Source organism: Phalaenopsis equestris, unplaced genomic scaffold, assembly GCF_001263595.1.
Source record: "Phalaenopsis equestris unplaced genomic scaffold, ASM126359v1 Scaffold000002, whole genome shotgun sequence".
Taxonomy (NCBI): domain Eukaryota; kingdom Viridiplantae; phylum Streptophyta; class Magnoliopsida; order Asparagales; family Orchidaceae; genus Phalaenopsis; species Phalaenopsis equestris.
The window spans coordinates 7,809,915-7,867,160 of NW_018164444.1; the positions used below are offsets into that span (position 1 = coordinate 7,809,915).

At 38.0% G+C, this 57,246-nt stretch overlaps 4 protein-coding genes across 5 annotated transcripts; 3 read left to right on the forward strand and 1 right to left on the reverse strand.

Annotated features, from left to right (window-relative positions):
• The first annotated feature begins 6,947 nt into the window (after nt 1–6,947).
• Nucleotides 6,948–39,251, forward strand: LOC110039585 (SWI/SNF complex subunit SWI3D). Its single transcript, XM_020744706.1, has 13 exons — nt 6,948–7,507; nt 8,006–8,532; nt 27,311–27,865; nt 27,935–28,101; nt 28,175–28,749; nt 31,008–31,079; nt 31,905–31,912; nt 32,555–33,085; nt 33,831–34,420; nt 34,505–34,748; nt 37,991–38,051; nt 38,306–38,499; nt 38,857–39,251. Exons 1-13 carry the CDS (start codon nt 6,997–6,999, stop codon nt 39,118–39,120), a joined length of 4,299 nt encoding a protein of 1,432 aa, XP_020600365.1. The 5' UTR covers nt 6,948–6,996; the 3' UTR covers nt 39,121–39,251.
• A 1,575-nt stretch (nt 39,252–40,826) lies between these two features.
• Nucleotides 40,827–46,159, forward strand: LOC110024630 (proline-rich receptor-like protein kinase PERK1). The gene is made up of 9 exons (XM_020724707.1): nt 40,827–40,869; nt 41,479–42,098; nt 42,840–43,352; nt 44,064–44,150; nt 44,261–44,331; nt 44,397–44,473; nt 44,665–44,806; nt 44,882–45,043; nt 45,413–46,159. Exons 2-9 carry the CDS (start codon nt 41,561–41,563, stop codon nt 45,686–45,688), a joined length of 1,866 nt encoding a protein of 621 aa, XP_020580366.1. The 5' UTR covers nt 40,827–40,869; nt 41,479–41,560; the 3' UTR covers nt 45,689–46,159.
• A 1,770-nt stretch (nt 46,160–47,929) lies between these two features.
• On the forward strand, nt 47,930–50,136 carry LOC110028890 (pentatricopeptide repeat-containing protein At2g02980, chloroplastic). Its single transcript, XM_020730938.1, has one exon. The coding sequence runs from the start codon at nt 48,198–48,200 to the stop codon at nt 49,974–49,976; it is 1,779 nt and encodes a 592-aa protein (XP_020586597.1). The 5' UTR covers nt 47,930–48,197; the 3' UTR covers nt 49,977–50,136.
• A 4,254-nt stretch (nt 50,137–54,390) lies between these two features.
• Nucleotides 54,391–57,178, reverse strand: LOC110038209. 2 transcript variants are annotated; one of them, XM_020742990.1, is made up of 2 exons: nt 56,905–57,178; nt 54,391–54,852 (listed from the first exon to the last, which is right to left on the reverse strand). In XM_020742990.1, exons 1-2 carry the CDS (start codon nt 57,065–57,067, stop codon nt 54,473–54,475), a joined length of 543 nt encoding a protein of 180 aa, XP_020598649.1. In that variant the 5' UTR covers nt 57,068–57,178; the 3' UTR covers nt 54,391–54,472. The 2 variants fall into 2 exon arrangements, with proteins under 2 accessions (XP_020598649.1, XP_020598642.1); XM_020742983.1 differs by having other exon boundaries at nt 54,402–54,445; nt 56,498–57,178.
• Nucleotides 57,179–57,246: the final 68 nt, after the last annotated feature.

Sequence of the window (57,246 nt, forward strand, 5' to 3'; positions counted from 1 at the left end):
AGCCCCATGAGTGTAATGACTGCAACATTGTGATATGAAAATGCAATGTTTATGATGATCATGTGGATTATGAATGATGATGCAATGTATTGGAGTCCAAAGAGGTGTAGAACAGCGCAAGACTTTCCTATGGTCCAAAGGTCCTATAGGAATTCTCATCAGGGTTCCCTTATGTAATCTCTAATCTTTATATTAAAAAATTATTGATCACATATAGAACCAACATAGAGAACAAAGATTTGGTTGAAATGTCTAAGAAGAAGGTGGGTTCCATTTCTAAGATGCTAAGATAGTCATTAGGAAATTCCTAAGGCTAGATCTTAGTCACTAAAGGAAAGACCCAAAACCCTCACCCAAAAGTGAGGTCAACAGGGAGTCTTTAGTGAGGGCCTTCGCCCATGACCTTTCTACTCATCACTGATGCAGGAGACAATTTGTTCTTATGCCGATCTTGTTCACCGTGTTGAGACACAAATCACCGCAGATGAGTCCATCAGTGCACATAAAGAACAATTTAAGCAATTTGGGGGAAAGCGTAAAGGTAACTCCGGAGACAATAATCATTCTTTATAATGGAGAAAGTTTGAACAACTGAGGAATCGTGACCTCCTCCTTCAACATGTTAGCCAACGAACTGAATATCAACCCAAGAAACAGTATACACCACTCAACACATCATGTGCTAACATATTGATGTCTATCAAAGATGAGCAAGCTATTAAGTGGCCTCACCCCCTAAAACCTAACTCAAGAAATCAAGAAAAATATTGTCATTTTCACAGAAGTCGTGGCCACACCACTGAGACATGTAAGCTCCTTAGGGAAGAATTGAAAGGTTGATTCAATAAAGATTTCTTGGTCGATTTATACAAAATAAACTAGCTGGTAGCGATAATGCTCGTATTGGGGGACAACAAACACAAAGGCAACATGGGGGTCACGCGGTCGTGGGCAAAATTCAAACAATTGCAGGAGGTCCATTGTTGACTGATCAAGTCCTTATCACAGTACCTGGTGAACCAATGTAGAAGAAATTACACCTCGAGCCTATCACTTTTAATTATTCTGATTTAGAAGGAGTTCGAGTCTCATACCAATATCCTCTCGTGATTAGTGCAGGAATTGGAGAGCCCTGTTATAAAGTAAAGAGGATCCTGATCGACAATGAGAGCTCTGTCGATGTTTTGTTCTATTCGACTTTCCGTAGTTTGGGATTGACAAGGGAAAAACTTCAACATTCATCCAAAACATTATATGGTTTTGATAATCGACCAGTGAGGGTGGTTTAGGGAACAATAAATATCCTAGTTATCTTAGGAGATTTTCCTTGACAGATAACCCACTCAGTCCAGTTCATCATTGTCAAATCAGAATCAGCATCTAATTTCATTTTCGAGAGACCACTACAATTAATATTTGGCATCGTGATTTTTGTAACACACTTGAAGATAAAGCTTCCAACCCCAACAGGGATTGGCGTCGTGTGAGGTGATCAACAGATAACACAATCATGTCACCTCAGACAAGCTCATACACGCCTGTCAATGACACTTAGCATTGAAAACTTCGATCTTCAATATGAAGATGTATCTCAACGAGCTCTCCCGTGAAAGACTTGGTTCAAATCCCACTCTCTGACGAGCAAATGTCAAAGTATGTAGATCTTCTCCAAAGGAACAAAAATATTTTAGCATAAACTCCAGCCGACATGTCTAGGGTTGACCCTGAAATAATCATGTACACTTTAAAGGTAGACCCAATCTTTAAACCGACCATCCAGAAAAAAGCACAATTTTGCCCCATATCGCTTACAAGCTATTGAACAAGAAGTCAACAAACTTCTTAAAGCAAAGTTCATACGAGAAGTACATCATTCTGCATTGCTAGCGAATATCGTCATGGTAAAAAAAAAACTAATGGTTCATGGAGAATGTGTGTCGGCTATAAAGACCTAAAAAAAGCTTGTCCGAAGGATAATTTCCCCCTCCAGTGCATGGATCAACTCGTCGATGCCACGTATGGACATCAGATGCTAAGCTTTATGGATGCATATTCAAGATACAATCAAATATAGATGAAGCCAATGGACGAGGAGGCCACATCTTTTCAAACATATAAGGACTTATATTGTTATCAGGTTATGTCATTTAGGTTAAAAAATACTAGTGCAACTTATCAACGACTTATGAACAATGTCTTCAAAAACCTTCTCGAGCGTACAATGAAGGTTTATGTTGATGACATGTTAGTAAAATGCTTGGAAGCATCCCAACACATTTCTCATCTAGAGGAGTGTTTCCAACTCATTCGTCTGATTTACGACTTAACCCGACTAAATGTACTTTTGGAGTCACATTAAGAAAGTTTCTGGGATTCATGGTTACCCATCGTGGAATTGAGGCAAACCCATAAAAAATTAGGGCAATAAGAGAAATGGTGCCCCCAAGGAACATCAAGGAGGTTCAACGCTTGAATGGTCGCTGCTCTATCCCGTTTCTTAGCTCGTTTTGGGGATAAGTATTTGTCATTCTTCAAGATACTTAAAGGTGCTCAGAACATTGGTTTTCAATGGAAAGATGGCTGTCAAATTGCTTTTGAGCAACTCGAGGCATAGTTGGCTTCATCACCCCTCCTCTCAAAGCTCGTTCAAGGAGAAATGTTATATATCTATTTGACTATTTCACCTCATGCAATAAGCTTTGTACTTGTTAAAATAGAAAATTTAGTTGAGAAAACAATATACTACATTAGTAAGATTCTCTCTGTAACAGAAAGTCAGTATTCAATGGCGGATAAGACTGCGTTAGCTCTGGTATTCTCAGTAAGGAGACTTCGTCCGTACTTCCAGGCTCACACTAGCGATGTCTACACACAACTCCCTCTGACGGCTATCCTAAAAAAAACTAAAAGCATCGGGAAGATTAGTTAAATGGTCAGTAGAATTGAGAGAATTTAACATCCACTATATACCACGACAAAACATCAAATTACAGGTGTTGGTCAATTTTGTGGTAGAATATACAGTGCCTACATTTGATGAACCTCCCTCTTCTCTTTCACGATCACCTCAATGGACATTATACGTAGATGGAGCATCCAAAAACTTGGGGGCTGGTACATAAATACTACTCATATCCCCAAATCAAGACATCTTGGAGTACGAACTTCGCTTGAAATTTCCAGCCACCAATAATGTTGTTGAATATGAATGTTTTAGATAGTGGTGTGATTAATATTAAACTGACATTTAGGTGATAGATACCCAGACTTCGATCGAGTGATCGTGGGATGATATGGGATAGGAACAATTAAGTGAGAGGGTTCAAAATTAGACGAGGAAGAGTTGGGGAATGAATACATGGAGGATTCAAGAGGTAACATATAACAGAAGAGAAGGGAGAGATGAAGCAGTAATCTGATGTGTGTTTTTAGGAATAATAGTTCCGGAATGTATTGATTTAGATGTTGAGTATTTTATCAAGAAAATTGATAGGCATGAATGTGAAAGTCATAGATGAATATTGATGCAGGGTGGTTTTTAAATGGTAGCTTTATATGGGAAAGAGGAACTCCCTTGAGTTGATGATTTTTTTATTATTGGAATTAAAACACTTATACCCTTTAATGTGATCATGATAACCAATGAAGATAGAGAAATATATATGGGTTGCAAGAGTATGTATATGCTTATGTTCAACAATACCATTCTGTTGAAGGGTATAGAGGGACGAGGTTTGATAAATAATGTTGTGAGTGTTAAGAAATTGTGAGAATATGTTTCTTGAACTCACCACCATCATCAATTATTAGTATTTTTAGAAGGGTATTAAACTGAAGTACAACACTTTGCCCAATTTTGATAAAATGTGATAAACTTTAGTTTTGCATGTCATATGGTATAACAAAAAATAATAAGGATAATTATCAACAAAAATCACATAGTATTTGTATCCTCGAAAAGAAAATGAGGGGAGGGACCCCAAACATCAGAGTGAATTAATTACAAAAGTTCATAAATGTGATTATTGAGAATGAAGAATGGAAAATGATATTTCTTACCATTAATAGAAGAATTTTCAAAGTGTATTTACTAGAATGTAAAATTTGATGTTATTTTCAAGAAACAACGTCCAAAGAATGAGATTTTGCATGCCCCAGTCGTCTATGCTAAAGATCATAATGGGCAAATGTGGCAAGAAGAGCGTGATTTGAAGATGTTATGAGATATGGACCATTACGATGAGACCCTTGTAATATGTTGACTTGAGTATGGTGGTCCTTGATGCAGTAATCATGAGATTCAAATGCAGTGTAATAATGATTGTCTATTGCTAACTGTGAAATAGAAATAATGTTATGTGAAATTTGCGGGGAATGAAAGATTTTTGAAAAAGAAAACTTATGACTAAGGGTTGAAAACAAGCTTTTCATGGAGTTGTGCATGGAAACAAATTCACTATTACCAACTCTACTTGATCAATACTGTGTATGGTGTGGATTCTTGTAGATTATTGAGATCAGCGACAAGATGTGCAGGAGCTTCTGAGTAAAGGGTATCAATCAACATCGTAAGTGATAGAAACAATGGAAGGTCGTATTCTTCTGTCGTTTTGTGGGTTGATAGTTCAAGTTGGTTTTATGCCAGTAGTTGGTAGCAAGATGACCCTTCTTATGACTGATTTGATAGGTAGTAGCATGTCACAGTTTGAGTTAGGAGTTGGATGGTGTTACTTGATCATGGAACTGCTTGTCGTAGAGTTAATTGTTGTGAGTACTTAGCTTAGAAGTGGTATTCTCACAACCTCCAATAACAGGAAGAGCAGGTTAGTTTTTGGTGGACTTTTGAGGAAAATTTGTGGATAGATTGATCTCCTCACTAGTAAGCAATGAGCACAAATCTTCTATACTTATGGGAGAAGTACTTATGGGAGAAGATTTGATCTAACTGAGGGTTTGAAGGCTTGATAAGTAGGTGGTAAGCTCTCGAGGATGTGGAGAATAATGCCTTCTTTATCAACAACAGATCCAAACACAGAGATGTTATCAACGATAGACTTGATTTGAGTGACATACTTCAAGAGATTGACCAATCCAAGAATCCAAATAGCCCATCGGCTTTTATAATTTTTAGGACATAATACTTCCATAAGGGATAATTGCTGGTGGTGAAAGGCATACTGACAATGGTGCTAGATGAGGATTTTGGTAAAAGGAGGGATCAACTTATATGTATGTTACAAAGCAAAATCATTGTTTAAAGCTGAAGTGCTTGAGTCCTTCATGGCAGGAACAACAAAGCAACATAGTGACTATGACGATCCTCATCTGAGAGAGAGGAAGCGGGACAATCAAGATTGGGTTTGGTGAAGTTGAGACAAAAAGAAGGACATGACAACTACATCTTGCTCCCTTGGTCAATAAAAGAATTGAGCGGGATGAAAAAGGGGGTTTGACATGCTTTTGAGTGATCTAGACCCGCAAATCCGAGAGGGGAAGGAGAGAAGCGTTAGGGGCTTTTGGTTTAGATCAGGAGTCCCGATATAATTACATGCAGATGATAGTTTTTTGATGTTATTAATAATATTATGGTGTTATTTTATCAAAATAACATCATCTTATTATAAATAACACCTCCAATAACACTATCCGTGTCTAATCCAGATGTAATGTTTTTTTCAGGTTTACATGAGTCAGGAATGAGTAAATCAAAGTTTCTAATACCACGAAAAAGAGCAACATACAAAGAAAGACAATAAAGATGAAAACTAAAGAGTGAGTCATGAGAAAAGAAAAAAATAAAAATTATAAAGTGATTTGTTTTATTATCTATCTTAATAGAGCAGTTATAGGGGTTATATACAAGCCTAACATTAAAATACAAGTTAAAAAGAGAAGCTTAAAACATAATTATCATAATTAAGTAATTTATTGTAAATTTTTATATGAAATATTGTTATCACATTCCTGAATCGAGGGTCATAACTAAACTAGATCAACTAATCGACATAGCCTAGCCGATCGAGTCTATCCTACCGAACCAAAGCTAATCAAGTCCAGTTAATCGGTTGCATAGCTCCCATTAAAGGACAAACATAAAATATAATACCATATATTATACTCTCTCTCCTATAAATCATTTTATAAAAAATGATTAATAAACAATACATTTTACTATTCATTAGTGGTCATTCTTATTTTAATATTTTCTCTCTCATTTCTTATGCTTTAACCCTTATAAGACCACGTTATTGTTAACTTTTGAGTCATTGATAACCGTCATTTTAAGGAAGATAATCGATTTGGAGCTGATTGTGTGGTTGATAAATATATAAAAACATGCAAATTCTATAACATGTTTATAACATTTTTTTTAAAATTTAAAAATAATATATTTTTTTAGACATGTTAATCTATCAAATATTTTTAAAGCAACAATAGTTGTTAATTTTTTTAAATTTTATTTTTAAATATTTTATTTGCTAGTAATTTTAGAGTCTTTCTTGAGTCATTTAATATTTTTATTAAAAAATTTTAAACTATTTTAATTGCTACTAATCAATTAAGATTAAATACAATTAAATCCAACTATCACTATTTGAAATATTGTTTGACATAAATGTGTCTGAAATATTGTTTGGATTTAATGATATTTGGATTTAATAAATCCAAATTTGAGGTGTTTGACATAAATTTATTTGCAATATTGTTTTCGTGCGCTAAATTAGTTGAATCCAACTAACAAGTGGATTTAGTAAATCAAACAAGCAAAAAGTAGATTTAATTTTAAGATGAATTTATATAACCTATTTATGGTGTTTGGCTAGATCGTGCTTAAAGTATCTTTACCAAACACCCCCTTTGGTGTGGCTCAACTCGTCCAACTCACCCTGCGGAACAGTGAGTCGGGACGATTCGATACCAAAAAAAAAAAAAAAAGAAAAAAAAAATCGAAGAACGTATGAAGTATAGAGATTCAGGAAGAAAGTGTGACGGCCGATGCTTTGTTCACTTCGCACGGCAAGCGTGGAAGAGAGGTCCGTCGCAATGATGGAGGGCAGACGTGGACGGGAGGCTCCGGTGGCTGCAGAGCACCTAGACGCAGTTATCGCCGAAACCCCAGCCGAGGGGCCACGCCGGCGAACCGGTGGCCAGAAGAGGAAGGTGGCTTCTAGTCTCTCTGCTGCCGTGGTCTCCGCTTCCACATCGAAAAGACTAGTTAAGGAGAGAAATGCCCTCAACATACTCTCCAGTGGCCACAACGGACCCTGCACCCGAGCTAGGCAGCTCCCCGGCAAGATCGCTGCTGGCAGTCCACAGACGCCGCAAGAGGGACTTGCGATGGTTGAGACGGTGGTAGCAGAAGTTGGAAAGGAGATAGTGTTTTTTGAAGATCCAATTAAATCTGTAGAGTGTTCGGTGGAGCCGCCGGATGTGACAACAATGGAGGCGATGTTTGAGGCCGTGCGATCCAGAGGCGTCCGCGTACATGTAGTCCCAACGTCAGCTGGTGAGTTAATAGAACATGACGAGGTAGTTGAGATTGGTTAATGGTTCGCGTTTTTCTAGCTGTTCAGTGTGGAATCGGTCTTCTTCTCAGCACTAGGGTTTTTGGATGAAATGCTGCTGCGTACTGCGTCCAACTTTATTAATATTTCTTAGGTGTTTAGCTCACGCTGTTATTCCGTAATTTCTTCGTTTTCTCTTCAACAGCACTGCTGAAATGTTTTTTTGGTCGATTCCACTACAGGGCTCACTTGGTTGTTTGTAGATAGAAAACATGCTTTAGATACATTTGAAGGGTTTATATTGGCTTCAATACCGAGTTTAATTTATGACAACTTCCGATTAAGTAATGAAGTATAGTTAATTTTTCATTTAACAATTTTTCAGAACCTATTTTGCAACTTCAACTACTCCAATGGGTTCTTACTAGAGAAAATGAACATTGTTCACTATAGCTTACAAAGCTCATGTTTTCCGTTGGCCTATTGCATTGTTTTTGCAGGCTGGTTTTCGTGGGAGAAAATTCATGAACTCGAGAAGCATGCGTTGCCATCATTTTTTAACGGGCAGTCCGAGAGTAGAACGCCAGAAATATATTTGGAGATACGAAATGCCATCATGAAGAAATTTCACGTTGATCCTCAGACTCCAGTGGAGGTTAAAGATTTGTCTGAGATATCTGCTGGAGAGCTAGGTGTTAGACAAGAGGTTATGGAGTTTCTAGATCACTGGGGTTTGATCAACTTCCATCCTTTCCCACATTCAATTTCAGATACAAGTGCTCCCGAAGTAGGAGCTGAGAAAACAGCATCTCTGCTTGACCAACTATACCAATTTGAAAATGCAGAGTCATTATCAAGTTATGTCCCCAAAAAACAGGAATCATCACCACCATCCATGTTACCACAGCTGCTTCCAGAGTCTGCACTTCTTGATGACATGATGCGGCCAGTGGATCCTTCAGTTGAGTACCATTGCAATTCATGTTCAGGCGATTGCTCTCGTAGACGGTATCATTGCCAGAAACAGGTTGGTTGCTAGTTAAATTTGAAAATTGGGACTGAATCTGATTTGAGCTGCTGAATCATGTGACGTCACACATTTTTTAGATATAAATCTATTTTAAGGGATGCTAGTGGTTTAAGTTACTAGTTATTGAAGCAATTATTTTGCAGGTATGTTATTTGAAACTGAAAGAGTATTATTTAACATCATCTTTCATTTCTAACTGTGTTGTTATGTCAGGAGCTACAACTGAACCATGAATTTTATTTTATCTTATTCACTAAGTGACAATAATCTTTCCATTGTGCATTTCTGGATGCTAATTTTGTTATATTTTTACAAGTTCATAGCTTTAGGTTTCTCTAGCAACAACTCATTTTTTCAGCGGAAACTAATCTTTCAAAACTTGTGTCCTTTTCAATGTTTTGGTGTTCACTTGTTGCCTCATTATGCCATTTTCCTCGAAGTGGTCTTCCTAGGTTTTGAATCGATGATATAATTGGAAGCTTGGCTGAACCAATCTCGCTTAGTTTAGAGATTCAGGAATAAAATTTTGACGTGTTTATTGCACTTCAAATAGCAATGACAAGAGTTCCATCATGATCAATTTGTTAGTCATGAACATAAGTTGCAAGAATGACCATGATTTAATCAAGCCCCAAGAAGATTAAATTGAATTTTAACATTTAAATGAACTTGGTAAGGTTACGTTTAGGCGGTTTGATACTGACATCAGATATGTCTCGTTCGTTGCCTCAAGTTTCCACATGTTTGATGCTTCAATCCACTTGTCCTGGTTAAGCATTTAAGGCATGGCTTAAGACAACAATTGGTTTAACCTTGAGTCCTGAAGATAAGCATCTCTTCCACCGGCTGATTGAAAAAAGAGAGTCCAGAAATTGCTGCTTTATTCTTTGACAGGTTGAAAGAGGCAATAAACACCGCTAATTCTAACTTGTAACATAAAAAAAAAAAGAAAGAAAGAAAAACCTAGCATAATAAAATCCCATGTCGCTCGAAGATTATGCCATGACGAGATTTGAAGCGATGGAGTTCAAATCCATCAATTTTTATACATCTAAATATGGTGATTAATAATGGAAGTTTCAATCCTCTTTTGAAATGATATGCTTATAAGCCAAATTTGTATGTGGTGGCATATTGGGATGCTCTTATCGTGGAAAGCTTAAAAAGAAAAACTCTTTGAGCACATTTAATTGTTTTTGATGGTCATCAAGCTCTTTCTTAGAGAGGACCTCAATTTTTGTGATTGTTATCACTAAGTTGGAAGTTAAGCTTGAAAAATCCAACACCTCGATTGCATCAATTTAGCAACAAGCAGAGAAAAAATGGAAACCTTATTTGAGGAAGATGAAGGACCATGACTTATGAGGTAAGTTGTCGTAACCATCTTGTTCCTTTAATAATGAAATAATTCACTTCAACCCACACATCTAAATTATAAACTTCGAAGTCAACCTACACATCGACATGTACTTGGAAGTATTTCAAAGTTATTGTCGTGATTTTACTGGCACAATTTTATGCGTGAAAGATCATGTACTTGAAGTAAAATATCTCATGACTAGTGATCGAATGATGGCTTTACTTGATAACAAGTTTGAAGGCAATTGATTCCCTATCCCTACCTTGGTTTTGAAAATGATATCTCATTCATTTAAAAAGATTGAATTGCCATATATATATATATATATAAACTTCTCATAATGATATTTCTATATTTATGTTGTCTAGCATTTAGCAAGCCCATTCTGGGAGACCTCTAGGTTCCTTGTCGTAAGCTAACTCATCCCATTCGACAATATTTTGAGATTAAGCCAAATTGATAATTCAATTGACAATAGGACATCTATGTTCTTCAATTAAAGTATAGCATTGAGCAATGATTCAAGGATCAGAAGGAATATCATGCTAAATATACTTATCATAGGTTCAAAAATAGATTCCCTGCCCCATCACTTTAACAAATGTTATTCCTTCTCTAACACTGTCATAAGTGGTTGCATTAATCCCTTTGATAGAAGTTAGTCCAGGTTAAGTCGATTTCAAAGCAAAGCTGGCATCTTGAAGCTTTTTCTTCTTTTTTTAAATTTGCCTTTTAGCATCTTTAAGCCATAAAAATATGACCACAAAAGCCTGCAAGTTTTACACTCTACTCTTAAAACTAGACTTCATATTTTTTTATTCTTCTCTTTAACATGACAACCTCTTTATTTGATCCAAGAATTTAGCCAAACTAAACCTTTAAGCGACGCTTTCTTTGTTGATGATAAGGTTCTCATGCTCAAAAGTAACATTCAGGTTACTGGATTTGTTCCTTCAATTTTCATCGACTTTGAATCACGGAACAATGTGCTTGCCTAGAGCAATTCTATTTATATAGTGTTTTGGTTCATTATTGGAATAATTGCCTTCTTTTTTAGGTTTTTGTTTGAAAAATAGATTCATTGATGATAGAGGAACCTGGCGTGATGGTGATTGAGAATCCATCTGTGGCAGATTGATAGGAGTATGTGTGTTCATGCATGACCACTATGTGGAGTATCTTTGGAAGAGGAAACATTAGTGTTACTTTTTGGCATTGTGTATGTGATAGACTTTTGCACCCTCTTCCTTCAAAAGATAAGATGTGTCTATAATTTTGAGGACCTCCAATGCATGAATCATAAAGATTGGCGATGGAACAAACTTTAAGACACTTGGTCCTCATGAAATTTTCTTCATCACTTGAAAAGATTGACTGAAAGATTTTGGTTATATGCATAGAGAAGATTACTCTAGTTATGAAGAATCACAGTAGCAATTTTGTGATTTAATTTTTTTCTAAACTATTTTGAAAATTGAAATGTAAATGGGGCTCATGAACATGAGAACGTATGCAACTTGATATTCACTTCCGAACACCTCCAATTAATTCTAGTTACATTTGACTAGTCCATGCTCCATTTTTATAGCGAGAGTTTTTGCAACTATAGCTTGACAACCACTCTGGCGATTATTGAAGATGTTGCTTTGGTCCTCTAGGAATGGATTAGTTGGACCATCTTTGTACCTTGGCATGACCTCTAAAGGACGGCTCATTCCCAATAAAGTAAGGGAACACTTCTTCTTTTCTTATAAGCTCATATGTGTTCGGTATTTGGAGGACAAGACACTTTTTTTGAATGCCCCCCCTCTTTAAATGCGGCTAACAATACAAGGATACTTCTTCCACAAACTAAATCATATGGCTCTTTGGTGATCCATACAAGCACTCATTAAACCATGCAACTCTCTTTGTAATGATCCAGATTTATTATTTAGGGAATTTACTAATCGCTTTCAACACAAATTTTTAACTCTCCCCTTTTTTAAAGGAGGACCTTTGACAAGATCTTCACGAGCATATTGTCCAATTTGTGCCTTATCTTTGATTGATTGAAAATCTCATACTTTCTTTGTTTGTCTGTAGTATTTCTTTTGTCATGTCCGTCCCTCTCAATACATGTGTAGTAGTAATAATAGGTTTGCCAACGACTATTTGGAGAGGGTGAGTGGGCACATGTAAACTATGTGTTTTGGTGTTTAGGGCTTTATGTAGACGGGGAGTTGTTGAAGATGATGATATTAAGGTTGTATATAACAGTCATAAATGACATTGATGGCAAAGGCATATACCCAACAACATGTCATTGGCGAAAGTATTAGTTGTTGGATCAAAATCTTGCTCTAATGGCAACTGAAATAGCTCACAACATTATTATTATTTTTATTGTTTATAGTAGATTGCTTGAAAGGCTAAAAATGGAACCTCTTGAAAGAGAGAGAAGTTATGATAAGTTGAAAGGCGAGTTCTATTAGAGGATGAAAGGGATGCAGGGAAGTGTTTGGGGGGGGGGGGGGGGGGGGGAATTTTAAATGCCTTGCTTCTCCAACTAAAAAGAGGAGAGGCATACCCCCCCCCTCTCCTTCTTTCTTAAAAAATAGTTAATTCTTTCGATGATATGTGATAACCCTTGATCGAGAGATATTTTCTTAAATGCCAATTTTAATGAACATTATAATGATTAATTTGTCAATAATATTAAAAAAACATAAAATGTCTATAAAACATTAACATATGGGATATGCTAAAGTTATTAGTTTTGATATGAATCAAGAAAAATAATATTGCGGTCAGGTCCATGGGTAGACGCTCATTTCATTTGTATCACATCAAGAACAACTCTTATAACTAAATGTTGACTCTTATATGACACGATGCAGCTAATTATCTTAGTTTTGTATTTATTATATAATATTTGTCAATGTACTCTAATAGATGCTTAATTACATTTAAGCAAACTTAAATTCTTTAGCTATTTATGTTTTTTTTTCTCCTGTTTTATGTTTTGTTTGTATGTGATAGTGAGAATAGAAATATTCTCTACTGAATACCTGAAAAGAGATTATTATTATTTCTCGGAAACTTTTAACTGTTGCTTTGCTATTTTGTTCTCTTTTGGTTTCACATTCTTCTTCTCCTTGCCTCTAGTCATTCAATCATTTACATCAAGTGGTATCAGAGCGTATGGCAACGAAGAGGAACGATGACGTCGTCCTAGCTTGCAACGACATTCAAAGCTGACCTCACTTCCAAAAATCCTTAGCTACTAGCCACTGATGTCAGAAGCTCTAGATGATGATATTAAGGTTGTATATAATGGTCACAAATGACATTGATTTCAATGGCATATACCCAACAACATGTCATTGGCGAAAAGTATTAGTTCTTTGATCAAAATCTTGGTCTATTGGCAACTAAAATAGCTCACAACATTGTTATTACTTTTATTGTTTATGGTAGATTGTATAAAAGGCTAAAAAATGGGACCTCTTGAAAGAGAGAGGAGTTATGGTAAGTTGAAAGGTGAGTTCTATTAGAGGATGAAAGGGGGAGGGGGTGAGGTGAAGAGGAGAGAGAAGCATAAGCCAAGGTCAACTTTCATCAAATCAAGTTAGGTCTTTTGATGATATATGATAACCCTTGATCGAGAGATATTTTCTCAAATGCCTAATTTAATTAAAATTAAAATTATTAATTTGTCAATAATATTAATAAACATAAAATGTATATAAAACATTAACATATAGGATCTGCTATAGTTATTAGCTTTAGTATGAATAAAGTAAAATAATAATATGGTCAGGTCCATGGGTTGTCGCTCATTTCATTTGTATCACATCAAGAACAACTCTTAGAACTAAATGTTGATCCTTATATGATGTGATGTAGCTAATTACCTTAGTTTTGCATTTATTATATAATATTTGTCAATGTACTATATTAGATGCTTAATTACATTTAAGCACCTTAACTTCTTTAGCTAATTATGTTTTTTTTCCTTCCTTTTTAATGTTTTGCTTGTATGTGATAGTGGGAATATAAATATTCTCTACTGAATACGTGACATGAGATTATTATTATTTTCTCGGAAACTTTAACTGTAGCTTTGTTGTTTTGTTCTCTTGTGGTTTCACATTCATCTTCTCCTTGCCTCTAGTTATTCGGTCATTTACATCAAGTGATATCAGAGTCTATAACAACGAAGAGGATCGATGGCGACGTCCCAGCTTGCAACGACATTCGAAGCTGACCTCACTTCCACAAATCCCAAGCTACTAGCCCACTGATGTCGGAAGCCCTAGATATGAGTTTTCAATCTTATATGCCGAGAGTGCGACAGGAGATACATCAATTCAGGAATAGTGACTATTTGCCAACCACACCAGTTTATCTGGCTGCCTTACTAGAAATTGGATGTAAAGAGGAGAGAGAAGCATTTGCCATGGTCTACTTTCATCAAATCAAGTTAATTTTTTGATGATATAGGAGAATCCTTGATGGAGAGATCTTTTCTTAAATGCCTAAATGAAAATTATAATGATTAATTTGTCAATAATATTAATAAATATAAAATGTATATAAAACATTAACATATGGTTCTGCTAAAGTTATTAGTTATGGCATGAATCAAGTAAAATAATAATGTAGTTAGGTCCATGGGTTGTCGCTCATTTCATTTGTATCACATTAAGAACAACTCTTGGAACTAAATGTTGATCCTTATATGATGCGATGCAATTATTTACCTTTGTTTTATATTTATTATATATTATTTATCAACGTACTCTAATAGATGCTGAATTATATTTAAGCAAACTTAACTTCCTTATTTAATTATGTTTTTTCCTCTTTTTATGTTTTGCTTGTATGTGATAGTGAGAATATAAATATTCTCTGTTGAATAAGGGAAAGGAGATTATTAATTTTTTTCAGAAATTTTAACTGTAGCTTTACAGTTTTGTTCTCTTTTGGTCTCACGTTCTTCTTCTCCTTTCCTCTACTTATTCGATCCTTTAGATCAACTGGTATCTAAGCCTATGATAACGAAGAGGAACGATGGCGATGCCCTAGCTTGTGGCGGCGTTCAAAGGCGGCCTCACTTCCATAAATCCCAAGCTACTAGCCCAAGCCCTAGATATGGGTTTTTGATCTTCTTTGTGGAGAGTGCGAAGGGAGGTACATCACTTTAGGAATAGTGATGCCCGCCCTACCCGACAACTATCGGCTTATCTGACAGGCTTACTAGAAATGGGTGGCATCGCTGTGGCGAATTGAGATCTACGGTGTTCTCGTCGATCCGACCATTCGGCTAGAGCAGAGCTTCTTGAATACACTGGCGAGCTTCATTATTGTCTATGATTTGCTCATATTAGTCATAAATCTTACTCGATTCATCAGTATAATAGCCAGTGTAAGTTTGAAACTATATATGATTTCCTCTGTTCTTATTTTGATTGTAATACCCACATTGAGGATTATCTAGATTGGGAGCAGGAATTGGAGAGGTTGTTTGAGGACCTTGATATTCCTCAAGAGAGAAAAATTAGTTTTGCCATACATTAGTTAAAGGGGGTGAGCAGCTGCATAGTGGAATCATGCGATTCTAGCTCGTCGTTGCGATGGATCATAGTTATGTCAAGACTTGGCTCAAAAAGAATCGTTGTTACGAGAGCAATTTCTTCCATCAGATTATGATCAATTAATTTATCTAGAAACTATTGAATCTCTCAACATGCACTACACATATGGAATTTCATCTTATTTTCCTATGGTTAATTGAAAACATATTATTAAGAGAAATCAATTTATTAGTGATTGTTCATTTGAAGAAGATTTTGAAGTTGTAGATGATGTAAATTCTGTAGTTCTCCAAAATTTTTATGCTCAAATAGAGCCTTTGGTCAATCGAGCATTTCAAATTAAGAAAATTCCTGTGCTGAATTTCATTCTTCCGGTAATGCAGGATTACTGACTTCTGAATGTAGAACAATAAACTGTAGCTTCACTAATAATCAGATGGAGAAAGACATGTATTTGCATTCTTGTTCTAAGGCTTTGATGAGGCTCAACATTTCTCAAGAGTCTAATGCCAGTTCTAGGCCAATAGCAGTAAGAGGTAAAGTAAAATCATTCGAGAGTTTAGATGAAGATTTGTTTCTACTTCGTGATCTACATGGTTTTGTTCTTAATAAAACCAATGTTGAGGTCTCATTGAGAGAAACTGGTGAAAATGGTAAGCTACACGTGCTTTATGATGAATGTGAGAGTGTAGCGGGGCAAACTGTGAAAGATCTGAGTGATGAAGAAGAACTATCTAAAGGTATAATAGAAGAGTCGAAGACTCAAGCTAGTCCCATGAAAATTCCCAATGATAAATCTTATCTGAAAGATTTTCATATTTCTCCAAAATCATTGTCTGCCATATGCTCCTATATTCAAGATCCTAAATGATCCAATCAACTGCACTGGTTTGAGCTGAAAACAAATAGGTATAACAGGAACATCAAGAAACCAATGGTGATCAACTCAGCTAGCTTTTCATGGGATGAGCATTTTTTTAAGCCCACATTAAGGAATATAAACTTGAGGTCTGCGGTGAGGTTGGTTTTTGGAAAAGCAACTTTTAGCTGCGGTTCTTGAAGAAATTCCTAAAACAGAGGGCATGGTTCAACTTTCTGGAAAAACTGTATTTGTTTCACAGAATTCTTGGATTCAGTCTTATACTTTGAGGGGGGATACTCTATTTGGCTTCGCAATTGATGGACAAAAATACCATGAAACACTGAAAAAAGGTTCCTTCCTTTAAAGATATTGAGATGCTAACTTATGGAGAATTAACTGAAATGGGAGAAAGGGTAGTTAATCTGGGTTGCAGACAGAAACAACATAATCGGCTTGCCTGTACATTTTATCCGGATGCAGATATATATCTCATTGATGACGCTTTCAGTGTTGTTGATACTCATACTGCGAGTAACTCTTTTAATGAATATGTGATTGGTATTCATTCGTCCAAGTCAGTCTTGTTATAACTCATCAAGTGAATTTTTTCCCGTATTCAATTCTATTTTGCCGATGTGAGATGGGGAATTTATTTTCGCTGCTCTTTTCCATGAATTAATGGCTTCGAGCAAAGAGTTTCAGGAACTTGTCAATGCCCACAAAAATACTATTGGTGCTGAAAGGCGTGATCAATTTTTTTATAAGAAAAGAAACAAACCATCTCCTATAGAGGTCAATAATAATGATGTAGAAAAAAGAACCAGTAACCAGAAACACAAATGGATTACAACTCACATTTCCTCCCAAGTCGGGCCAGCGTGCATTCAATATTGTGCATACGGCTTTTTCTAATTTCAGGTTGCCACAAAATGAAGCGGTGAAAGCTGGCATTGCTGAAGTTGAATTTTTGAAGGGCTCGGGCTTGACCATCATCGATAACATTAGTCAGTTTGTTAGTTCTCTGGATTACAAATGTAAAGAAATAGTTACCTTAGTTTCTTGTTGGAGTATATTGATTTTTATGGGTCATTTCATCGCAGGCTATGTCTCCAATCATTTCTTCCGCTCGAATGACTGTACAAGCCCACTATTTCTGGTGATCATGTTTGCAACAATGCTCGTCAGTCGTGCATTGATAGCTTCGAGTCTTTTAGGTTCTTTGTATTTGGGTTATGTGGTGATAGGGGTGTGTTATGATTCTCAGTGGTTTCTAATGCTTACAATTAGTTTAGAAATATTTTGATTGAGGGATTTTGACATGATATTTAATGTCATTGTTATTTATGCTGTCTGTGAGAGCTGGAAGTTGATTTTTGTTGTTGCTTGCCATTTTTTTGTTCATTATTATGTCTATATGGAATTATGGCAACAAGCTGAGATGTGAAATTGAAGTTAAGCAGAAGTTGTCTTCTTCTTTTTGATTCTCACTTCCTTGACAGTCCTCTTGATTGTCATAATTGTAGCTTGTTTGTATACATTTGAAGTAGATTTCTGAACCCGGGTCGAGTTCTTTTGAAGCAGAAGGGATCTGATGCAGCTAATTGCCTTAGTTTTGCATTTATTATATGATATTTATTAATATACTCTAATGGATCTTAATTACATTTAAGCAAATTTAACTTCTGCAGCTAATATGTTTTTTTTTAATGTTTTGTTTGTATGTGATGTCGGAATATAAATAGTCTCCACTGAATACTGTTGACCTCATTTTTAGTGAGGTTTAGTTTCCTACTCCCAGAATCCCAAATCTATAGCCTTAAGAGTTCCTTGTTGACCATCTTAGCAGACTAGTATTGGAGCCCACCTCCCGTAGAGCTTCGACCCACTTCTTGACTCATTTTTGTGAAGAACTCGCATGAGTGGTTCCAAGCACTCAACTTCTAGTTGCAAGGGCTAAGGACCAACATGTAGAGGGCCCGAAAATGAGTTCCTATAGGATCAAACAACCTTAGGTGAGCCCTTTGTGACTCGATTACTCGTGAACGCCGCAATTCACACACTCACTGCACCACACACGACTTTGACTTGATTTGACTCGCCCGCCGCAAACTCGTCGCGCACAGAAGCGTCCAGAACGTCAACTTTAGCTAGAAAGGACACCCATATTGTTAGGGTTACACGCGCGCACATATGACACGGATATTGATGCACATTTTTTTTAATTAGCGGGGCGCGGGCCCGAACTCAACCCAGGTTCGAGCTCAGCTTAAGTGCAATTCGGGCTGGACTCAGGCGGCTAAACGATTTTCAGATTTCAAAATTTTCAAATTTCAAATTTCAAATGAATCATATAATCAACCTTAATGAAATTTAATTAAGAGTTATTATAGCCAAATAAAACTCTTCCCCTGAGGGAAACTAATCAATTCCCCGCCTAATCACCCATAACGAATACATTTTTGGATATACAAGTCGAGCGTTCCATTGACCTTCCTGGCATTCGGCCCCCTCTTCGTCCCCCGCTCGGCTCTCTTCTCCTCTGCACCGAAAACCTTCCGCTCGTCTCCTTCCTCGGCAGCGAACAAAGTCCCCACTCGTTCCTGCTCATTCGCGCCCCGCTCGATTCCGTCTCGTGCACCGAAGCCGCAAAGCTTCTCCCGCACTCGCCTCCTCCCTGCGAAGCAGGGAACCCACAGAAGGGAACCCACTCTCCCGCTCTCTGCTCGATCCCTCCCTGCCTCCGTCTCCCGCACCGAAGCCGCAGAGCTTCTCCCGCACTCGCCTCTCCTCTGCATCGGAGCTCCCATTCGTCTCTTCCGCTCTAGTCACCTGCCGGCTTCTTCTCTTCCCTGCGCCAAACAGCCGCTCCGGTCGAACTCCCCTCCCTCCCCTTCTGCACCGCCCTGCGCCAAACAGCCGCTCCGTTCGAACTCGCCTCCCTCCTCTTCTGCACCGACACCTCCCGCCTGTGCACCGAAGTCCTCGCTCACCTCTTCCTCGCCCGATCGAAGCTCTCCTCCTCTCTGCGAACAAAACCCCCACACTCCTCTACGAACCGAAGTTCGCATACTCCCTGTACCGAAGCTTCGCTCACCTCTCTCTCGCTCACGACAAATCTCGCTCACCGTTCCTTCTCCCGCACCGAAATTGCTTGATCCTGCTCTCCCTCTGCGCTCGACAGCTCCTTTCTCCAGCTCGATCCCGTTTCCCGTATCTTCCCCGCAGAGGCCCGCTCTCTGTTTGATCCTGTCAAACGCACCGAAGCCGCACATCGTCACCCACTTGACTCTCGCTTCTCCCGCTCCTCTTGCGCTTCACCCACGCCTCCTCTCCGAACAGAAATCCTAGCCTTCCCCATCGCGTCCACCGTTTGCCCTTGCTCGACCCTGCCTTTCCCTCTCGATCCCGATTCGCTTAAACCATTGCTGTCCCAATTGAATTTCCAACATCGACGTTAGCAAGGAGGCAGTGACGAGATTGCAACGAACACAGAGCCGAACTTCTTTTACTTCTCTTCGCTCAACATCTATTCCTACTGGAAGGTGGAAGGTATAGTTGCATATGTACTTTTGTTTCGATTACGTCTTGAACTGACTCAGATGACAAAGGCATGATATTCTTGCAATCTACATTTTTTTTAATGAGTAATTCAAGTTTGCCACTGCTTGCTTCTATATTCCTTGGAGATTAAAGAATTTTGTGACATTTTATTGGCTCATGCATAAACTGATAATGATCATTGTAACCTGTATTTCAACATCATTTTGACAGGTGGATTATGTTGGTTTATACTAGCATTGAAGATTTGTCTTCTTGGAATTTGTAACTACTTACATTTGAATGCAAAAGATGATCATCTATGGGCTGCATAACTTTGATAAATTTCATTTTTTTAGTGAATCGTATTGAATGTCATTAGTCCTTTGCACCTTTAATGACACATGTTCTTTAGACAGTGATTTATCATTATAAATTGTCTCTTGAGAATTTATAACATTGTGTATGATTACTTTATAAAGTACATTGAATTTGAAAGTTAGGCAGTTCATCCCTTGGTTTTGGCATGACATGCCTATTTCTATAATACTATAGCAAAACATTGCCATTGATTGTTTCAATTTAATGTTTTGTTCTCAAATACCTACAAAAAGGCAATTTTTGTTGAGAGTTTTGCCTACTGTTTTTGGGGTTGAGTTTAACAACTTTATTTACTATTTTGAGATTGGATTTGGAGAGCTTTATCTACTATTTTGGGTTTTACTTAATTATCATTTAAACGTTTCTTTTTTGGTCGATTCACTCGTTGTTTTTCCCCTTGACTTTACTAGTTTTGAAAGTGGGTCTTGTCTTATCCTTCTTTTGTTTTATTTGTTTTTAAATGGTTAAGTCATAAAGTTGGGGATTGATGATTTAATTAATTGTAAGATATAGAAAACCTTAAATCACCTTAAGCATAAGTTAAAACGTAGGTTTCCTAGAACTTTAAGTGCACACCTTAGGTGAGAGCCCATCCACCTAGTTTTCGGTTTAGGCTTCCTACACTTTAGAAGAGGCTTCCTCCACTTTATAAACACACTCTAGGGTAGTCCTCAGCATAGGCTTCCTAGATTTTAGGAGCACACCCTAGGTGAGAGTTCATCCACCTAATCCTCAGCATGGTCTTCCTAGATTTTAGGAGCACACCCTAAGTGAGAGCCCATCTACCTAATCTCTGCAGTGTAATCTCCCAAGGTTTTAGGAGCATATCCTAGGTAAGAGTCCATTCACTTAATTCTCCTCGAATGCACAGTGAAACTAGACACTTGACCCTAATTCATAAACTAAGACACTAGACATGATACATCGAGACGTGACCTATGCTTCCTTAATTAAATCAACAATGAAATTCTCTTAATGACTTAACTTACAATGAAACCCAGTGCACCGGGATTTGAGCTTGAATATTACATTCAAATCCTCCTGACAATTGGGGAAATTTCTTAACGCCACATGTGGATCATCGGATTAGGATAAGTCTAGGGTCTAGGTGGCGAGGGTGATGGTGACATTGCTTATGTGTGCTTAGACGAGGGATACGAAGTGAGATTATTAGAATAGTATCTCCTAACTCAAGGATCTTCAACAAGGGAGACGGAATGATCCATGATATTATTCACCGATTCTTGGTGGGATCGTTGCCCCCGACATTCTTAGGTTGTCAGTAGTTCTAGCACAATTAGAGTGACTGACCTGTGGGTTTTACAAAATATTTACAAATATAAAATAAAAATTTCTTTTGCATGATTAAAAGAACTCTGCATAAAAAAAAGACTTAAATAACAACTTTTGCATGAAAATCTTTCTATGAAAATTTATAAAGGCCCACGGCTAGTCACTTGGATTGAGGTTAAGGACTGCCTTCTGTAGATTGTCGGGCACAACCCAGCTCTGAGCTCCTCACTTTTACCAATGTCTTACACTCAGTCCTGGTCTTTCATGTGTGGCTAAGTGTTTCGTTTGCTTGTGATTTCTACGACTCGTTTTTATGACTTTCATGCTGGGTTTTCTTGCTTTATTTATTTTCTTGCAAATTTGTTTAAATATGTTGCAAATCATACTACGCTCGCAACACAAATAACGCAACAGTAGCAGATGCCCAAGTACGCTTTTACAGTTTATATACAACCTTTTACTTTACTGCATTTTACCTTTCAAGCACATTTTATTTATTTGCAATCTGCTTATTCTGCATGCAAAACCAAAACTGTGAAACATAAACTACAATTTTCAAACACAAACCCTGGAGCCATCGCGACGACAGGAGCTTGGAACCAACTTTGTGGGCAGCAGAACGAGGAGCTTGGAGCGAGCAGCAAGAAGATCTTCTTCAGCATTATCTCTTCCTAGTATAATAACAACCCATAGGACTTCGAGGTAGCTCGCCTAGAGCGACGTAAATCCTCACTCTCTTTTAGGCCCCTGCATAACCAGGTTGTGCCTTCTTTTTTAGGCTTCCTGTACAACCATGTTGTGCAGCGTAAGTCCTAACTCGCCTTAGGTTCCGAGGTTGTCGTGTGACACGACGTAAATCCTCTTATCTCCGCGGGTTATTTGCATAATCGGGTATTATGCAAATGTAAGTCCCAAATAATAAAATTGACAGGATTGAATAATTGAATGTCATCATCTCTAAAAATGCAGCCACACAGTAGGATAGTTTGGGAAGTCACTGAGAGTTCTCCTCAAGATCTGTGACATCCCCTACCTTTTCTTTTCTTTGGACTCCTAAAAGAATTGTTCCTACTTGAGCCACTCTCACTTGTTTTTCCACGTCCTACCGTGAAAACCTAAACCTTGGAAACTTGTAGATTAGAACCACTGATCATTATCGAGAGTCTTAAGTGACCTTAGTCATTTGAGATGTAATTAACTATAGGGGTTTGCCTCTATAGGGAACTTGGAACCCAGATAAAATAAACCCTATTTAATCTTTGTATTAGATAGGGGGATAAACTTGTTGGTCATATATAAAAATGTTCGCAGACCAAACGGATGTCACAAATCTCTTAGTTTGCAGGATTGAGTCTATCGCCAAGGTCTACACTTATCTTTCGGGAGGGTGTAGTATTCGCGGTATCGGACACGATTATGCAAACTATTGGACTAATGAGATCCATTTGGTCTCATTTTTTAAAAATTAAAACATACTATTTTTAAAACTCAAACTATATATATCTTTTATGCTTAAATTAAATTTCAAAAAATTATTTTCATATATCCATATTTTCAAATCAAATCTATCGAAAAGTTGACCGACAAATACGTGAAAGGAGATTATTATCATTTTTCGGAAACTTTAACAACAGCTTTGTTCCTTTGTTCTCTTTTGATCTCGTGTTCTTCTTCTCCTGGCCCTTGGTAATTTGATCCTTTACATCATGATGTCTTATTGGTTTTTTTTTTTTTTTTGGAAGAGCTACAAAACTTTTGCCCATATTTTCTAGATGTTATCAAGAAGCTATTTGGATGAGTAAAAATTCTTTAGAGTTGGGAGATTCATGCTAAGCTTAAAGTCTAAAAGCATAAAGTTGTTTTATTGCATCTGTCTCTCTTATTTTGAGTTGTATTTTAGATAATTCAAATTTAAATGGGTTATAGTTGGTTTAGCTTTCAGGTTACATTCTACAAAATGTTGCTCACAATTTCTTTCATTGTTAGTCTTGGTCTTCCATTTTTATCTTCAATTGAAATTACATTATTGAAAGTAGAAAATGGTACTTTTCATCTATTGTTTTCTGTTGAACTTCAGATAGATCTTGTGAATAATATGTTACAATCCAATTGGTTAAAATTTTGGATATTCACCTTTATTCCTAGAAATATGTTACTTCTTTGTGATTGTATATTGCTTTTCATCTTATTATAAAGAAGGGGCGACTAAGTCATTAAAAAAATTGCTGATTAATTATTAAAGTTTTTTGTATGTGATTTCAGTTTTGTGATGAAATTCAAGGCTTGAAATTCTTCTTGGATGCTTCAAGTGAGAATGATCTTATTCCGTGTTGATTCAGAGCCAGATTGAATTGTCATGAACATAGATAGGTTGCTGGAAATCAGCTCATGGATTGAATTGGTTTGATGTCTTACCAACACAGCTGCTATCAAATTGATTTGGAACCAACTCAAAACCAATTACTCTTTTTAAAATTTAAATATTATATATATATATATCAAATATCTTTCTCCCGATTTGGCGACCGATAAGAGTAAAACATCTTCAACTTTGATCGAACCATGGTATCTTTTAACCATGAGAACTCCTTATGTTAATTTTTCTAATAGCGTAATTAACACATGTAAGAGCCAACCATTAAAGCTCTCTTGCTCTATTTTATCTCCAATAAACTCTTGCTTTCGAAAAAACAAGTAGCAAGGGACAAGCCAGTTTAGTCCGGCCTCTTCCTCTAGTTTTATGAGCGGAACCAGATAACAAACTTTGAAGAGTCGTGCCATTGTCAGGAGTCATCACAGTATCATCCATTAAATTTCCAAGTTGGAGTGTGCCACAGCCTTCTTCCGCCGAGAAATGTAAACCTGTCGTTCTTCATCTGAATACTGGCTTATGTGATCCTCGATCTGATTTGATGTTAGAACCGCAGTAGGAAGAAAGACAGTCGTTGTCACCACGATAGGTTTCAGTGTATGTGAAGTGTGAATTGTTATCTCTACACCTAATGCTTCCTGAATAGGAGCTGCGGGACTATCTTGATTTTCAGTTCTGACATTATCCGCTGTAGTATGATCAGGAGAAGGGTTTCCAGGGGCAGACACCAACTCCTGTCTTGTGGTGATTCCCTCCTCAGGTTTGTTGGGAGCGCGTTCAGACACATGAGGTGCACTAATAGTGTGTTCTTGCCTTTGACTATTAGTTCTCAACTATGGGTGCAATCTGAAACATTTCTCATGCGGGTGTCCAAACATCTTGCAGTGTTTGCAGTAGTATGGTTTTTGTTCCATACTGATTTTTTGTCAATAACCATTGTGAGCAGATCCAAGCCAGACTTCTAAGTGTAATATCTCGATATCTCGTTCAATCAAAATCCTTGCAATGGAGAGCCTTGAGAAATGAACTGTAGGTAAGTCTACCTGCATATGTTTTCCAAGGATAGTCTCAATTGCATATAAGATAGACAGGTCAAAGAAATGAAGCTTGAGTTCAGGTAATGAGAACCAGATAGGTGCAATTGGGGGTTCTTGATTGGGATCAAAATTAGGGGTCCATTTGAGCAATTTCATATGTTTGCCCTCAATTGTGATGAATTTTTTTGAGAAAATCCTCGTGTAATCATCTTCTGTGCTTAGCTGTATCATAACATGCATTTCGTCGAAACGACCCACCTGCCAACCCCCAACCAATTTGAAATCTTCAAAACCTTCCTGATGATCCTCATCTTAAGGCAACCTATTGGAACTTTCCAACTAATGTAAATTTGTATTTTTCTGCACGAGTTGAAATTTCAGTGTCAGAGAAGAAAATTGTTGGTTTACCCACCTTTTTCTCTACTTTTTTTTATAAGATTGCAATCGCCATTTCTTGCAACATAATCATGATAAATCTGCGGTAATACCACACTATCTGCGAGGTGAAAATGAGAGTTGCGTTTGTGAACTACTGTAGCATAGGAGGGTTTGGCGGGGTTATTACCGGCGAGGGCGGCGGCATAGGAAATTTTTGAGGCCATTACCGCAGCCAGTGCCAACCTGCAGCACAGTGAGAAGCTGCACGAATAGGGGTGTCGAGTGGCTCTGTCGCAGACGACGGGTGTTGAGCGGCTCTGTCGCAGACGAGAAGCAGGCAGAAGCAGGACGCAGGTGTCAAGCTGCTCTATCGCAGACGAGACGCAGGCTTAGTGTCGAGTGGCTCTGTCACAGACGAGACGCGAACGCAACGCGAGGCGACGCAAGTAAATCCCGAAGCCGAAAGCAACGCGAGACGCTAGGGTTCGAGCGGAACGACGACATGTTTGTTATATATGATATGTATATATATATATATATATATATACATATATATATATATAATATAACAGTGAGTTTACATAATATTTATATTTTGAGCTTATCTCGAGCTGCCTTGGTCAGTTTCAGACCGGCCAAAGATTGAATAGGGCCAAAATTTTGACTTGCGTCTTGGCTAGTTTAACACAATTCAAGCTCAATTCAAAAAAGTTGATTCATTTTTTGAGTAACTTTCCAGCTAAAATATCAACCCTATTGGTTGCAGTGCCGTTATTCATTTCTCTTAATTTTTTTACTCATCTAATTTTGTCCTATTCTTTATTAAGTTATGGGTTGCAAAATGTGATTGGATTTATTTAAATTTGGCGCTTCTGTTGATTCTGTTTGTGTATGACATTAATTTTTGCAATGCTCTGTTATGATAAAAACACTCAAGTGAATCCATTTTTTTTGTTTGCAAATTATCATCAAGTTATTTGATCTTAATTTTTCTTAATTTACTATGGTTGCTCGGTAATGATGAATATATTAAATAGCTTGCTTGTGAAATTTGCATACTTATGTTTCTGTTTTGCTTACATTTTTTTTTTTGCATTGTCATTAAAAATTCATTGCAGTTCTATGTCATTATTTGCATTTACATTTTACTTCTATATTTCTATTATCTGACTAATAGTTCTCTTTTAATAGTGTTATACATTAAATTGCTTAAGGAAAACCTTATATACCTTGATATGACTTGTATCGGAGCATCCCAGTTTGGGCTGGTGTGAAAGTGACCATTGAAAGGATCAATGTTGTTCTCATGGGTTTAAAAAATGATGTCTACATTTGCTCTTACTCTTCAGTCTCTGTTTCTTCTTCCCTTTTTTTTTGTGCAGGCACATGTGCGGAATTTGTATTTTTTCCCCAAGTAGTTCTGCTTGTGCACGTGAGGCATTAGTGTTAAAGTGTATGGTAGCCCATCACTTATTGCTTCAAATATCATTACTTAATAATCTATCATGATAAAATACGACATTGTTAACATTCCTAACTGTATGAAACTTTGGCCCTATAATCATACTTTTCATATCCGTCTGATGCGATTATTTCATAGTTATAAATCTACAGGAGATACCAAAGCTTTTGTAATTTGATGAGGTCAAAAGCAAATGCCACTTAAAGTGATAACGAATCAGAATTATTCACCTTTTCATGTTTTATTACCAAATGAAGTGTGCTAACCCATTTTCTTAACATAAACTTTATTCCACCTTCTACTTGCCCCCAAATTTCTGGCGAAATTTCTTGATTAAATAGAACAAATGAAATGAATAAATCTGATCTTCAAGAAGTATAGCGGATATAGAATGTTAGAGATAGTTTACTTCACATAATTCATGAATATGTCTTTTCTTTACAGTGCGAATATGGCGCAAAGTTGGTACATGACTAACATCACCCCGATGTCCATACTATTTATTTGTTTTGCAGGCAGATTTTGATCTCTGTGCGGAGTGTTATAATAATGGGATGTTTGGCTCAGGCATGACTCCAGCTGATTTCATTCTTATGGAGTCGGCTGATGGCCCTGGTGTAAGTAGTCGGAATTGGACAGATCAGGAAACTTTGTTACTTCTAGAAGCCTTGGAGCTTTTTGGTGAGAACTGGAATGAAATAGCTGAGCATGTTGCTACGAAAACTAAAGCTCAATGCATCTTGCATTTTCTTCAAATGCCTATAGAAGATCCTTTCCTAGAAATCAAGGAAAATGATGATGACAATATGGTGGAAAGAGTGGAGCCGAGCTCGGCGAATATGGAGTCTCCTGAAGCAATGGAGCTTGAGAACGGCATGAGCTCTGAGCAACCCGTTTCATCCCCAGCAGATGTCTCAGACAGGAAAAATGCTGAAGTTGATCTATCTAGTGAAACATACTCCAACTTTGCTATTAACTCTTTAAGGAGGGCATTTCAGGCTGTAAGCTTTACTGATGACGAAGGAAGATTGTTATCATTTGTGGAAGCTGGAAATCCTGTCATGGTGTTGGTAAGCATTAATTTTGTAGTCCTGTTTTAGGTGCAGAAAGTGACCAACTAACTAATGTTCTTATTGCAGGCAGCATTCTTAGCAGGACTGGTTGACCAGGATGTTGTGTCAACTTCATCTCATAGTTCTTTAAAATCCATATCAGAGGAATCTCCTGGAACTCAGCTGGTTTCAAGGCATTGCTTCATTCTTGAGGAGCCACCTAATGAAGCCAGCAGTCCTCTTGTCCCCGAGAGGTCTCCATCTTGTCACTTAAAATTTGTATTAGTGCAGCTGAAATGCCAAACCTGATGATATTCATTAATGCAGCTCTGTTAATGCCATTGACGATACAGAGGCTTCAAAGGAGGAAGAGCAGTTGCCAAGTTCGAATGGTTCTGCTGAATTGAAGAATGGAGCAATGAATATTCAGCCAGACGCAGCTTCTGGACAGTGTGAAGTGAAACAGTCTGCTTCTTCTAATGATATTCAACCTAAATCATCCGCTGAAAAAGAATTAAATGATTCCATTGCCCCATTGGATGTCACTTCTCATAGTATTGAAGCAGATGATAAACCTTTGCTTGAGGAACAGTCGTTACGGTTCAACGGAAATGATGAAAGTAATTTTGATGAGGCAATGGTAAATAAAACCAGTAATTTAAAGGAGCCTGGACAGGTTGGAGACACGCCATCTATGCTTATGTCCGTGGATAATCTGAAGGGTTCAGAGGGCAAACCAGAATTTGCGGAGCAATCAGGTAATTCAGAATTGATTGATCAGGTTCAACAAATTTCGGAATTTCCGAAGGTTGAAGATACGACACCAACATCCATTGTCCTGAAAGAGGAGCCAGAACAAAAGGATGGTGCAGCTTCTACATTAGATGTTAATGTTATGGCAGGCATGAAACTTTCCCCAGTGGAACTTGGTGAAAATTCTGCTATCAAGTTTTAAATTTTTTTTTATGGAATGCTACATTACTTCTATTTTAATAAACGATGCTACAGGGTAGAAAAATGAAGTTTTTGATATATATATTTGGGAAAAGTTTAGTAGGTTATACCAGTAATTTAAGTTTAGAAAGCACCTCTGATTTATGCAAAAAAAATTAGGGTAGTTGAACTCTTAAATGTGCTTTGATTTATTTTTTCAATGCATTTTCTTTAATTGTACTACATGATTTCTGATATCGTAATATTTCTTTGAAGTTTTACATTTCATCCCCCATTGAATCGGCTGTAAGTGCAATGTCTTGAAATACGATCTGTTATGTTGTCTTTTGCAACTTCAAGTTATGCCATATCTGTTCCCTCTTTTTACACGCTTGATGCCATCCTTTTTGGCATTTTCTTGTTGTTTTAATCACTCTTTCAGTTTTATTTACCGTTGCTGATTTTGCATTGTGTGCATTTTGAAGTCGTTAACTTCAGTGGCCTTGTTTAGTTTCTACTTCCTGTTAAAGTTCCTAATTCTTCTTTCAGCAATCATTTCATGCTATTGGCCGCATTGTTGGAGAAACAGGACCGCCAGAAAGCTGATGGCCTAAGAATTCCTGCAGGCTGAAGATCACTTTGCTGCAGTTCGTAGACTTGAACAGCTGAAGCACCACCTACAGTTTGGCGGAGGCTGAATGCCGAATGGATCACCTGCAGGTTGAAGACCGAGTACCACCTGCAGGCTTAAGAACTCCCTGCTGAATATCTGGACTGCCGAAGAACTTGCTATAGGCCAAAGATTAGGATTGCCAAAGAGCACCTGTAGTGTTTTGGCTACCTGGACAACCGAATGGGAGGAAAAAATGCAGCAAGCAGAAAACCAAAAAATGAAAGAAAAACTGCAGAAAATTAAATGAACATAAGAACACCAAGAATTACGTGGTTCGTTCCATAAGACCTACATCCACGGGAGAAAAATCAACCATAAAATCCAATAAGGCAATAAAGAAGATTTACATAGCTTTTACATTGAAAAAGAGTTCTCATCTTGCCATGATCTCTCTATCGAATCACCTCGATCCAAGATTTCCAAGATCCTCACCTCAATTCTCTACAAGCTATCATTTTCTTTCTCTAACCGACTGATTTTATTTCTCCTTAGACCTCTCTCTACAAGTATTCCTCATTATTTATGAATAATGAGCTATCCAGGTGTAGCCTTATCCGCCAATCAGAAGCCTCCATTCTTTCTTCTAGAACAGGTGATCAAATTACAAGTATGTCATTGCCTTATTTTGTAGATTGTGAGTCATTATAACAATTCTCCACGTTGACTCTCAATTACAAACCTCTATAATAGAGATTCCCTCCATCTAGCCACAAGGGGTCTTTAGCCCTTGGTTGAGTTTACTAAGTCCAGACAGTATCTGAATTGAGTTGTAGGTAGCACCTTGGTGAGCATGTTAGCTGGATTTTCTTCAGTAGGTATCTTCTCCACTACTATTGAACCCTTAGCGACAACATCCCTCACAAAACGAAATGCATGTTCTTGAATGGTAAGAAAAAACATGTTTTTTTTTTTTGCTTTATGAAGTTTTGTTGCAGGTCAAACTTCATTTTTCTCAAAGAACTCTAGTACTTGTTACCCACCTATTGTGATGGCTTTCCATAATTTTGATCAAGCATCTAGAAATGTCCTTGATGGCTAACAAATAAATTCTTATTGCATCCTATCCTGTCTTACACAATTTTATTAAAGGAATGTGAAGCTGCTTTTGCTATTCTCTTTTGCTATATGCATCTACTGCCTTAATGGTAACAATGATGGCCATAATCTACTGCTAGAATTATGAAATACTCTAAAATCCACAAATTTTCTCTTATCATTTATTGTGTTGGTTGGATGATCCGAACTTATTCCAATATCTACAATTTTTCTGGAAGTTCTCTAATGTTCTATCAATCATTTAAGGGTAACTTTTGCATTGTTTCTTGCTGTTGATGACTCCCTCTTTAAGATTTTTCTTTTTTTAAGTGGTAAGGAAGTTCTATCTCTGTTTTTTTTGTTTTCATCTATTTGACAGCAACTGTCCTGCTGTTTTTGAACTCCGGTATGCTGTAAGCAGTTAACAAGGGGTGATTTCTGAGAGGGCATAGCAAGGTATCTTTGCTGCTTTGGATTGCTGGAATACAGCAGACCAAATTGTTTCCTTCTGTGTTGCAGGTCATGGAAGCAGCTGTTGGGGCCAGAAGATGTGGCAACAGCAGTTACAAGACCCCGGAGGCATGGACAATAGTTGCTAGAATATAGGCGTTGGTGACGGAGTAGCATTTGGTGAGCCAGGCCGCAGCAGATGAAATCTATTGGCTGTTTCAGTTTTTTGATGGGTCCAGCGCTTAAGGGTGAGGAAGAGTGGCTGGGAGAATTGAAATGAATTCTTATTGCATGGTTCAGACCTTTAAACATGCAACTTGCAGTTTGCAAGTATTTGAATTTTTCCACCTTTCTAAACTATAAAATAAGAAACAATTATCCATCCCATGGATCTCCACAAAAGAAGGAAAAACTATATAGTTTTAAACTAGGCAAAAATAGTAAATCTTATATATAATATAATATTCGGATGTACAAATTGATACCAATGTAGTTTAAAATTCAAATTTCTTCCTTGTTGTACTTGTTGATATCCATTGGCCTACATGTTCTACCTCATTCTCATCATCAAGCATCCAGTCGTTAATCCATCTTTCGATCTTTAATTTTAATATGAAAATCATCACTACCGACAATCTCCATCAAGAGATTGAACTATGAAAATCTCAATAATCATGATCTTTTTGGTCTTTCGACAATCAGAAACCCCAATGATCATCATAGTTGATCTATTAGAAATGATCTTCAGATCAGAGGGCCCCTTTTAGATAGATTTAATTACTGATAAATCATAAGTTTAGTTGAGAGAAAACTAATTATTTTCTCTCTCTTAATTATATCACTTTGTTCTAATTGGCAGTTGATCTATCAGGAAGTTTTAAGTAGTTTTATCAACTTCTTTTTCTCTTCCTTTTTTTGTTTCCTGAAAACTTAAATTTCGAGAGCTTTATGCTTCATGGAATTTAGGTAGCAATGTATGTTTATTAGCTTCTTAAATTATGAATTCCTCTTGTATTCCTATTTGCTCTTGCAAAAGTCAAAATTTATTACTTGGGAGTCCTATTTGGTATGTTTTGGTTCTTTAATAATGTTAACACTTTTGAGCTTACAAAAATTTATGAGATACCAACTTCTTATTTTCTTATTGCTCGACTTAGTAAAATAGTAATTCCTTAAACTCCTTCAATAATGGGGGATTCTCCACTTGTGATAGCTTTTACCCCATTGCTCATTTGGTAGAAATGCTTTTCTTCTTTTTGGATATTTTTGGGTAGCTAAAGCTAAACTGTTACTTATTTGTGCACAGACTTTATCACTCCTCTATAGCCTTCACTTTGGTAGTCAATCTTGATGTACAAGTTTTGGTACAGTGATAGGTTTGACAGTGATGGTTTGCAGATGAAACATATGTTCTTACTCAATGGACATTTTTTGTGGTAATATTTATGCCTTTTTAAAGAGTAATGCATGCTCCTCTGTCAACTTTGCATCAACATGTTACCTTTTTTGCTCGAGGGAGGCAATGATTCTGTTTTTCAACACGACAAATCTACATGAACAAGAAATTCCAACCTACTTTGATAACTCTACTTACTTGCCTTGCTATTATTATATAGGATTTTGGCATTTGGATAAAAGGTCCTCCAGCTATTGGAATGAAGACTCCTTTGGGGATGTGGTACGGGAAACCAGGTAACTATGAAGTTTTTGGATGTATTGCATATGCTCATGTTAAACAGGATAAACTGGAGGCAAGAGCTTTGAAGTGCATTTTCATCGGATACCCATTTGAAACCAAATGTTATAAACTGTGGTGTCTAGATCAACAGAAATCCATCATCAGTAGAGATGTGGTATTCGATAAGTCTAAAATGGCTAACCTGCAAAGCTACATTACCAAGAACAGTGCTACTAAGGAGGATACTCCATTTGAGGTGGAGCTGCAACAACAACAAATCTTGACGGATCAAAGGACTGATGTGAACAACCAAGGTGAAGTGGTAGAAGATCAGCAAGAAACTGAACCAGAAAACAGGTCGAATGACTACAGTTTGGTGAGAGATAGGCAGAGAAGAACCATCAGACCGCCAGAGAGATGTGGTCATGCAGATTTGATCTCCTATGCATTAAGCGTCGCAGAAGAGAGATAGAAGAAGTAAAACTGAATAGCTACAAGGAAGCTCTAAAGAGTAAGGAAAGACACAAGTGGGTAGATGCTATGAATGAAGAGATAACTCCTCTGATGAAGAACAAGACTTGAGAACTTGTGGACCGATCAAAGAACCAACGTGTAGTTGGTTGTAAGTGGACCTTCAAGAAGAAGGAAGGCATGCCAGGCATTGAAGAGGTCAGGTATAAAGTAAGACTTGTTGCAAAGGGATTCACACAGGTAGAAGGAGCTGACATGCTTACCAAGGTGTTACCTACAGCTAACTTCAGATATTGTCTGGACTTAATGAACTCAACAAGGGGGCTAAGGGCCCCATCGGGGCTAGATGAAAGGAATCTCTATTATAGAGCATTGTAATTAAGAGTCAAGGTAGAGAATTGTTATATGACTCTTAATTGGTTAACTAAGACAATGACAAACTTGTGATTTTCTTAGAAACTTCTAGGGTGAACCGGGTCTGCTTGGGAGGCCTCATCTTGTTATAAATAGATGATGGAGGCTTGTATAGAGGTGTGTGAATCACAAGGAAGAGGAAAAGAATCATTCCAAAAAGAAGAAGGGGAGAGGCTTCAAGAATTGAGGGTTCTTGAAATCTTGTATCGAGGCAGTTTTGAGGGAGAGAGAGATCAAGAGGTATTGGTGCCCTCTGTGGGAATCCTAGCCACGACAATGGGCTCCGCCAAATTTGACATCGAGAAATTCATGGGAAAGAACGATTTCAGCCTGTGGAGAGTGAAGATGAAAGCTATGTTGGTGTAGCAAAGCGCTGCAGAAGCCTTGCAAGGCCTGACGGTGTTGTCGGCCGACAAGACCGAGAAAGAAAAGAACGGGATTCTGAACAGGGCTCACAAATAATCTTGAGCCTGGGTGATAAAGTTTTGAGGGAAGTTTCGAGGGAGACGACAGCTCAAGCGCTTTGGGCCAAACTCAAACTACTCTATATGACAAAATCTTTGGTAAACAGACTTTTCTTGAAGCAACGCATGTACTCTTTTAAGATGCATGAAGAGAAATCCGTCTCAAAGCAAATCAACAAGATTATTGATGATCTTGAGAATATTGATGTCAAGATGGATGATGAGGACAAGACATTGCTACTGCTAAACTCCATTCCTAAGAGCTATGAGCACTTCAAAGATGTGATGCTCTATGGAAGGACGCAAACAATCTTTCTAGAAGATGCTCAATCGTTAATCATAGCCAAAGAACTTCAAAAGAAGCACGAGATGAACGAAGAAATCGGTGGAGACAATCTTACCATTAGAGGAAGATCGCACAAAAATGGTTCAAGAAACAGTCAAAGCAGATCAAGGTTAAGAAAAGGAAAGAAGGGCGGGAATCAACCGTCAAAGGGATCTTCCAAGTGCTACCACTGACACAAGGAAGGTCACTTCAGGAATAACTGTTTGGAGAGGAAGAAAGTTTTTCAAGAAAAACCTAAAGATCCTGGAGAAGCAAGCATAGCCTCGGACAGCTATGATTCAGCTGAAGCCCTGGTGATCACCGAATCAGAATCCAACAAGGAGTGGATCCTCGACTCGGGGTGCTCTTTCCACATGTTCCACATGTGTCATCATAAGGACTGGTTTGAGACACTGCAACTAGAAAATGGTGGATCCGCTTTACTTGGAGACAACAAGGTTTGCAGGTGGTCAACAGTGGAACAATCAAAATAAAGATGTTCGATGGAGTCGAATGAATACTGCAACATGTCAGGTACGTTCCTGAACGCAAAAGAAATCTGATTTCTTTAGGTACGCTGGAGTCAAGCGGATACTCGTTCAGGGCAGAAAGTACCTGTATCAGAGTAGTCAAAGGTTCTCTCATTTTCATGAAAGGAGTCAAGAAAAATGGGTTTTACTCCTTAGTTGGAAGAACTGTGATTGGTAACCTCTCTAATGCAGTTCAATCAAAACCCGACAGGAGTAGACTATGAGACATGAGACTGGGGCATGTAAGTGAAAGAGGCTTACAAGAACTGTCTAAACAGAACCTGTTATGTGGAGATCAAGTCAGTATACTGGAATAGGGAAAGGGGTGAAGTTAGAAGTTCTCTATCGGAACTCACACATCAAAGAAACCATTTGATTACGTACATAGTGATCTATGGGGTCCAACTAGAACTCAAACTCATGGAGGAGGGAGGTACTTCATGTCCATCGTAGACGATTACACCAGGAAGGTATGGGTCTTTATCCTAAAAACAAAAGATGAAGCTTTTCAACGGTTCAATGATTGGTTAACTCCTCACTGAAAACAAGATGGAAACAAAATTGAAGCGCCTGAGAACCGACAATGGTTTGGAATATTGTTCAGAGCAGTTCGATGAGTTGTGCAGGAAGAATGACATTACAAGGCACAAGATAGTTCGGAACACCCCTCAACATAACAGGTTGGCTGAAAGAATGAACGGGACTCTCTTAGAGAGAGTAAGGTGCATGCTTTTAAACGCCGGTCTACTCAAAACTTTCTGGGGTGAAGCTGGGTCGACCGTCTACTATCTTATCAATAGATGTCCATCAACAATACTAATAAGTTCTACGATGGTATCAGATATCTATCATGAAATTATAATTTGGTGGAATCACCTTACATACAAAATTCATGGGTGGAATCAACTTACATACCTTCTTGCTGATGTAATTTTTGGTGATTGCACAATTCAAGAGACACCAGCAATCAGTCTTCATCTTTGCCCCCTTCTGAATGTGATCCATAAGTCATGGATTAGAATGTGATACTGTGTCAAATCCTAATTTTTACATTAGATTGGCATAAATGAGGTTCTTCTAGTTGTTGATGCCGATGATGGCTCTGGGCACTTTTTGTTTGATTTTTACCCTTAGGGTGAACAACTCCTCTCATGCGTTGTTATTAGTGGATAACCCATTTCCTGTATTCTTTGGCATAGGGATAGATGGCTGGTTTTGCTCAATTTATCAGTATTTATTCTCCTTTCCTATTTTTCAATTTATTTATTTATTTTGTTAGTATGAGCTGATATTTGGCAATGGTCATAAGACTTCACGAAGGTATTGGTTTACAGGATAATGAGTGCCCAACAATTCTTTTTTTCTTTTGCGAAAAGAAGGCCCCTTTTCAAATAGTTCTTTGGTCTTCTCACTTTTGCCTTATTAATTTTATTATATGGCTATTGCTCGTGCATATGTCTGGTTGAGGTAGATTGTATGAAAGAGTCATTGTTTATTAGCTATATAGGTGCAAATACCAGCGGTATACTAATGACAAGATCTACATCCTTCAAGTTTAACTCTTACTATGACAAGTTCTCTTCTGAACTCTGGTGTAATCTTGCACAGACTTTGACATGTTTTCTTGCCAATCCTTAAGACAACTCATTAGATAAAACTCATGATGTATCAATCAATTGAAACACCCCCAGGTTATTTCTTGTTGACCGTTACCTTTTAGGTGGAAATTCCACCAGGCCAAGACTTGTTGGCTAAACTTTAGTCGGGTAAACACCACCTTATCATGGGAATCATACTCATACAAAGTTAAAATTTATGTCCAATTCGTTGTTCTCTGTTTCATGCTTCTTTACCATCCGAACATGGGCTAGAATTTTCACTTTGAGCATATAAAAAACCTCATCCTAGTTGCCTTAGTTGAACAACTCTTATTCTGCTGTTTTAGAACTCTAGTATGCTGTGAACAACCAACAATAGATGATTGCTGCTGTGAGACAACATGACATCCTTGTTGTTTTGAATTTGTATTGCTGAAATAAGAAAAATAGATTGTTGACATACAGAGCTAGCGCATTCAATTCTGATGAATTTCCATGTCTCATACCTAAACTATAAGATTTACACACAGCACTTTAATCTTTAATAGCACATAAAAGTAGCATTATTACCACTTTTTAAAGGTCAAATACACCTTTTCATGCATAGGTTTACGCACCAGGTGTATATAGGTAAATATTTAAGTTTAGGTTTGAGATATGTAAATATATTAGAATTGTGTGCTATGCATGCAAATTTTTCTTTGTTATTGCTGTTTTATACAACATCTGTTTGGGGCATCAACAGCTACTGGGCACTGGTGGGTTTGATGTTGGTTGCTAAATTGCTAGAGACAGTGACGGAAGGCATCAGGCAATATTTTTCAGGTGCAGTAGGTTTCCAGTGGCTATTTATGTCTCAGTTGGGGTTCTAGGGTTAGTAAGGGAGATGAATAAGAAAGAGTGGAGGGATTGAATTCTTATTGCAGAGATCATACTTTTGGTAAATAAACACATCATAATAGATTTTTTTTTTGAATTTGATCGTATTTTCTCCTAAATTAACTCCACAATGTGGGAGGAATCATACTCTTCATAAACTAAGTTCATAAAATAAAGAATATCCCAAACTAACTAATACGACACATGAAAATCTTGTCTAGAATTTTAAATTCAAAATATAGACTTTTTTCTAAAATAAGCTTAAAATTCAAAATTTATTTTTTATCTTGTTGTATTTATCTTTCATCCGATTTTTTCTCTCAATCTTATCAAGCATCAAATTGAAGGTCTATTTTTAACCTTGGACTCTTATTAATTTGATCTTCAAACTCAATGGCATACTCTAAAAATATCATCTTAGCAATCTCCGTCAAAGGATCAAACAGTAAAAATTTCTACGATCTGAGCTTTTCATATGATACCCTAATTGTGATCATAAACAATTTTATTGAACACATACTCTATCTAATCTTCATACCATTAAATCTTGTAAATGTATTCGTGTTTGAGTCTTTTTATCATGTAGAAATTAATGTGAATAATTTTATACCCTTTTTTATTTGTACATGTTTTTTCTCGAAAATGTAATATAAAAATTACATTCCTTTGATGATTTTCTCTACTATTTTGCAGTTTCTGAATAAAGAAGAATATAAGAAATCACCTTATGGCCTAATTTTGTCAAGCTCAGGAAGTTCTTTATTATTTTCTTTTCATCCTAATTTTGTCATGATAACTTGAAATTGGTTCAAAGACCTTGATGGACCAGACCAAATTTCTCTTTTCACAAAATATCATTATTATTGTAAAAAAAGATGATGTCATTATGGTATCTTTTGCTTCCCTATATTCTACTTTGATTTGTTGCATATTTCTAAGGAAATTTTTAGTTAGCATCCTTGCCATTGTTACTCCACAATGAATCATATTTCTTTTGTTTTCCTTCAGATGGGGATGATAAAAAGACATCTTCACCAAAGAATGATATAAGTACTGCAACCACTGATAGTTCTCATAGTGTTAACAGCATAAAGCGTGCCACGGTCACTGTACTGTCAGCTGCTGCTGTGAAGGCCAAGCTCCATGCTGATCACGAGGAAGACCAAATCCGCCAATTAGTGTCCTGTCTGATTGAGAAGCAGGTATTCTATAATTTCTGTTATAGGCGGAAACAGGAGCTTATTTCTTTGGGACATTTGCACACATCGCACACAATTCTTATGCATTTACATATCTCACACCTAACCTTTCATAGTTACATACATAGCACTTTGGTGCTTTAAACCTACACCTAAAAAGGTGCTATGTGTGTAAATATGTAATTTTAGATGTGAGATATGTAAACATATAAGATTTGTGTGCATGTATGTGAATGCCCCTATTGCTTTTCATGTATAAAGAACTTATTTGCCATTTGTTTTGAATCTGAAAACCTTACCAGGCATATCAAAATGCCACACTAGAGATAGCAATATAGATTTTTTTATACATTCTTGCAGTTGCGGAAAATGGAGATCAAGTTGGCATTCTTTCCCGAGATGGAAAATTTGATCATTAGGGCAAAAGAGCAAACAGAAAGAGCACGGCAAAAACTCTACAGTGAGCGTTCTCAGATTATTGCAGCTCGGCTTGGTTTAGCCCAATCTTCTAGATCTTATGCTACACATTCAGCCAATGCGAAACTTGCAATGGGTTATGGTAATATGATAATAAGGCCACCAAGCATGGCATATCAAAAGCCACCACCACCAAGAAGACCTTGATGCAAAAATGCCCCGAAGCTTTGTAATTTTTTTTTGGAAGCAAAAAAGTTTTAGTAATAAAAAAATAAACAAGTTGATGTCTTTCTATATTTTTCTTTCCTGCAAGAGGCCTCGTTGCTATGATGTGCCCAGTAAGTAGTCATCACTTTTTTTTTTTATTTGGAGAGAAATTTACATATTTATTTACCTATCTCACACCCAAATTTTTCTATTTACATACATAGCACTTAGGTGCTTTAAATCTATTCATGCGATCTTAAAGATTTGAGTGCTATGTGTGCCAATATGAGTTTGCAGCTGTAAGAGATGTAAATACATAAGAATTGTGTGCTATGTATGTAAATACCCCCTTTTTTTTCTTTTCATCAACTTAGGGATGCTTGTAGAATGCGAAACATTTGTGTGTCCAGTACAAATTTATTCATATTTTGACCACAATTTTACATCTCAGGTGTCAAAATTCTTAACAATGAAGCAAGATTGTTGTTCAGCTTTTGCTTGGATGCTTCTCCATTTCTTTGAACTTGCCAAATCATGTAGTATATTCTGGAGGTCCGCTTTATTCTGTTGTGGTTCCCTCTTTGCTTAAGATTATTGGAACCTTGTCCACCAGACTTGATCTTAGATTTCTTTCTATTAAAAATCTCTCATTTTTCAATTTTAGACATCCTTATGGGTTTGTTGTTTAATGAGAATCTGACCCTAAACCCTGGTCAAATCAATAATTTTAGACATTTTTTTCTTCCAATTTGGTCCCAGTTCTTGCGTAAATTAGCATGTTCTTCCTAACGCCCTATCTGAAGTAGTGCTGTCAAAACGGCTCGTTGTTCGCGAACAGCTCGTGTTCAGCTCGTTCGTTAGGTTAACGAGCCGAACACGAACAACACAAACAAATATTTGTTCGTTCATATTCGGCTCGTTTTGGCTCGAAATACTACAAATCAATTATATATATAAATATATATGTTTCAGTTGGGTAAAATTATTAAATAGGTGTTATTCAATAAATAATAAGAGAAATAGAAAGATAAAAGAAAGCTAAAATAATTGACGACGCATAAATTTCAGATGCACGATGTAAACTTAAAAAGGGATAATTACATATAGTTCTTCTGAAATGTTGTATAAATTAATTACCTGGTAATATTTTTGAACTACCGAATTAATATATTTACACAAGCTACGATCCAACTATTAAGAATTCGACAAAAAATGAAAAATAAAAATTTCATATATTCTCTTTTATGTGGCATTTCAGCAATTTTTGGAGGAGGAGCAGTCTGCCACGTCGAGTGATGGGGGGTCCCACATGGTCAGGCGAACATTTTTTTCTAACCGCTACAGTTAAACGCCAGATCGGATCGAGCTGGGCCCTGGCTGGGCTGATTTTGCCGGATGTGGGCTTAACAAACAACAGTCCAAGGATAGGCCGTTGAAAGCGCGCGCGGAAGAGCCCGCCCGAAATAAACGGCCGTTCGCACATCCACAACCACAGTCAGCCAATTTCTTTCATTTTTTCATTCTCTTCCTCCTTCGGCCTCCTCACAAACCTCCTTCGTGAATTAGAATCCATATGGCTTCAATACAAAAATAGTTGGAAGCTGGAGAGACCGAGCTAGGCGGTGCGGTGGTGCTCGGTGGGTGGGGCCACAGCCTGTGTTTACTGCTTCTTCATCCTCGGCTTTCTTCATTATCTCTCTCTCTCTCTCTCTCTCTACCTAAAGAACATACACAAGAAACCGCAGAAAGGTATCCCTATCTCTCTCTCTCCCCCTATGTGAGAAATGCTTATATGAAAAATTTCCAAAAAGCCTTTTTGAGGACCTCTACTGCATTGATGTTCATGTCTGTGTGAAAATAGGTGTCACAAAGTCGAGAATTATTACGTGTGGAGTCTTGATGCATCTAAATTCTGCATATAATAATGTTGTATGTTTTTGTACTCATGTTATACAACAATGTTGTCCATATAGTCTATATATTTGGATTTTGTATGTAATATTCTCTCTTCACATAAAAAAAAAAAAACTTTTGATGCATAGATGGACTTGTATTAATGTAAATAACAAAGTTTAGGTGTTGATTTGTAAAACTCTTAGAATTATGCGGCATTTATGTGAATCTTCCACTTATAAATTTGTAGGAAGAATTGTAAGAGATTTGTGTTTGGATTAACCTTTCTTGCATCTAACTATACATATGGATCTTTTCATAACAAAATTTATATGTTTTCAAAAGTATAAAAACATTTGATAAACATCCTTTCTCTTGTCTCATTTGTGTAATTCTCTCTCTCTCTCTCTCTCTTTCTCTCTCTCTCTTTTATTGGTTCTGATTGTTCTGTATTTATGTTTGCAGATACCATAACAGCAAAAATTGCCCATTAGAGCAGTTTCAGGTAAAATTGTAGATGCATCTACCACATCAGTAATTTTCAGAAATGGCCTCTTCCCCTATGACTGCTCCACCATTACAGAACTCCTCAGATTCAAATAACACGCCATCTAATCCAACACCATCATCCCCAACCCCTCCGGCCACCTCAGCACCACCGCCATCATCCCCATCATCGCCACCGCCACCGGCTCCATCACCACCATCCCCTACCTCTCCGACCACCTCGGCACCACCTCCATCATCACCAGGAGGATCTTCTCCCCCCTCACCTCTCTTACCTCCGCCATCCTCATCATCCAAGTCACCACCTTCGCCCGGCAATTTTGCTCCGCCTCCCCCGCTAAAACGCCCGGCAAAATCCCCGCCGTCCAATCCACCACCTCCATCTGATGATCAAAATGTTGATTCAAGAAAATCATCGGGTGAATCTGATATCAATCTCCCTATAGTGGCCGGAGTTGTTGCCGGCATTGCACTGTTTATCTTGATTATTGGCATTGCAACTTGTGTTTGTTGTGGCAAGAAGAAAAAAAAGAGAAATCATAATCCAATGCACTATTACTCAGATTCTGATGTTAAAGGTATGCATCTTAAATTTTTTTTTTGTCCTCATACACTTTTTTGTTGAGATAAATTTGTTCTGCTCAATATGTTTCTATGTATTTCTGGCCAATCATTTAAAGTTAAAATTAATATCATTACATATGGAGCTAAAAATGATGCATTTATTAGACTAACATTTCCAAAAATATTATTTACCTAAAAAGAATTGAGCTTAAATTTGATTAAAAAGACACCTATTTGTAGCATTGCTTTGATAATGGTCTTCTCTATATGCTTTTATTTATATTAATCATTTAAGCCTTAAGTTTTAGGGAAATTTAGATGCATGCCAAACAATTCTTATGTACTCACATATCTAACACGCAAGGTTTGATATTTACACTTATAAAACCTTAGTGTCATAAACTTATGCCTATGAAAAGGTGTATTTCACTTTTAAGAAGATGGTGGTGATTGTATTTTTTTATGTGATGTTAATATGCATGTAAATATGAATGTTTAGGTGTTAGATATGTAAACACATAAGAATTGTGAGGTATGTATCTAAATGCCCCAATGCTTTAAGATTTAATGCAACCATTTCCATTTTGATAACCTGCCTGCTTCAAATGAAAAACAACAGACACTAATCAGGACTATTAGACTAACTTTTCTTATTTTAATTGTATACAATGGAGGTACTGTCATTCATATATTGTCATGTTTCTTATGTATGAGTGTCAATATATACCCCCGCATAAATGTGTGAAACATTGCAGGCAGTGATTACTACAGCAGCGGCGCAGGCCCTCCAAAATGGCCAAAAGGAGGACCAGATGGTGCCATCAACATGCCACTAGCCCAAGGAATGCCATGGAACGCACCTCCTCCCCCTTCCATCAACGGTGAAATGAGCATGGAGTACTCGGGACCGCAAGGATCAGCCTTGCCGCCGCCTTCACCGTCCCTCGCCCTCGGCTTCATCAAGAGCACATTCAGCTACGAACAATTGGCAGCTGCGACAAACGGATTCTCCCATGAAAATATATTAGGACAGGGCGGTTTTGGCTACGTGTATAAGGGAATGTTACCGAGCGGGAAGGAGGTTGCGGTGAAGCAGTTGAAAACGGGTAGCGGGCAGGGGGAGAGAGAGTTCCAAGCAGAGGTTGAGATCATTAGTAGAGTTCACCATCGCCATTTGGTCTCACTTGTCGGTTACTGCATTGCGGGATCACACCGTTTGCTCGTGTATGAGTTCGTTCCTAACAAGACTCTTGAGTTCCACCTGCACGGTAAGGTTGCTCGACTCAAGGGCGGGTCTTGTTGGATATGTTGCAGTATTTGAATTGTTTCAGATCAATTTTATCATATTATACTTTACTTTTATTTCTATTATTATTATTATTTTTTGGCAATTCTAATGAGTGCATTTTCTAGTCATTGTCATGCATGATCGTCAACATCAACAACAACATGATTGTCAGCTCATGCGAATCTTTTATGATCAATTAATTTTATGAATCCCAATTTTTAGTCGAATGCTTTTATTTAAGTTACTCTTATGTTTATCCCTTTTTCTTTTTCAGTACTCCAACACTAATTTTATCTACTTTTCTAATATATACATTGTATCCATTGATATCTATGATGTGACATCCATTTTCATACTCTCATATTTGTCGCACCCAACTAAGTTGTTAATAATTGTAACAATCAAATGCTCCGATATACATCATATGATAGAACTTTTATAACTTTATAAAATCGAACTTGAAGCATTCATGATAGTGTCTTGCCACAAAAAATAATCATGAGCCTAAATTTGCTCTCATATTTTAACATTTTTTGCAAAATATCCTTAATTTTTGCACCTTTTGAGAAGTAAACCTCCTGGGTTTACCATCTTTGTCCTTTGTTCAATTAATTTTATTTTACATTTTTTAAATCTCTCTTTTGTCTTTTTTTTTTTTTCCCTATAGAATAATGAAATATGTCTATTGCAGGCAAGAACCAACCAACTATGGACTGGCCTACCAGATTAAAGATAGCTTTAGGATCAGCTAAAGGCCTTGCCTACTTGCATGAAGATTGTTAGTAACGCATTCTTCATTATTCTAATCAAACCTTTTTCCAAAAAAATACTTTTTCTGAAACCTCTATTTACCTAATTTCTCTCCCCATTTCATTAAATTTATTGAAGGCCACCCTCGCATTATCCATCGAGACATAAAAGCTGCAAACATTCTTCTAGATAATAAATTCGAAGCTAAGGTAAGTTTATCTGCTTGGCTACAAAGATAGCTTGATGTTTAACTTGTTGTTTAACATTGCATCAGGTTGCAGACTTTGGACTGGCTAAGCTAACTTCGGACAACTACACCCATGTCTCTACTCGAGTCATGGGAACATTTGGGCAAGTTCTCTTGAGAATTGTTTGGGGCAGATTTTTCACTCTTCTTGTTAAACCACAACTTTAATTCTATTCTTTACTGTAGCTAACCGTTGCCTTACAATTTCAAAAGAAAAAAAGAATTATAAAACCCACAGCAACTTATAAAAAATTAGTTTCCTGGTGAAACTAAATTCTTCTATGTAATTTTTTAGATATTTGGCTCCTGAATATGCATCAAGTGGCAAGCTTACTGAGAAATCTGATGTTTTCTCATTTGGTGTAATGCTTCTGGAGCTGATTACTGGAAAGAAACCGGTAGACGATAATGCAATGGAGGATAGTTTGGTTGATTGGGTAAGCTTTTGTTTGCAGGCCAAACTAGATATAACTAAGCAGGAAGATAACCATTTTTCTATGTCTATGGAACAGGCAAGGCCTTTATTATCACAGGCAGTAGCTGAGGAGAACAATGATGAACTAGTAGATCCAAGACTGGAAGGAGAATTCAACTTAAAGGAGATGGCACGAATGGTAGCATGTGCCGCTGCTAGTGTTCGCCATTCCGCTAAAAGGCGCCCAAAGATGAGCCAGGTAAAGAGTCATCTTCTAAATTTATGGGGATAATTATAATCTCAGTAACATAATAACATTTTTTTAAACAAGTCTCATGATTGTCACCAACGGCGGCATTAGCCTTATCCTAACGAACTAATCTTCCTTTTTAATCAAGCCACATAATAGTTATAATTCTACAATTATGTAGTTTATAGAATTGGATTGTTGATGCCACAACCCTCAAACCAGCCAGCTAGCTATTCTTTTTGAATGAATGAGGTATTGTTTGAACTTTCCATCAGTCTATGGTATTGGAAAACTAAAATTCATGCCATTTGGTGTATAGAAAAACTAGAAAAACTCTATTATGCAAAACTCTGGTAAATTATTCATTCCTACATGCAGATTGCTCGAGCACTGGAAGGTGATTCATCCCTAGATGACTTGAATGAGGGGGTAAGACCTGGACAAAGTGTGCTTTTCAGTTCAGGTTCAGACTATGACTCAGGATCCTATGCATCCAATATAAGCCGTCTCAGAAGAACTGTATTTGAGAGTAATGACATCAGCCAAGAGTACAGCGGACGAACTAGTGACTATGGGCGCAACCCTTCAACATCAAGCAGTTCTGGAGAAGTGAAGAACATTGGATCTCATTCTAAAAGAGGTCGTATAAAGTAGTGAAAATAAGTTTAAAAAAATCAAAATCATCATTTAGATTTTGATTGATTTTATACATGAAGCTCAAATAATGTATAAGAGATTCAAGTATTTCAATATGGAGTCCCTTTTTCTTTTTCTTTTTTTTTTTGAGATGGAGGATAGAGTGGTGAAATAGATTGACTGATAATTATTGGTGTGTGTTCTTATGTGGATAGAGTTCTGGAATAGATTGACAAATATAACTTTTGGTGCTTGTGTTCTTCTCAGTATATCTAAACTAACTAAGTAAGGATGGATCTTGTGATTCTTGAGTGGCTTGAATATTGTTGTTTGTAGCAAGAAAAATCATCGTCGATTCATATGTAGCCTTCCATTGCTGTAGGATATGATCCTTCGAAAAGGGAATGGGAATAAAGCTTGGTTTTTCTTAGTTTATTGTGAGTGGCTGTTGTGATCAAGAACTGAAGAATTGAAGAAAAGTAGGTAGGACAGAACCATACCCTAATTGCTTGGATGGGCTCTATTTACGCTTGCCATAGAAATTTTTTATCCCCCGGCATCAGCATCCAGTTCGATGAAGGCCAAAAATTTCTCTGCTGGAGATTGAAATGCCTGAGCGCCATCTTCTTCTTCAAGTAAAATCCGAAGTCCTGCAAAAACCTCTTCATCTCCTTGAACGATGCCTCATTTGGTGCAAAAGGTACTCAACCTCAGGCATCAGGTTACCCTCCTCACTGCCCCGAAAAATAGACGGAAATCGTCTGAAATCCCAGCGGATTTCTCGTGCCCGACCCCTCCCATCTCAATCCATCACCCGAGCCCGAGGTCTCCGCTTGACTGCAATTACCGCGCCGTCTCTCCTTCCCGCGTTTTCTTCTCCGGCGTCCATCTTCCGAGCTGACATCCATGCACGCAGTAAGTCGTTCCCTCTTTCCCCTCCTTCCCGTTCGCAACCGAGATGAGGTACTGTTTCATTCACTTTTGTTTTGAGCAGAACTCATACCTGTGATGATTTCTAGATTAAAAAACTTTCAAATTTCTTATAGAGGGTCCTTCTAATTGGAATCTGCTTCAATGAGAATGCAGCAGAACTCATACCTGTGATGAAAAATTTTAAAATTTCTAAACTTGAGAATATAAACTGTCTCCACATTCCCTCCAGCCTGGTGAATTAATGGTTCGGTCACTTTTGTTGATTGGCTTGTTGAAGCTTTGTGAGGCTTGAAGTTCTCTTTGCTTGGTTATTGAACTTCTTTGACTTGTTGGATGATTAAGCCTAAAGGGCTTTGCATTTTGGTTTCCTGAGATTCATATGGATGATTATTTCTCTTGTTATGATTTTCCAATAACTTGTCTGTCATTCATGCAAGAGTCTGAAGAGCATATTCAATTGATCTTTGGATGGTCAATTTATGGTTCTTTGGTATTTTGTAATAATCGAACCTATCATTAAGGTGAGAAGTTCTAGAACATAGCTTCATTTGATGTTGGGAGCATTAATGATATTGCTAACCACCAAAGATTACAAATTGCAAGAATTTTGCCTTTCATTGGGTAAGAATCCTTAGAGCAATCTTAGTTTTGATAACCCATTAATTGTGCTTGTCATCAAAGATAGAGGTGTGTTTAGTTGATATTGGATAGATGTAGGATGATATTGGATAGATGTAGGAATGAAGCTAATTAACAGAGGGTTTTTTTGAAGATTATAACTTAAGAGAACAAGATTTGCTCACTTAGTTTACAAGATAGAACTTCATGTTATGAATTTATTAATCTTTTGGGGATTTGATTTGTTAATATGTATATTATGGGAAGTATATGTCCAAATAACTAGTTTTTAATGGACTGTTATATGTAATATATTTGAAAAAAAAAAAATTTTACCATGCATTGCATCTATTGAAATTGACTTAGTTGCAACCTTTTGGATTAGACCATGTTATTTGAACTTTGTAGATTAGTTTAGCTCCTAAAATTTCATCCACTATTTAGTAAAATTTATTTTTTCTTTATGATTATATAACACTTCATTGATTTTCTGAAGTTGATGTCACATCACATGTCTCAGAATTTACATATAGTAGTCGGGCCTCAAGGATAAAACTTCTAATACACCGAGAGAAATTGGATTACACTGATTGAGATTTCATTGATGAGGAGCAGATCAATGAAGAGCATCCATAAACCTTTTTTTTTTTTTTTTTGAAAAAACCTTTTTGTGATAACTTTTAACTAGAGATAATTTTTTTTCTCTTTTATTTCTTTGCTTTCATGTATATGTACGTAGCTATTAGCATATGGAGGTAATGGTCGTTTTAATGCACAATCACCCTAATCTCCTTGCAACAAAAGCATTATAAGGCAATTAATTAATGTATCTGAGCTTGCCAAAACTCATTGGATGATGCATGGATTCAGACTTCCTTCCTCCAACAAAACCTGCAACAAGATATAAAAAAGTGAAATTCACTTGTTAGACATGTAAATATATATAGTGGAAGTGTGAATAAGCACAGCCCCAACAATGGCCTCCCTCTCTTCTCCTTCCATTTTTCCAAAATCACAGGAAATCTTCTCCCCCCCTCCCCTCACCTTCCTCCCAAAACGCTCCTCCTTTCGAGAAATCCAACAGCTCCACGCCTCCGCCATCAAACTCCGCCGCCTCAACAACTCCTTCCTCTTCAACCTCATCGACTCCCTCTCCCTCAACCCTACCCCCGCCTCCATGCACTACGCCCACAAACTGTTCGACCAAATTCCCCATCGGGATGCTGTCATCTTCAACACACTTAGCCGCGGATACTCACGTTCTCACGACCCGCACCAGGCCATCGTCCTGTTCTGCGAGATGCTCATGGCTTCCATCCCCCCCGATTCCTACTCCTTCCCCTCCCTGCTCAAAGCCTGCGCATCCACCCACGCACTCCCTCAAGGGAGGCAGGCTCATGCCGCCGCCATCAAACTCGGCTTCGCTCTCAACGCCTTCGTCCTCCCCAGCCTAATCAGCATGTACTCCCAATGCGGCGACGTCGAAGCCGCGCGAACCATCTTCGACAAGGGGACGGACCGGTGCGTCATCTCGTTCAACTCCATGATCACGGCTTTCGTGCAGAGCAGTCGCCCAGGCGAGGCCTTGGCGTTGTTCAGAGAGATGCAGACCAGACAGCTCCGCCCTACCTACGTCACCGTCCTCGGCGTTCTCGCCGCCTGCGCATTGATCGGCGCTATCCACCTTGGAAAATGGATCCATGAGTATGCGGAGAAGAACGGCTTCTCATCGTGCGTTAAGGTTAACACAGCTCTCATCGACATGTACGGGAAGTGCGGGAGCTTGGAAGATGCCATCGCGGTCTTCGAGGGGATGGAGTTTCGAGATGCCCAGGCATGGTCGGCCATGATCATCGCCCACGCGATTCACGGACAGGGGAGCGAGGCACTCAAGCTGTTCGACGAAATGCGCCGCATGGGAATTAGTCCGGACGGCATAACTTTCATCGGAATTTTATACTCTTGCAGTCACTCCGGCATGGTGGAACAAGGCCTTCGATACTTTCGCGACATGAGCAATGATTACGGCATTGTTCCCGGTATCAAACATTACGGCTGCATCGTTGATCTGCTGGCTCGGACGGGGAGGCTGGAAGAGGCTTATGATTTCATCAATGGTTTGCCGATCAAGCCGACGCCGATTCTGTGGAGGACTCTGCTATCGGCCTGCGGAAGCCATGGGAACGTTGAGCTCGGGAAGAAGGTGTTCGACAGAATCATTGAACTGGATGACTCGCATGGCGGTGACTACGTGATCTTATCAAACCTGTGCGCATTGAATCGAATGTGGGAGGATGTGAACGAGATTAGGAAAATGATGAGTGAGAGAGGGGTGGCGAAGGTGCCGGGATGCAGCTCCATTGAAGTCGACAGCAAGGTGCACGAGTTCTTCGCGGGGGACGGGAAGCATCCAGACTCCAACGAGGTGCGGAGGATGGTGGATGAGGTTATGGAGGAACTGAAAGCGGTCGGTTATGTGCCGGATACCGGTAAGGTGCGTCATGTGGATCTGACGGAGGAGGAGAAGGAAGAGAGCCTTCGATATCACAGCGAGAAGCTGGCGATTGCGTTCGGGCTGATGAAGACGCCGCCGGGAACAACAATTCGTGTGGTGAAGAATCTGAGGATCTGCAGTGATTGTCACGCGATGGCCAAACTGGTATCGATGGTGTTTGGGAGGAAGATAATCCTTCGGGATCTCAATAGGTTCCATCATTTTGCTGGGGGTCACTGCTCCTGTGCTGACTACTGGTAGAAAGATTCAAAACTTGTCAGACGACAAATAGCCGACGAGATGATAATTGACGACAAATAGCCGACAACATGTTGTAGTTGATAAGCCATAAAAATTTACATATTATTGTTAATAAATGATAATTTTTTTTTTAATTATTTCATCGCAAATAATCCAAATATAAGTCATAGCTAGACCTTTCAATAATTTATATTATTGCCCACTGATAAAACTGTCGTTTATTAAAAAAAACATGTCGTTAGCACCGTACCAAATCGCAGGTTCATGAATAGTCGATGTAATATGATTGTCAGTTAATATTTGTTTTTAACCGACGATATAAGGCATCAACAATGAGTAAAACCCTCGAAAAAAAATTTATTGTTTATAAGCGATATGTCACACTCTGTCATCTTCTAGAATAATTGACAAAGTAAACATGAGAAAAAAATATTCTAGAAAAGGCCAGAATGCTTAAAGCAATTCGATGGACTCTAGAAGATTCCATGACATTCTAGAAAAATTCATAAAGAAATAAAATATTCCAAGAAATTCTAAAAGGTTCAAAATAATTCAAGAAATATGCTGAAAGAAGCAAGCTTCAAGAGAATTCTATAATATTTTGAAATGTTTTAAAAGGATGTTTATGTAAAGAATAATGTAGAACTATCTAGAAATTATTATATGCTAATGTAATCTAGAAAGTTTCAATGGTCTTGGAGTGGATTATAAATAAGAGTTTATCTCCTCATTTGTAATCATTTAAGAAAGCATAAAGGCTTACAAGCTTTAAAGTGTTGTAATTATTCTTTCTTATTGAAGTGTTTGTTTCTCAAATTCTTCTCCTTACTCTTCTTCTTGGAGTGATTTGTGCTTACAAATCAAAGCGTTATGAGGATTAGGCTAATTTAGTGCTAAAGGAGAACGGGTGACTTGGGGAAAGCTTGTCTGTGACAATTGATATCAGAGACAAGTTTCAAATGTATGACAGAGAGCGTTAAAGAGCATGTAATGTAGCCTGAAGCTACTAACATGGAATTATCTCAACAAGGGTGAGGTCATCGGGAGGAACAAGACCAAACCGTATTCGAACCACATGGGAGGTTTAAGGAGAACTTGCATGGCTTTGGTTCACGCCTTACTCGGCTGGAGCATGTGATGAATGGCATGGATGTCGATAAAGGAGCTTGGCCAGAAGGTGGATGGACTCGGGGAGGAGGACATCACCATCCATTTAACGATAAGAGGTACGATGCTCCAATTGGAGGAGTCCTTAAGGGATCAGATGGCTAAGATGCAGGAGAATTTGATGGGGGATCTCTATGGTGTGCGAAGAGCATACGAAGAATATATCAACTGGGTACGTGCTAGCTTTGAAAAAATGCATGGAGATATTTCGTTGTGCAAAAGGACACTAACGACATCCACCAGTCATCATCCTTTTGATGCCAAGAGGATTGAAGTTTCAAAACCAAAGAGTTTTGGAGGAGCCCGCAATGCAAAATAAACAGACAACTTCTTGTGGGGACTTGAGCTATATTTCGGAATGATGGGGATCACGGACGAAGAGGCAAGAATTCAATTTCCAGATTTTTATCTCTCGGACATTGCTATGCTAAGGCTGAGAAGAAGGTGAGGCTATATTGAGAAAAGTATGTGCACCATATGTACTTTTGATGACTTCAAGAGAGAGCTAAAAAGGCAGTTCTACCCAAAAAATGTGAAGGATGAGGCTAGAGCTCGATTGCGAAGGCTCAGGCAAGAGGGATCGATTCAAGAATATTTTACGGAGTTTACTAGCCTAATTCTTGAAATTCTCGACATGTCAAACAATGAAGCTTTATTCAACTTCATAGATGGACTCCAACTGTAGGTGAAAACCGAGCATAGAAGGCGTGAAGTACAAGATCTCGCTACCACCATCGTCGTTGTAGAAAGCTTGGTCGACTAGACAAAGGAGTCCGCAAAGTCAAAAGATAGGAATGGCATCCATGTCAAAGAGGGGGAAGAAAATGATCAACACAAGGAAGAGAGTCGTCATGAGTCAACCCCATTTAAGACCAGAGACAAAGGTAAGCTCAATAACAATAAAGCCAAACTGCATGACAAATGTTTCCTTTGTGATGGATCTCACTGGGTAAGTGATTGTCCTCAAAAGAAGGGTTTGAACTCTCTCCTTACAAGTCATTAAGAGGAAGAAGGTGGTGATATGACGGCACAAGTTGGATCTATACAATTGTTGAATGGGTGCAAGCCCTAACAAAATCCCAAACGAAGAGGTTGCTATTTGTAGAGATGGTCATAAACGAGAAGAACATTAAGGCAATGGCGGACACGAACGCTTCTCACAACTTCATCTTCGTGGAAGAAGCAAAGAGGTTGGGTTTGCTGATGACTGAAGGAGGAGGCTCCATCAAAATCGTCAATTCAGTAACACGACCAATCCACAAAATAGTCAGAGGAGTAAAGACCAACATTGGAATGTGGTCAGGGACTCAGGTATGTTAGACTTCTCTGTTATTCCAATAGATGGTTTTAAAATTGTTTTGGGGATGAACTTCTTAAATCAAGCAAGAGGCTTTCCAATGCCTTTTGCGAATAGCATGTGCATCGTGGAGGAAAACCAAACTTGTTTAGTACCAATAATAAGAACTAACAAGCAGAAAGTCAATTTGCTATTAGCAATCCAATTTGGGGAGACAAATCCACAGGGTAAGGAGGACTGTTTGGCTATTCTTCATGACTCAAATGAAGAAGAAAATATTCAAAAAGTCATACCAAGGAAGAGTTGGTAGTACATAAAGGACTACCACTAAAAATGAAGAAAGAAACACCCAAGTCTGTCAAATCTGGGAACATGCAAAGGGAGTTGGTCCGAGTGTCACGATAGGAAGACAAGCAATTAACAATGCCAAAAAGAAGCCGCAAGGAAGGCATTACAAGTTTAAGTGGAAGAAAGTGTCAAGGTCCGCCATCTTCAAGAATAATTGATAAGGTAAATATGAGAAATGAAGATTCTAGAAAAGGTTAATGTTGAGAGTAATCTGAGGGACTCTAGAAGATTTCACGACATTCTAGAAAAATTTAGAAAGAAAGAATATTTCAAGGAATTCTAGAAGGTTCCGCTTAATTCCAGAAATATGCTGAAAAAACAAGCTTTAAGAGAATTATAGAATATTCTAGAATGTTCTAGATGAAGGTATATGTAAAGAGTAATGTAGAACTATTAAGGAATTACTTTATTCTAATGTAATCTAGAAAGTTCCCTTGGACTTAGAGAAGACTATAAATAGGAGTCTCACCCCTCATTTGTAATCATCTAAGAAAACATTCAAGCTTTCAAGTGTTGTAATTGTTCTTTCTCAGTGCGGTGTTTTTTTTTTTTTTCTCCAATTCTTCTTCCTACTATTTTTTTCTTAGAGTGTTTTTGTGCTCACATGTCCAAGAGTTGTGAGGAATAGACTGATTTAGTGCTAAATGAGAGCGTTAAAGCCGCGCGGGTGACTTGGGGAAACTTAGTCCGTGACAGACAACATATATTATTATATATTGTTATTAAGTCAACGTAAATAACTCAGATCAGAAACATTTGTTACATCGTCGAAAAATGAACTTTTTTCGCGCTAAAGATGTAGTCTTTCGGTTTTAACGTTTTTCCTACAGTAGATTTTCCGACTTAATTTAAAATTTTATATTTTAACCATTCAAAGGCATCCAAAAATTTCAATATAATGGATTGATCGCTCCTATTTTAAATCAATATAAAAGTTGGGTAGTTGAAATATAAATTTTAAGATTAGGTGGTCAAGATATTCTGTTTAAAATTTCTAATTCAAATGAGCTTCAATGTTAATAGCAGTTGGAACACATTTAATTAGAAATCTTGCTTCATAATTCTGTCCACAGCCTGTACGTTTTGAAATAAATGTAACATAAGAAAAATCAATTGACTAATTATGTTGTACTCTTCTATTGGATGCCCCTAAAATCGGACGATTGCATACATATCCTGTAAAATATTATTATTTACAAAATCTAACATTCAGGGTGAAATTTCTAATGAAAATATGAGTTCATGATTCTTTTTAAACTTTTGTAAATTATGGGATCAAAACATTCCCATTCAAACTTTTGTGTCTGAGGAAAAAATATTACATCAGGACTTCTGATGTATTTCGAGTCTAATGGTGGGACGCCACATGTCATGTAAGCTCCACCATTTTTAACGCCGATCAATATCAGTGTATTATGGTGTGACTCACTTGACATATGACGTCTTATCATTGGACTCCGAACTCAAACTATGATATCATATTCTCTGGTGTCAGAGAGAGACAGAAAGTGGGCCTTTGATATAGAATTTAAAAGAAATTTATATCATGTGTTGTTAACGATAATAAAAAAGATTTGTGCTTTCGTGCTTAATTCACATAATTACAATTTAAACCCTGTAGAAACCCTGCTTGCGAAAAAAAGACCCCCAAACCAAAATCTCTTGGCAATTCCACCGAACAAAATCAAGCCGCCGTAACTCCGACCCCATTAATCCTTCTTCCCGCCGGCGCCACCGCGCAGCTCCTGCTTCTCAAAACCCCCGGCTTCAAACTACCGTTACTATTCTCATCCCCATCAAATTCCTCGCCGCACGGAGCTTCCTCATCAATCCTCCCGATCGCCGGCGCCACGCTCTGGCTCCTCCTGATCACCTCTTTCTGCCCTGTTCCTCGCGCTTCGTCCTGCTTCGAATTCGCCCGCACGAGCTCCTTGAAATCTTCTTCACCTCCTCCTCCAAATCCGTTCGATGAATTCCCGAACGCGTTGACGCTGCGAGCGCGCGGCATCATTGCGACCATCCCTGCGGTGACTCCGGTCATGGGGGCTCCGCGGCCGCCTCCGCCTCCCGCGCCGGCGCGGCCGCAAGGAAGGCATTACAAGTTTAAGTGGAAGAAAGTGTCAAGGTCCGCCATCTTCAAGAATAATTGATAAGGTAAATATGAGAAATGAAGATTCTAGAAAAGGTTAATGTTGAGAGTAATCTGAGGGACTCTAGAAGATTTCACGACATTCTAGAAAAATTTAGAAAGAAAGAATATTTCAAGGAATTCTAGAAGGTTCCGCTTAATTCCAGAAATATGCTGAAAAAACAAGCTTTAAGAGAATTATAGAATATTCTAGAATGTTCTAGATGAAGGTATATGTAAAGAGTAATGTAGAACTATTAAGGAATTACTTTATTCTAATGTAATCTAGAAAGTTCCCTTGGACTTAGAGAAGACTATAAATAGGAGTCTCACCCCTCATTTGTAATCATCTAAGAAAACATTCAAGCTTTCAAGTGTTGTAATTGTTCTTTCTCAGTGCGGTGTTTTTTTTTTTTTTCTCCAATTCTTCTTCCTACTATTTTTTTCTTAGAGTGTTTTTGTGCTCACATGTCCAAGAGTTGTGAGGAATAGACTGATTTAGTGCTAAATGAGAGCGTTAAAGCCGCGCGGGTGACTTGGGGAAACTTAGTCCGTGACAGACAACATATATTATTATATATTGTTATTAAGTCAACGTAAATAACTCAGATCAGAAACATTTGTTACATCGTCGAAAAATGAACTTTTTTCGCGCTAAAGATGTAGTCTTTCGGTTTTAACGTTTTTCCTACAGTAGATTTTCCGACTTAATTTAAAATTTTATATTTTAACCATTCAAAGGCATCCAAAAATTTCAATATAATGGATTGATCGCTCCTATTTTAAATCAATATAAAAGTTGGGTAGTTGAAATATAAATTTTAAGATTAGGTGGTCAAGATATTCTGTTTAAAATTTCTAATTCAAATGAGCTTCAATGTTAATAGCAGTTGGAACACATTTAATTAGAAATCTTGCTTCATAATTCTGTCCACAGCCTGTACATTTTGAAATAAATGTAACATAAGAAAAATCAATTGACTAATTATGTTGTACTCTTCTATTGGATGCCCCTAAAATCGGACGATTGCATACATATCCTGTAAAATATTATTATTTACAAAATCAAACATTCAGGGTGAAATTTCTAATGAAAATATGAGTTCATGATTCTTTTTAAACTTTTGTAAATTATGGGATCAAAACATTCCCATTCAAACTTTTGTGTCTGAGGAAAAAATATTACATCAGGACTTCTGATGTATTTCGAGTCTAATGGTGGGACGTCACGTGTCATGTAAGCTCCACCATTTTTAACGCCGATCAATATCAGTGTATTATGGTGTGACTCACTTGATATATGACGTCTTATCATTGGACTCCGAACTCAAACTATGATATCATATTCTCTGGTGTCAGAGAGAGACAGAAAGTGGGCCTTTGATATAGAATTTAAAAGAAATTTATATCATGTGTTGTTAACGATAATAAAAAGATTTGTGCTTTTGTGCTTAATTCACATAATTACAATTTAAACCCTGTAGAACCCCTGCTTGCGAAAACAAGCCTTCAAGCCAAAATCTCATCGCAATTCCACCGAACAAAATCAAGCCGCCGTAACTCAAAGACCCCCAAACCAAAATCTCTTGGCAATTCCACCGAACAAAATCAAGCCGCCGTAACTCCGACCCCATTAATCCTTCTTCCCGCCGGCGCCACCGCGCAGCTCCTGCTTCTCAAAACCCCCGGCTTCAAACTACCGTTACTATTCTCATCCCCATCAAATTCCTCGCCGCACGGAGCTTCCTCATCAATCCTCCCGATCGCCGGCGCCACACTCTGGCTCCTCCTGATCACCTCTTTCTGCCCTGTTCCTCGCGCTTCGTCCTGCTTCGAATTCGCCCGCACGAGCTCCTTGAAATCTTCTTCACCTCCTCCTCCAAACCCGTTCGACGAATTCCCGAACGCGTTGACGCTGCGAGCGCGCGGCATCATTGCGACCATCCCTGCGGTGACTCCGGTCATGGGGGCTCCGCGGCCGCCTCCGCCTCCCGCTCCGGCGCAGCCGCCGAGGCTTCTGACGTACATGTCTCGCGCGCGGCGTAGGGCTCGGAGCGGTGCCGCCGCGCACCGAAGAAAGCTGCTCCTTTTCTTCTTCGCCGGTTTTGTTGCGGCGGTTTGCTCGGCCTCCCCTGCTCCGTCGGCGCTCATCGTTTCTTGTGTGCGATTGAAATGGAGATTGATGGCTCCTTTTATGTATAACTGAGAGCGTCCGGGGGATTGGAGGACCAGTTCAGCGTGGCCGGCGGAGGGAATACTGATACATCGGTCAAATGCGTCCTTCATTTCATGGAAATAATAATAATAATAATTCTTTATGTTTTTACTCT

Excerpts from the sequence above, each read along its gene's own strand:
- LOC110039585 (XM_020744706.1), top strand. The coding sequence starts at position 6,997 with ATGCTTTGTTCACTTCGCACGGCAAGCGTGGAAGAGAGGTCCGTCGCA. Across the intron at positions 27,866-27,934 it reads GAAATCCTGTCATGGTGTTG|GCAGCATTCTTAGCAGGACT; the intron begins GTAAGCATTAAT and ends TTCTTATTGCAG. Across the intron at positions 34,749-37,990 it reads CTTTACTTGGAGACAACAAG|TTTCTGAATAAAGAAGAATA; the intron begins GTTTGCAGGTGG and ends ACTATTTTGCAG.
- LOC110024630 (XM_020724707.1), top strand. The coding sequence starts at position 41,561 with ATGGCCTCTTCCCCTATGACTGCTCCACCATTACAGAACTCCTCAGAT. Across the intron at positions 44,151-44,260 it reads TGCCTACTTGCATGAAGATT|GCCACCCTCGCATTATCCAT; the intron begins GTTAGTAACGCA and ends AATTTATTGAAG. Across the intron at positions 44,332-44,396 it reads ATAATAAATTCGAAGCTAAG|GTTGCAGACTTTGGACTGGC; the intron begins GTAAGTTTATCT and ends ACATTGCATCAG.
- LOC110028890 (XM_020730938.1), top strand. The coding sequence starts at position 48,198 with ATGGCCTCCCTCTCTTCTCCTTCCATTTTTCCAAAATCACAGGAAATC.
- LOC110038209 (XM_020742990.1), bottom strand. The coding sequence starts at position 57,067 with ATGAGCGCCGACGGAGCAGGGGAGGCCGAGCAAACCGCCGCAACAAAA. Across the intron at positions 54,853-56,904 it reads CGGCTGCGCCGGAGCGGGAG|GCGGAGGCGGCCGCGGAGCC; the intron begins GCGGAGGCGGCC and ends CCGGCGCGGGAG.